Source organism: Xenopus tropicalis, chromosome 8 (assembly GCF_000004195.4).
Source record: "Xenopus tropicalis strain Nigerian chromosome 8, UCB_Xtro_10.0, whole genome shotgun sequence".
NCBI classification, from domain to species: Eukaryota; Metazoa; Chordata; class Amphibia; order Anura; family Pipidae; genus Xenopus; species Xenopus tropicalis.
In genome coordinates, this window is record NC_030684.2 from 145,986,798 (window position 1) to 146,056,651 (window position 69,854).

A 69,854-nucleotide genomic window follows, 5' to 3' on the forward strand; every position below is an offset into this window, starting at 1 on the left:
GGGCTAAAGTACTAGGGGGATGCAGTAAGGGAATAGTAAGTGCCTTGCTCCTGGGCTAAAGTACTAGGGGGATGCAGTAAGGGAATAGTAAGCGCCCGGCTCCTGGGCTAAAGTACTAGGGGGATGCAGTAAGGGAATAGTAAGCGCCTGGCTCCTGGGCTAAAGTACTAGGGGGATGCAGTAAGGGAATAGTAAGCGCCTGGCTCCTGGGCTAAAGTACTAGGGGGATGCAGTAAGGGAATAGTAAGCGCCCGGCTCCTGGGCTAAAGTACTAGGGGGATGCAGTAAGGGAATAGTAAGCGCCTGGCTCCTGGGCTAAAGTACTAGGGGGATGTAGTAAGGGAATAGTAAGCGCCCGGCTCCTGGGCTAAAGTACTAGGGGGATGCAGTAAGGGAATAGTAAGCGCCTGGCTCCTGGGCTAAAGTACTAGGGGGATGCAGTAAGGGAATAGTAAGCGCCTGGCTCCTGGGCTAAAGTACTAGGGGGATGCAGTAAGGGAATAGTAAGCGCCTTGCTCCTGGGCTAAAGTACTAGGGGGATGCAGTAAGGGAATAGTAAGCGCCTGGCTCCTGGGCTAAAGTACTAGGGGGATGCAGTAAGGGAATAGTAAGCGCCCGGCTCCTGGGCTAAAGTACTAGGGGGATGTAGTAAGGGAATAGTAAGCGCCCGGCTCCTGGGCTAAAGTACTAGGGGGATGCAGTAAGGGAATAGTAATGCCTGGCTCCTGGGCTAAAGTACTAGGGGGATGCAGTAAGGGAATAGTAAGCGCCTGGCTCCTGGGCTAAAGTACTAGGGGGATGCAGTAAGGGAATAGTAAGCGCCTGGCTCCTGGGCTAAAGTACTAGGGGGATGCAGTAAGGGAATAGTAAGCGCCTGGCTCCTGGGCTAAAGTACTAGGGGGATGTAGTAAGGGAATAGTAAGTGCCTGGCTCCTGGGCTAAAGTACTAGGGGGATGCAGTAAGGGAATAGTAAGCGCCTGGCTCCTGGGCTAAAGTACTAGGGGGATGCAGTAAGGGAATAGTAAGCGCCCGGCTCCTGGGCTAAAGTACTAGGGGTATGCAGTAAGGGAATAGTAAGCGCCTGGCTCCTGGGCTAAAGTACTAGGGGATGCAGTAAGGGAATAGTAAGCGCCTGGCTCCTGGGCTAAAGTACTAGGGGGATGCAGTAAGGGAATAGTAAGTGCCTGGCTCCTGGGCTAAAGTACTAGGGGGATGCAGTAAGGAATAGTAAGCGCCCGGCTCCTGGGCTAAAGTACTGGGGGATGTAGTAAGGGAATAGTAAGTGCCTGGCTCCTGGGCTAAAGTACTAGGGGGATGCAGTAAGGGAATAGTAAGTGCCTCGCTCCTGGGCTAAAGTACTAGGGGGATGCAGTAAGGGAATAGTAAGTCCTGCTTCTTGGCTTAAAGTACTAGGGGGATGCAGTAAGGGAATAGTAACGCGCTGGCTCCTGGGCTAAAGTACTAGGGGGATGCAGTAAGGGAATAGTAAGCGCCTGGCTCCTGGGCTAAAGTACTAGGGGGATGTAGTAAGGGAATAGTAAGCGCCTTGCTCCTGGGCTAAAGTACTAGGGGGATGCAGTAAGGGAATAGTAAGTGCCTGGCTCCTGGGCTAAAGTACTAGGGGGATGCAGTAAGGGAATAGTAAAAGCGCGGCTCCTGGGCTAAAGTACTAGGGGGATATAGTAAGGGAATAGTAAGTGCCTGGCTCCTGGGCTAAAGTACTAGGGGGATGCAGTAATGGAATAGTAAGTGCCTGCCCTGGGCTAAAGTACTAGGGGGATGCAGTAAGGGAATAGTAAGCGCCTGGCTCCTGGGCTTAAGTACTAGGGGGAAGCAGTAAGGGAATAGTAAGCGCCCGGCTCCTGGGCTAAAGTACTAGGGGGATGCAGTAAGGGAATAGTAAGCGCCCGGCTCCTGGGCTAAAGTACTAGGGGGATGCAGTAAGGGAATAGTAAGTGCCTGGCTCCTGGGCTAAAGTACTAGGGGGATGCAGTAAGGGAATAGTAAGTGCCTGGCTCCATTGGCATAAAGTACTAGGGGGATGCAGTAAGGGAATAGTAAGCGCCTGGCTCCTGGGCTAAAGTACTAGGGGGATGCAGTAAGGGAATAGTAAGCGCCCGGCTCCTGGGCTAAAGTACTAGGGGGATGCAGTAAGGGAATAGTAAGTGCCTGGCTCCTGGGCTAAAGTACTAGGGGGATGCAGTAAGGGAATAGTAAGCGTCTGGCTCCTGGGCTAAAGTACTAGGGGGAAGCAGTAAGGGAATAGTAAGCACCTGGCTCCTGGGCTTAAGTACTAGGGGGATGCAGTAAGGGAATAGTAAGCGCCTGGCTCCTGGGCTAAAGTACTAGGGGGATGCAGTAAGGGAATAGTAAGCGCCTGGCTCCTGGGCTAAAGTACTAGGGGGATGCAGTAAGGGAATAGTAAGCGCCCGGCTCCTGGGCTAAAGTACTAGGGGGATGCAGTAAGGGAATAGTAAGTGCCGCGGCTCCTGGGCTAAAGTACTAGGGGGATGCAGTAAGGGAATAGTAAGCGCCTGGCTCCTGGGCTAAAGTACTAGGGGGATGCAGTAAGGGAATAGTAAGCGCCCGGCTCCTGGGCTAAAGTACTAGGGGATGTAGTAAGGGAATAGTAAGTGCCTGGCTCCTGGGCTAAAGTACTAGGGGGATGCAGTAACGCAATAGTAAGCGCTCGCCTTGCTCCTGGGCTAAAGTACTAGGGGGATGCAGTAAGGGAATAGTAAGTGCCTGCTCCTTGGCTAAAGTACTAGGGGGGTGTAGTAAGGGAATAGTAAGCGCCTGGCTCCTGGGCTAAAGTACTAGGGGGATGCAGTAAGGGAATAGTAAATGCCTGGCTCCTGGGCTAAAGTACTAGGGATGGCAGTAAGGGAATAGTAAGCGCCTGGCTCCTGGGCTAAAGTACTAGGGGGATGCAGTAAGGGAATAGTAAGCGCCCGCTCCTGGGCTAAAGTACTAGGGGGATGTAGTAAGGGAATAGTAAGCGCCCAGCTCCTGGGCTAAAGTACTAGGGGGATGCAGTAAGGGAATAGTAAGCGCCTGGCTCTGGGCTAAAGTACTAGGGGGATGTAGTAAGGGAATAGTAAGCGCCCGGCTCCTGGGCTAAAGTACTAGGGGGATGCAGTAAGGGAATAGTAAGCGCCTGGCTCCTGGGCTAAAGTACTAGGGGGATGTAGTAAGGGAATAGTAAGCGCCCGGCTCCTGGGCTAAAGTACTAGGGGGATGCAGTAAGGGAATAGTAAGCGCCTGGCTCCTGGGCTAAAGTACTAGGGGGATGTAGTAAGGGAATAGTAAGCGCCCGGCTCCTGGGCTAAAGTACTAGGGGGATGCAGTAAGGGAATAGTAGCGCCTGGCTCCTGGGCTAAAGTACTAGGGGGATGTAGTAAGGGAATAGTAAGCGCCGGGCTCCTGAGCTAAAGTACTAGGGGGATGCAGTAAGGGAATAGTAAGCGCCTGGCTCCTGGGCTAAAGTACTAGGGGGATGCAGTAAGGGAATGTAAGCGCCTGGCTCCTGGGCTAAAGTACTAGGGGGATGCAGTAAGGGAATAGTAAGCGCCTGGCTCCTGGGCTAAAGTACTAGGGGGATGTAGTAAGGGAATAGTAAGCGCCCGGCTCCTGAAGCTAAAGTACTAGGGGGATGCAGTAAGGGAATAGTAAGCGCCTGGCTCCTGGGCTAAAGTACTAGGGGGATGCAGTAAGGGAATAGTAAGTGCCCGGCTCCTGGGCTAAAGTACTAGGGGGATGTTAGTAAGGGAATAGTAAGTGCCCGGCTCTTGGGCTAAAGTACTAGGGGGGAATGCAGTAAGGGAATAGTAAGCGCCCAGCTCCTGGGCTAAAGTACTAGGGGGATGTTGTAAGGGAATAGTAAGTGCCTGGCCTGGCTAAAGTACTAGGGGGATGTAGTAAGGGAATAGTATGCGCCCGGCTCCTGGGCTAAAGTACTAGGGGGATGCAGTAAGGGAATAGTAAGTGCCCGGCTCCTGAGCTAAAGTACTAGGGGGATGCAGTAAGGGAATAGTAAGCGCCTGGCTCCTGGGCTAAAGTACTAGGGGGATGCAGTAAGGGAATAGTAAGCGCCCGGCTCCTGGGCTAAAGTACTAGGGGGATGTATAGGGAATAGTTAGTGCCTGGCTCCTGGGCTAAAGTACTAGGGGGATGCAGTAAGGGAATAGTAAGCGCCTGGCTCCTGGGCTAAAGTACTAGGGGGATGCAGTAAGGGAATAGTAAGTGCCTGGCTCCTGGGCTAAAGTACTAGGGGGATTAGTAAGGGAATAGTAAGTGCCTGGCTCCTGGGCTAAAGTACTAGGGGGATGCAGTAAGGGAATAGTAAGCGCCTGGCTCCTGGGCTAAAGTACTAGGGGGATGCAGTAAGGGAATAGTTAGTGCCTGGCTCCTGGGCTAAAGTACTAGGGGGATGTAGTAAGGGAAATAGTAAGTGCCTGGCTCCTGGGCTAAAGTACTAGGGGGATGCAGTAACGGATGTAGTGCCTTGCTCCTGGGCTAAAGTACTAGGGGGATGCAGTAAGGGAATAGTAAGCGCCCGGCTCCTGGGCTAAAGTACTAGGGGATGTAGTAAGGGAATAGTAAGCGCCTGGCTCCTGGGCTAAAGTACTAGGGGGATGTAGTAAGGGAATAGTAAGCGCCTGGCTCCTGGGCTAAAGTACTAGGGGGATGTAGTAAGGGAATAGTAAGCGCCTGGCTCCTGGGCTTTGTACTAGGGGGATGCAGTAAGGGAATAGTAAGCGCCTGGCTCCTGGGCTAAAGTACTAGGGGGATGCAGTAAGGGAATAGTAAGCGCCTGGCTCCTGGGCTAAAGTACTAGGGGGATGCAGTAACGGAATAGTAAGTGCCTTGCTCCTGGGCTAAAGTACTAGGGGGATGCAGTAAGGGAATAGTAAGCGCCCGGCTCCTGGGCTAAAGTACTAGGGGGATGCAGTACGGAATAGTAAGTGCCTTGCTCCTGGGCTAAAGTACTAGGGGGATGCAGTAAGGGAATAGTAAGCGCCTTGCTCCTGGGCTAAAGTACTAGGGGGATGCAGTAAGGGAATAGTAAGTGCCTTGCTCCTGGGCTAAAGTACTAGGGGGATGCAGTAAGGGAATAGTAAGTGCCTTGCTCCTGGGCTAAAGTACTAGGGGGATGCAGTAAGGGAATAGTAAGCGCCTTGCTCCTGGGCTAAAGTACTAGGGGGATGCAGTAAGGGAATAGTAAGTGCCTTGCTCCTGGGCTAAAGTAATAGGGTAATGTAGTAAGGGAATAGTAAGCGCCCGGCTCCTGGGCTAAAGTACTAGGGGGATGCAGTAAGGGAATAGTAAGCGCCTTGCTCCTGGGCTAAAGTACTAGGGGGATGCAGTAAGGGAATAGTAAGCTCCTTGCTCCTGGGCTAAAGTACTAGGGGGATGTAGTAAGGGAATAGTAAGCGCCGGCTCCTGGGCTAAAGTACTAGGGGGATGCAGTAAGGGAATAGTAAGCGCCTTGCTCCTGGGCTAAAGTACTAGGGGGATGCAGTAAAGGAATAGTAAGCGCCCGGCTCCTGGGCTAAACTACTAGGGGGATGCAGTAAGGGAATAGTAAGCGCCCGGCTCCTGGGCTAAAGTACTAGGGGGATGCAGTAGGGAATAGTAAGCGCCTGGCTCCTGGGCTAAAGTACTAGGGGGATGCAGTAAGGGAATAGTAAGCGCCTGGCTCCTGGGCTAAAGTACTAGGGGGATGCAGTAAGGGAATAGTAAGCGCCTGGCTCCTGGGCTAAAGTACTGGGGATGTAGTAAGGGAATAGTAAGCGCCTGGCTCCTGGGCTAAAGTACTAGGGGGATGCAGTAAAGGGGAATAGTAAGCGCCTTGCTCCTGGGCTAAAGTACTAGGGGAAGCAGTAAGGGAATAGTAAGCACCCGGCTCCTGGGCTAAAGTACTAGGGGGATGTAGTAAGGGAATAGTAAGCGCCCGGCTCCTGGGCTAAAGTACTAGGGGGATGCAGTAAGGGAATAGTAAGCACCGGCTCCTGGGCTAAAGTACTAGGGGGATGTAGTAAGGGAATAGTAAGCGCCCGGCTCCTGAGCTAAAGTACTAGGGGGATGCAGTAAGGGGAATAGTAAGCGCCTGGCTCCTGGGCTAAAGTACTAGGGGGATGCAGTAAGGGAATAGTAAGCGCCTGGCTCCTGAGCTAAAGTACTAGGGGGATGCAGTAAGGGAATAGTAAGCGCCTGGCTCCTGGGCTAAAGTACTAGGGGGATGCAGTAAGGGAATAGTAAGTGCCTGGCTCCTGGGCTAAAGTACTAGGGGGATGCAGTAAGGGAATAGTAAGCGCCTGGCTCCTGGGCTAAAGTACTAGGGGATGCAGTAAGGGAATAGTAAGCGCCCGCTCCTGGGCTAAAGTACTAGGGGGAAAGTAGTAAGGGAATAGTAAGCGCCCGGCTCCTGGGCTAAAGTACTAGGGGGATGCAGTAAGGGAATAGTAAGCGCCTGGTCCTGGGCTAAAGTACTAGGGGGCATGCAGTAAGGGAATAGTAACGCCCAGCTCCTGGGCTAAAGGTACTAGGGGGATGCAGTAAGGGAATAGTAAGCGCCAGCTCCTGGGCTAAAGTACTAGGGGGATGCAGTAAGGGAATAGTAAGCGCCTGGCTCCTGGGCTAAAGTACTAGGGGGATGCAGTAAGGGAATAGTAAGGCCGCCTGGCTCCTGGGCTAAAGTACTAGGGGGATGTAGTAAGGGAATAGTAAGCGCCCGGCTCCTGGGCTAAAGTACTAGGGGGATGCAGTAAGGGAATAGTAAGCGTCTGGCTCCTGGGCTAAAGTACTAGGGGGATGTAGTAAGGGAATAGTAAGCGCACCGGTCTCCTGAGCTAAAGTACTAGGGGGATGCAGTAAGGGAATAGTAAGACGCGCGGCTCCTGGGCTAAAGTACTAGGGGGATGCAGTAAGGGAATAGTAAGCGCCTGGCTCCTGGGCTAAAGTACTAGGGGGATGCAGTAAGGGAATAGTAAGCGCCTGGCTCCTGGGCTAAAGTACTAGGGGGATGCAGTAAGGGAATAGTAAGCGCCTGGCTCCTGGGCTAAAGTACTAGGGGGATGCAGTAAGGGAATAGTAAGCGCCCAGCTCCTGGGCTAAAGTACTAGGGGGATGCAGTAAGGGAATAGTAAGCGCCCAGCTCCTGGGCTAAAGTACTAGGGGGATGCAGTAAGGGAATAGTAAGCGCCTGGCTCCTGGGCTAAAGTACTAGGGGGATGCAGTAAGGGAATAGTAAGCGCCTGGCTCCTGGGCTAAAGTACTAGGGGGATGTAGTAAGGGAATAGTAAGCGCCCGGCTCCTGGGCTAAAGTACTAGGGGGATGCAGTAAGGGAATAGTAAGCGCCCGGCTCCTGGGCTAAAGTACTAGGGGGATGCAGTAAGGGAATAGTAAGCGTCTGGCTCCTGGGCTAAAGTACTAGGGGGATGTAGTAAGGGAATAGTAAGCGCCCGGCTCCTGAGCTAAAGTACTAGGGGGATGCAGTAAGGGAATAGTAAGCGCCTGGCTCCTGAGCTAGGGTAACTAGGGGAACGTAGCAGGGCATGTTAGTACCAGTAGTACCTGGGGTAACTAACCGCATTCTCTGCCCCCCCCCAGCATGCAGCGGGCAATAGAAGCCGTACAGACCTTCCGGCCGGCAGTTTGTGCCCCTCTGCCCCCATTCAAACTGGATGTGAGTCGGGAAATGAAGCTGCTCACGGACCTGAACTTTGTGAGAGGTAAACATGGGGTGTGGCTGGGGCAGAAGGGGTAAACATGGGGTGTGGCTGGGGCAGAAAGGGTAAACTGGGGTGTGGCTGGGGCAGAAGGGGTAAACTGGGGTGTGGCTGGGGCAGAAGGGGTAAACTGGGGTGTGGCTGGGGCAGAAGGGGTAAACATGGGGTGTGGTTGGGGCAGAAGGGGTAAGCTGGGGTGTGGCTGGGGCAGAAGGGGTCAAGCTGGGGTGTGGCTGGGGCAGAAGGGGTAAACATGGGGTGTGGCTGGGGCGAAGGGGTAAAGCTGGGGTGTGGCTGGGGCAGAAGGGGTAAGCTGGGGTGTGGCTGGGGCAGAAGGGGCAAGCTGAGGTGTGGCTGGGGCAGAAGGGGCAAGCTGGGGTGTGGCTGGGGCAGAAGGGCAGCTGAGGTGTGGCTGGGGAGAAGGGGTAAGCTGGGGTGTGGCTGGGGGCAAGAAGGGGTAAGCTGGGGGTTGTGGCTGGGGCAGAAGGGGTAAGCTGGGTGTGGCTGGGGCAGAAGGGGTAAGCTGAGGTGTGGCTGGGGAAGAAGGGGTAAGCTGGGGTGTGGCTGGGGCAGACAGGGTAAGCTGGGGTGTGGCTGGGCAGGAAGGGCAAGCTGAGGTGTGGCTGGGGCAGAAGGGGTAAGCTGGGGTGTGGCTGGGGCAGAAGGGGTAAGCTGAGGTGTGGCTGGGGAAGAAGGGGTAAGCTGGGGTGTGGTGGGGCAGAAGGGGTAAGCTGGGTGATGGCTGGGGCAGAAGGGGTAAGCTGGGGTGTGGCTGGGGCAGAAGGGGCAAGCTGGGGTGTGGCTGGGGCAGAAGGGAAGCTGGGGTGTGGCTGGGGCAACCTAGGGTGTGGCTGGGTCAGAAGGGGTAAGCTGGGGTGTGGCTGTTGCAGAACCCCCTCACTGCAGTGAGGGGGTTGGGCATGCCCCTGCGGGGGATGTTGGGTAGGGGGTTCCTCACGGTGAGGGCAGTGAGGGGGTTGGGAATGCCCTGCCGGGGGATGTTGGGTAGGGGGTTCCTCACGGTGAGGGCAGTGAGCGGGGTTGGGGAATGCCTGCCGGGGGATGTTGGGTAGGGGGTTCCTCACGGTGAGGGCAGTGAGGGGGTTTGGGGAATGCCCTGCCGGGGGATGTTGGGTAGGGTTCCTCACGGTGAGGGCAGTGAGGGGGTTGGGAATTCCTGCCGGGGAATGTTGGGTAGGGGGTTCCTCACGGTGAGGGCAGTGAGGGGGTTGGGGAATGCCCTGCCGGGGGACTTTTGGGTAGGGGGTCCTCACGGTGAGGGCAGTGGGGGGTTTGGGGAATGCCCTGCCGGGGGATGTTGGGTAGGGGGTTCCTCACGGTGAGGGCAGTGAGGGGGTTGGGGAATGCCTGCCGGGGGATGTGGGTAGGGGTTCCTCACGGTGAGGGCAGTGAGGGGGTTGGGGAATGCCCTGCCAGGGGATGTTGGGTAGGGGGTTCCTCACGGTGAGGGCAGTGAGGGGGTTGGGGAATGCCCTGCCGGGGGATGTTGGGTAGGGGGTTCCTCACGGTGAGGGCAGTGAGGGGGTTGGGGAATGCCCTGCGGGGATGTTGGGTAGGGGGGTTCCTCACGGTGAGGGCAGTGAGGAGGTTGAGGAATTCCTGCTGGGGGATGTTGGGTAGGGGGTTCTCCCGGTGAGGGCAGTGAGGGGGTTGGGGAATGCCCTGCCGGGGGATGTTGGGTAGGGGTTCCTCACGGTGAGGGCAGTGAGGGGGTTGGGGAATGCCCTGCCGGGGGATGTTGGGTAGGGGGTTCCTCACGGTGAGGGCAGTGAGGAGGTTGAGGAATTCCCTGCTGGGGGATGGTTGGGTAGGGGTTCCTTCACGGTGAGGGCAGTGAGGGGGTTGGGGAATGCCCTGCGGGGGATGTTGGGTAGGGGGTTCCTCACGGTGAGGGCAGTGAGGGGGTTGGGGAATGCCCTGCGGGGGAATGTTGGGTAGGGGGTTCCTCACGGTGAGGGCAGTGAGGAGGTTGAGGAATGCCCTGCCGGGGGATGTTGGGTAAGGGGGGTTCCTCACGGTGAGGGCAGTGAGGGGGTTGGGGAATGCCTGCCGGGGGATGTTGGGTAGGAGGTTTCCTACGGTGAGGGCAGTGAGGGGGTTGGGGAATGCCTGCCGGGGGATGTTGGGTAGGGGTTCCTCACGGTGAGGGCAGTGAGGAGGTTGAGGAATTCCCTGCGGGGGATGTTGGGTAGGGGGTTCCTCACGGTGAGGGCAGAGGGGTTGGGATGCCCTGCCGGGGGTGTTGGGTAGGGGGTTCCTCACGGTGAGGGAGTGAGGGGGTTGGGGAATGCCCCTGCCGGGGGATGTTGGGTAGGGGGTTCCTCACGGTGAGGGCAGTGAGGAGGTTGAGGAATTCCTGCCGGGGGATGTTGGGTAGGGGGTTCCTCACGGTGAGGGCAGTGAGGGGGTTGGGGAATGCCCTGCCGGGGGATGTTGGGTAGGGGGTTCCTCACGGTGAGGGCAGTGAGGGGTTGGGGAATGCCCTGCCGGGGATGTTGGGTAGGTGGGTTCCTCACGGTGAGGGCAGTGAGGAGGTATGGGGAATGCCCTGCCGGGGGATGTTGGGTAGGGGTTCCTCACGGTGAGGGCAGTGAGGGGGTTGGGGAATGCCCTGCCGGGGGATGTTGGGTAGGGGGGTTCCTCACAGTGAGGGCAGTGAAGGGGTTGGGGAATGCCCTGCCGGGGAATGGTTGGGTAGGGGGTTCCTCACGGTGAGGGCAGTGAGGGGGTTGAGGAATGCCCTGCCGGGGGATGTTGGGTAGGGGGTTCCTCACGGTGAGGGCAGTGAGGGGGTTGGGGAATCGCCTGCCGGGGGATGTTGGGTAGGGGGTTCCTCACAGTGAGGGCAGTGAGGGGGTTGGGGAATGCCCTGCCGGGGGATGTTGGGTAGGGGGTTCCTCACGGTGAGGGCAGTGAGGGGGTTGGGGAATGCCCTGCCGGGGGTGTTTTGGGTAGGGGGTTCCTCACGGTGAGGGCAGTGAGGGGGTTGGGGAATGCCCTGCCGGGGGATGTTGGGTAGGGGGTTCCTCACGGTGAGGGCAGTGAGGGGGTTGGGGAATGCCCTGCCGGGGGATGGTTGGGTAGGGGTTCCTCACGGTGAGGGCAGTGAGGGGGTTGGGGAATGCCTGCCGGGGGATGTTGGGTAGGGGGTTCCCTCCAGTGAGGGCAGTGAGGGGGTTGGGGAATGCCCTGCCGGGGGATGTTGGGTAGGGGGTTCCTCACGGTGAGGGCAGTGAGGGGGTTGGGGAATGCCCTGCCGGGGGGTTGTTGGGTAGGGGGTTCCTCACGGTGAGGGCAGTGAGGGGGTTGGGAATGCCTGCCGGGGGATGTTGGGTAGGGGGTTCCTCACGGTGAGGGCAGTGAGGAGGTTTGAGGAATTCCCTGCCGGGGGATGTTGGGTAGGGGGTTCCTCACGGTGAGGGCAGTGAGGGGGTTGGGGAATGCCCTGCCGGGGGATGTTGGGTAGGGGGTTCCTCACGGTGAGGGCAGTGAGGGGGTTGGGGAATGCCCCTGCGGGGATGTTGGCATAGGAGGGGTTCCTCACGGTGAGGGCAGTGAGGGGTTGAGGAATTCCGCTGCTGGGGGATGTTGGGTAGGGGTTCTCACGGTGAGGGCAACTGGGTGAGGGGTTGGGGAATGCCCTGCCGGGGGATGTTGGGTAGGGGGTTCCTCACAGTGAGGGCAGTGAGGGGGTTGGGGAATGCCCTGCCGGGGGAATGTTGGGTAGGGGTTCCTCACGGTGAGGGCAGTGAGGGGGTTGAGGAATGCCCTGCCAGGGGATGTTGGGTAGGGGGTTCCTCACGGTGAGGGGCAGTGAGGGGGTTGGGGAATGCCCTGCCGGGGGATGTTGGGTAGGGGGTTCCTCACAGTGAGGGCAGTGAGGGGGTTGGGGAATGCCCTGCCGGGGGATGTTGGGTAGGGGGTTCCTCACGGTGAGGGCAGTGAGGGGGTTGGGGAATGCCTGCGGGGTGTTGGGTAGGGGGTTTCCTCACGGTGAGGGCAGTTGAGGGGGTTGGGGAATGCCCTGCGGGGGATGTTGGGTAGGGGGTTCTCACGGTGAGGGCAGTGAGGGGGTTGGGGAATGCCCTGCCGGGGAATGTTGGGTAGGGGGTTCTCACGGTGAGGGCAGTGAGGGGGTTGGGGAATGCCCTGCCGGGGGATGTTGGGTAGGGGTTCCTCACGGTGAGGGCAGTGAGGGGGTTGGGGAATGCCCTGCCGGGGGGTTGGGTAGGGGGGATATTCCTCACGGTGAGGGAGTGAGAGAGGAGGGGTTGGGGAATGCATAGCCGGGGGGGGAGATAAGATTTGGGTAGGGGGTTCACTAGGTGAGGGCAGTGAAGGGGTTGGGGAATGCCCTCGAACACAGGGGATGATTTGGGTAGGGGGAGATAATCCTCACGGTGAGGGCAGTGAGAGAGGGGTTGGGGAATGCCCTGCCGGGGGATGTTGGGTAGAGAGAGAGATATAGAGAGAAGGGGTTCCTCACGGTGAGGGCAGTGAGGGGGTTGGGGAAATGATGCGGGGGGTGTTGGGTAGGGGGTTCCTCACGGTAGATATAGAAGAGAGCAGTGAGGGGGTTGGGGAATGCCCTGCCGGGGGATGTTGGGTAGGGGGTTCCTCACGGTGAGGGCAGTGAGGGGTTTGGGGAATGCCTGCCGGGGGATGTTGGAGTAGGGGGTTCCTCACGGTGAGGGCAGTGAGGGGGTTGGGGAATGCCCTGCGGGGATGTTGGGTAGGGGGGTTTTCCTCACGGTGAGGGCAGTGAGGGGGTTGGGGAATGCCCTGCCGGGGGATGTTGGGTAGGGGGTTCCTCACGGTGAGGGCAGTGAGGGGGTTGGGGAATGCCCTGCCAGGGGATGTTGGGTAGGGGGTTCCTCACGGTGAGGGCAGTGAGGGGGTTGGGGAATGCCCTGCCGGGGGATGTTGGGTAGGGGGTTCCTCACGGTGAGGGCAGTGAGGGGGTTGGGGAATGCCCTGCCGGGGGATGTTGGGTAGGGGGTTCCTCACGGTGAGGGCAGTGAGGGGGTTGGGGAATGCCCTGCCGGGGGATGTTGGGTAGGGGGTTCCTCACGGTGAGGGCAGTGAGGGGGTTGGGGAATGCCCTGCCGGGGATGTTGGGTAGGGGGTTCCTCACGGTGAGGGCAGTGAGGGGGTTGGGGAATGCCCTGCCAGGGGATGTTGGGTAGGGGGTTCTCACGGTGAGGGCAGTGAGGGGGTTGGGGAATGCCCTGCCGGGGGATGTTGGGTAGGGGGTTCCTCACGGTGAGGGCAGTGAGGAGGTTGGGGAATGCCCTGCCGGGGGATGTTGGGTAGGGGGTTCCTCACAGTGAGGGCAGTGGAGGGGGCTTTTAGGGGAATGCCCTGCCGGGGGGATGTTGGGTAGGGGGTTCCTCACGGTGAGGGCAGTGAGGTTGGGGAATGCCCTGCCGGGGGATGTTGGGTGGGGGTGTTGCTATCCACGGTGCACGAGGGCACGTGAGCAGGGGTTGGGGAATGCCCTGCGGGGGATGTTGGGTAGGGGGTTCCTCACGAGTGAGGGCAGTGAGGGGGTTGTGGAATGCCCTGCCGGGGGATGTTGGGTAGGGGGTTCCTCACGGTGAGGGCAGTGAGGGGGTTGGGGAATGCCCTGCCGGGGGATGTTGGGTAGGGGGTTCCTCACGGGGCAAGTGAGGGGGTTGGGGAATGCCCTGCCGGGGGATGTAACTATGTGACACGTGACGGATCATGCTAATGGTGGATGGGGCAGTTGGGGCAGGTAGGGCAGTGGATATACCCCACAGTGGGAGGGGCTCCTTACCTTGGCTCATCCCACATTTCACCCTCTCAGAGCTGCTTGTCCCTCTCTCTGTTTGTAGATTCTCAGTACGACCCAGAGGCCAATGGAGGGCAGAGGCAAGTTACTAAGCACAGGAGTCTCTAAACTGACTTTCTACCCCCCCCCCCCCCCGCGCCCTACGTACCCCACAACTCAGCTTCTAGGTCCCTAAAGTGGTATTGATTGGGCAACACCCCCAGCAGTGTTGCCCCATGGAACCTTCCTCATTCCTGCATTTACCCCGTCCCCTGGTACCTCCCAGTCCCACCAATTAGTACTCATTATTCTAGCCAAGGTACTCCCTAACCCTCCCTGGCCAATGATACTCCTTACCTTCTCCCTGGCCAATGATACTCCTTACCTTCTCCCTGGCCAATGATACTCCTTACCTTCTCCCTGGCCAATGATACTCCTTACCTTTTCCATGACCAATGATACTCCTTACCTTCTCCCCGGCCAATGATACTCCTTACCTTCTCCATGAGGCCAATGATACTCCTTACCTTCTCCATGAGGCCAATGATACTCCTTACCTTCTCCATGAGGCCAATGATACTCCTTACCTTCTCCCCGGCCAATGATACTCCTTACCTTCTCCATGAGGCCAATGATACTCCTTATTTCCATGGCCATGATCTCCTTACCTTCCCGGCCAATGATACTCCTTACCTTCTCCCATGACCAATGATACTCCTTACCTTCTCCATGAGGCCAATGATACTCCTTACCTTCTCCATGACCAATGATACTCCTTACCTTCTCCATGAGGCCAATGATACTCCTTACCTTCTCCATGACCAATGATACTCCTTACCTTCTCCATGAGGCCAATGATACTCCTTACCTTCTCCATGACCAATGATACTCCTTACCTTCTCCATGAGGCCAATGATACTCCTTACCTTCTCCATGAGGCCAATGATACTCCTTACCTTCTCCATGAGGCCAATGATACTCCTTACCTTCTCCATGAGGCCAATGATACTCCTTACCTTCTCCCCGGCCAATGATACTCCTTACCTTCTCCATGACCAATGATACTCCTTACCTTCTCCATGAGGCCAATGATACTCCTTACCTTTTCCCTGGCCAATGATACTCCTTACCTTCTCCATAAGGCCAATGATACTCCTTACCTTCTCTATGACCAATGATACTCCTTACCTTCTCCATGAGACCAATGATACTCCTTACCTTCTCCATGACCAATGATACTCCTTACCTTCTCCCCGGCCAATGATACTCCTTACCTTCTCCATGAGGCCAATGATACTCCTTACCTTCTCCCCGGCCAATGATACTCCTTACCTTCTCCATGAGGCCAATGATATTCCTTACCTTCTCCATGAGGCCAATGATACTCCTTACCTTCTCCATGAGGCCAATGATACTCCTTACCTTCTCCATGACCAATGATACTCCTTACCTTCTCCCCGGCCAATGATACTCCTTACCTTCTCCATGACCAATGATACTCCTTACCTTCTCCCCGGCCAATGATACTCCTTACCTTCTCCATGAGGCCAATGATACTCCTTACCTTCTCCCCGGCCAATGATACTCCTTACCTTCTCCCCGGCCAATGATACTCCTTACCTTCTCCCCGGCCAATGGTACTCCTTCCCCCCTATGTTTGCCATGTTTTCTCCATGCCCAGCTTGTCTGTCTCCTGCAGTCTCTCTGTGTCACCCCTACATTTCCATTCACCCCACTTTCCTGCACTAACACCCCTCTGGCCCTTTCCTACTATGTACTTACCTTTCCAGGCTCTTGGGACTGACCCGCGTGTTCCTGCTCGCTCTCTCTGGGATCTGCATTAACAAGATCTCTCCTTTTCTCTCGGCATGAAATGCCCCTTGTGCCCCTTTTCTACCCGGTGGGCAAGGGAATATCCCAAGCTCTCATTAATACCCCCCTCCTGGTCTCTCCCTGCAGCGCCAGATGCCCCGGTCATAGATACCCAGCGCACCTACGCATACGACCACATATTTCTAAGCTGGCGATTGCCCCAGGATTCTGCCCCCGCCTGGCACTACACCGTGGAATTCCGTAAGACGGATCCCAAGCACAAGGGCCTCAAACTGTGGCAAAGGCAGGAGGAGATCTGGGCGCTCAGCACGGTGTTAGAGGCCCCCGACACCGACAGCGTCTACGTACTGAGAGTGAAGGGCTACAACAAGGCCGGCTACGGGGAGTACAGCGAGGATATCTACCTGCACACCCCCCCTGCCCAGGGTAAGGGCAATACTGCACTGCTGGGGCACAACCTGGGCTCATTTGCACCATTTGGAAACTGCCCCTTAGTTGACTGACTGCTTTTTCATTCAACCATTAACCAAAATACATTGTACGTCCGACTCCTGGGCTGTTCTCTTTCCCACAGTCAGGAAGGGGCGGGCTTGGTCCCTGGGGGAGGTTCCTGCCTGACCATGGGGAAGAGAGCAGCCCATGAGCAGGAAGTACAGAGAATCAGAGCTCTGTACCTGGGTAAGTACTGGGGGGAGATTGGATTCACTTACCCGGGGGGGGGGTTCCTGCCTGACCATGGGAAAGAGAGCAGCCCAGGAGCAGGAAGTACAGAGAATCAGAGCTCTGTACCTGGGTAAGTTACTGGGGGGAGATTGGATTCACTTACCCAGGGGAGGTTCCTGCCTGACCATGGGAAAGAGAGCAGCCCAGGAGCAGGAAGTACAGAGAATCAGAGCTCTGTACCTGGGTAAGTACTGGGGGGAGATTGGATTCACTTACCCAGGGGGAGGTTCCTGCCTGACCATGGGAAAGAGAGCAGCCCAGGAGCAGGAAGTACAGAGAATCAGAGCTCTGTACCTGGGTAAGTACTGGGGGAGATTGGATTCACTTACCCAGGGGGAGGTTCCTGCCTGACCATGGAAAGAGAGCAGCCCAGGAGCAGGAAGTACAGAGAATCAGAGGCTCTGTACCTGGGTAAGTACTGGGGGGAGATTGGATTCACTTACCCAGGGGGGGGTTCCTGCCTGACATGGAAAGAGAGCAGCCCAGGAGCAGGAAGTACAGAGAATCAGAGCTCTGTACCTGGGTAAGTACTGGGGAGATTGGATTCACTTACCCAGGGGGAGGTTCCTGCCCTGACCATGGGAAAGAGAGCAGCCCAGGAGCAGGAAGTACAGAGAATCAGAGCTCTGTACCTGGGTAAGTACCTGGGGGGAGATTGGATTCACTTACCCAGGTGGAGTTTCCTGCCTGACCATGGGAAAGAGAGCAGCCCAGGAGCAGGAAGTACAGAGAATCAGAGCTCTGTACCTGGGTAAGTACTGGGGGAGATTGGATTCACTTACCCAGGGGGGGGGGGGGGTCCTGCCTGACCATGGGAAAGAGAGCAGCCCAGGAGCAGGAAGTACAGAGAATCAGAGCTCTGTATCTGGGTAAGTACTGGGGGGAGATTGGATTCACTTACCCAGGGGGGGGTTCCTGCCTGACCATGGGAAAGAGAGCAGCCCAGGAGCAGGAAGTACAGAGAATCAGAGCTCTGTACCTGGTAAGTACTGGGGGGAGATTGGATTCACTTACCCAGGGGGGGTTCCTGCCTGACCATGGGAAAGAGAGCAGCCCAGGAGCAGGAAGTACAGAGAATCAGAGCTCTGTACCTGGGTAAGTACTGGGGGGAGATTGGATTCACTTACCCAGGGGGGGGGTTCCTGCCTGACCATGGAAAGAGAGCAGCCCAGGAGCAGGAAGTACAGAGAATCAGAGCTCTGTACCTGGGTAAGTACTGGGGGGAGATTGGATTCACTTACCCAGGGGGGGGTTCCTGCCTGACCATGGGAAAGAGAGCAGCCCAGGAGCAGGAAGTACAGAGAATCAGAGCTCTGTACCTGGGTAAGTACTGGGGGAAGATTGGATTCACTTACCCAGGGGGAGGTTCCTGCCTGACCATGGGAAAGAGAGCAGCCCAGGAGCAGGAAGTACAGAGAATCAGAGCTCTGTACCTGGGTAAGTACTGGGGGGAGATTGGATTCACTTACCCAGGGGGAGGTTCCTGCCTGACCATGGGAAAGAGAGCAGCCCAGGAGCAGGAAGTACAGAGAATCAGAGCTCTGTACCTGGGTAAGTACTGGGGGAGATTGGATTCACTTACCCAGGGGGAGGTTCCTGCCTGACCATGGGAAAGAGAGCAGCCCAGGAGCAGGAAGTACAGAGAATCAGAGCTCTGTACCTGGGTAAGTACTGGGGGGAGATTGGATTCACTTACCCGGGGGGAGGGGGTTCCTGTTCTGACCATGGGAAAGAGAGCAGCCCAGGAGCAGGAAGTACAGAGAATCAGAGCTCTGTACCTGGGTAAGTACTGGGGGGAGATTGGATTCACTTACCCAGGGGGGGGTTCCTGCCTGACCATGGGAAAGAGAGCAGCCCAGGAGTAGGAAGTGCAACATATCCAAGCTCTGTACTTGGGTTGGTACTGGTGGAGCCTCCACTCTCCGACCGTCTTCTCTCTCATCTTCTTCTCCAGTCTTGAACTTCTTCTTGGACAGCAGCTGTGGTTTCCCTCGTGACCGGCTGGTGGTAAGTAAGGACCGGCGGGCAGTACGCAGCGTGCCCGGAGTACCCATGCTCTTTGCGGCCGAGAGACTGATGACCAGTTGCCACGTGTCCATGGAGCTGGTTCTAGGAGATGTGGCCATCACACAAGGACGCTACTACTGGGAATGTTCGGTGGACCCCAGCTCCTACGTGCTGAAGGTTGGTGTGGGGCAGGAGAGTAAACTGCAGGAGCTGTTCCAGATGCCCCAAGATGTGGCCAGCCCCAGGTGAGTGGCATATACTGGTGTTCCTCAAGCTCAGGGAAGTTGGGGTAGGAAAGTTCTGGCAGATGAGGTGGGTCAGTAGGGGTTGCAGGTCATGGGGCAGTTGAGAGCCTTGGTCAGGGGGTGCATGGGGCAGTTGAGAGCCTTGGTCAGGGGGTGGCATGGGGCAGAGGGCAAGTTTCAGGCAATGATGATGCAGAAGAAACATCCTTCACCCTAATGATGTTGCCCCCAGTAGGTACGATCCCGACAGCGGGCACGATTCCGGGGCAGAAGATGCCGCCCTCGACATGTCTCCGGCCTTCGCCTTCCTGACGATCGGAATGGGGAAGATCCTCCAGCCTCACGGTTCCCCCCCCAACTCTAGGGATCCCACCGGTTGCACCATCCCGTTGCCCCCGCGACTCGGAGTCTATTTGGACTATGAGAAGGGCCGCGTTGGCTTCTATGACGCCGTGTCTCACCGTAGCCTATGGGAAGGCAGCGTAGACTGCTCCGGCCCCGTATGCCCCGCCTTCTGCTTTATTGGGGGAGGGGCCCTTCAGCTGCAGGAGCTGGTGTCAATCAAACATGAACGGAAAGTGACGATTGGTGGGTTCACTAAATCAGAGTGACCCTCACTGGGGCAGACTCCAGACCGTTACTTGCCCCAGCCTGTGGGGCGCACATCATGCTGAACAGAGGAGCCACAAGGCAAAGACGGGGAATCTAGTGGCCACGTGGCTAATGCCAGACTGAGTGACTGAGGCGGCAGTGGGACTTGCCCTCTGCCCGATGTATGAAACTTTATTATCTGTGCCAACCAGTAGCACCTTCTCAGGCCTGTGCCAGTCTCACCCCTCCCTCCATCTCTGTGCCACCATGTCTGGGCTGGACCCACTGCCTGCTGTGCCCCCCTGCCAACTCCTCTGTGCCCCCCCGCCAACTCCTCTGATCCCCCCTGCCAACTCCTCTGTGCCCCCTGCCAACTCCTCTGTGCCCCCTGCCAACTCCTCTGTGCCCCCCTGCCAACTCCTCTGTGCCCCCTGCCAACTCCTCTGTGCCCCCCCGCCAACTCCTCTGTGCCCCCCCGCCAACTCCTTTTTGCCCCCCCTACCAACTCCTCTGTGCCACCTGCCAACTCCTCTCTGCCCCCCCGCCAACTCCTTTGTTCCCCCCCCTGCCCAACTCCTCTGTGCCACCTGCCAACTCCTCTGTGCCCCCGCCAACTCCTTTTTGCCCCCCCTACCAACTCCTCTGTGCCCCCTGCCAACTTGTCTGTGCCCCCCTGCAACTCCTCTGTGCCCCCCCTGCCAACTCCTCTGTGCCCCCCTGCCAACTCCTCTGTGCCCCCCGCCAACTCCTTTTTGCCCCCCCTACCAACTCCTCTGTGCCCCCTGCCAACTCCTCTGTGCCCCCACCAACTCCTCTGTGCCCCCCCACCAACTCCTCTGTGCCCTGCTAACCACCCTGTGCCCCAATATCTGTATCCCCTCTGTGCCCCACTAACCACCCTGTGCCCCAATATCTGTATCCCCTCTGTGCCCCACTAACTACCCTGTGCCCCAATATCTGTATCCCCTCTGTGCCCCACTAACCACCCTGTGCCCCAATATCTGTATCCCCTCTGTGCCCCACTAACCACCCTGTGCCCCAATATCTGTATCCCCTCTGTGCCCCCATTCTAGATTCACTAACCTTTCTGTGAGCAAAATTGCCCCCCACTTACACTTTACCTCTACTTCCCTCTGACCCCCAGTAACTACCCTCCTGCCCATTCTGTACCCCCATCCCTGCCCCAGTGAGCCCTGTACCCCTCTGTGTGCCAAGCAGCCGTCTCCGTATCCCCAACAACCCCCTGAAGTTTCCCACCCAGTGTCCCCTTTCCCCATTATTCCTTTCTCTGCCTCCCTGGCACCATTTTGGCATGGCTGCCCCCCCTCACTGTGTGGGTGCCCAGAGCGGTGCCACGCTGCCCCCCCTCACTGTGTGGGTGCCCAGAGCGGTGCCACGCTGCCCCCCATCACTAGCGCTGAGAATAATTGAATGCACTTTTTTTAGAGGAAGTTTTTCTTTTTGTAGAAACGACGTCTTCCTTTTTGTATGGGGCTCGGCTCAGGGTGGCGCCCCCAACCAGCAAGTGCGGAACTGCGGCACGCATGCACCCACGCAATGCTCACGTAGTGGCCCGGGTGGCTAGTAGTTACATTGCATGTCCGGCTCTGGTTGCCCCCCCCCATTATCCGCTTTATTATTATTTATGTATTTAACTCATTTATTTGCCCCTTGGGCTCTAAAAATCCCATCCCCCCTTTTTTATAACCAGCCCCCCCGAAGTGATCTCCCCCACAGGTGCCACAGGTAACAGGTAACTGCGGGTGTGGGGGGGTAATACAGAAACGCTGGTGGGAGGTGCATCCGTGCAGAATCACATGACTGTACAACAGCTGGTCTATAGAGTGAAGCAAAACGACACCAAGAGAAATAAATGTCAAGCACTTGCACAGACTCTCGGCTCATCCTCTGTCTCTCGGTACTGCCCCCAGTGGCCACTCCCTGTACCTACTACCCCAGTGGCCACTCCCTGTACCTACTACCCCAGCAGCCACTCCCTGTACCTACTACCCCAGTGGCCACTCCCTGTACCTACTACCCCAGTGGCCACTCCCTGTACCTACTACCCCAGCAGCCACTCCCTGTACCTACTGCCCCCAGTGGCCACTCCCTGTACCTACTACCCCAGTGGCCACTCCCTGTACCTACTACCCCAGCAGCCACTCCCTGTACCTACTACCCCAGTGGCCACTCTGTGTACCTACTACCCCAGCAGCCACTCCCTGTACCTACTGCCCCCAGTGGCCACTCCCTGTACCTAGTACCCCAGCAGCCACTCCCTGTACCTACTACCCCAGTGGCCACTCCCTGTACCTACTACCCCAGCAGCCACTCCCTGTACCTACTGCCCCCAGTGGCCACTCCCTGTACCTACTGCCCCCAGTGGCCACTCCCTGTACCTACTGCCCCCAGTGGCCACTCCCTGTACCTACTACCCCAGCAGCCACTCCCTGTACCTACTGCCCCCAGTGGCCACTCCCTGTACCTACTGCCCCAGCAGCCACTCCCTGTACCTACTACCCCAGCAGCCACTCCCTGTACCTACTGCCCCCAGTGGCCACTCTGTGTACCTACTGCCCCCAGTGGCCACTCCCTGTATCTACTGCCCCCAGTGGCCACTCCCTGTACCTACTACCCCAGCAGCCACTCCCTGTACCTACTGCCCCCAGTGGCCACTCTGTGTACCTACTGCCCCCAGTGGCCACTCCCTGTACCTACTACCCCAGCAGCCACTCCCTGTACCTACTGCCCCCAGTGGCCACCCCCTGTACCTACTACCCCAGCAGCCACTCCCTGTACCTACTGCCCCCAGCGGCCACTCCCTGTACCTACTGCCCCCAGCGGCCACTCCCTGTACCTACTGCCCCCAGTGGCCACTCTGTGTACTTACTGCCCCCAGTGGCCACTCTGTGTACCTACTGCACTGACAGGAAGTGACTGTGTAACCCATAGCAACCCATCAGCAGATAGAATTTACTTGTCCCCTTTGAAGGCAAACATCTGATTGGTTGCTATGGGTTACTAGACCTTGTGCAAGCTTTCAGACTTTTGCATGTGTAGGGCATTAGGCTGGAGGCACAAGGGGCTTATATCAAACAATGACCTTCCTGAAAGCTTCACTAGGGGGCGCCAGAACGGGTAAAAAAGGCCTTCATAGACCAGCCAATAGGAGGCAGTGGGTGTGGCTTCTGATGCTTTTCTTTATTCCCACCCCTTTTGTACACTGACTCCTCCCAGTGGTGTCACTATAGAGGGGCGTGGCTGGAATGGGGTTGTTTGGTTGGTGTGGGCAACAATTTAGATGGGGGGCAGTTACATGGTAATTCCAGTTCCTTCCCACCGACTGGCACTGTATCCAATGCGCAATATCCAATACCCCAATACCCCACAATATCCTTTGCATTGCAGTTGGGCGTTTGTGCCAGCAGGTGGCGCAAGAGTGTTACTATGGGAACCATTGAAACAGTGATACACAGGGCCCTGCTCAGCAGAGCTTGCAATCTAACAGGAGAAGGGGTGTGGGGATTGGGCAGGCTCAGGAGTCGGCGGGGGAGAGAGGTGGCACCAAGACTGGCACTTACTGGGCAGCAGGGGCACAGGGTGTATAGGGAGGGGATGCCAAGCTAGATGCCCCCTAGGTTGGTGAATGCCCCCCCCCTGTATGGGCACCTTTGCAGCTACTGCAGCATCTTAGCCTGCGGCCAGCGCACTAATACGGGGGCTCTATAGGCAAAAAGACCAGTTGCGTGGAGGCAATTTCCCCCGCAGGGCAGCAGGGGGCGCAGTGGATTCACCAGTCAGTGAATAGAGAAACTTGTGACTGTGGGTAGTTTGTGGGGCTGGGCACTCAGGGGCAGTTATACTGGGGGGCACAGCTCAGCATGGGAATGTTACACTCCTGCAAGCCAACTGTGCCCCCCTGCCCCCCCCCCCCTCACCAACCTGCCCTGTGTGTCTGTGCCAGGGGCACCCAGTGTGACGGAGCCCTGACCCGGGCATCATGTGACAGCGGAATTACTGGTTTCACCTTCACAGGGCAGCGAGCTCAGGGATTTCATTTACTGCCCCCGGGGTTGTTACTGAGGTGCCCCCCCCCCAGGGCAGTTCCCTTCTTCATATTCATATTATAAATATATAAGGGGGGGCACTATATATAAATATATAAGGGGGGGCAGTAATGAAATAGAGAAAGTACAGGGAAGAGCGACTAAGCTGATAAAGGGAATGGGCTCAGTTATGGGGAAAGGCTGGCCCAGTTGGGATTGGTTACACTGGGGGGGGGGGCAGTTAAGGGGGGGTCACTATATATAAATATATAAGGGGGGGGCAGTAATGAAATAGAGAAAGTACAGGGAAGAGCGACTAAGCTGATAAAGGGAATGGGCTCAGTTATGGGGAAAGGCTGGCCCAGTTGGGATTGGTTACACTGGGGGGGGGCAGTTAAGGGGGGGGGCACTATATATAAATATATAAGGGGGGGGCAGTAATGAAATAGAGAAAGTACAGGGAAGAGCGACTAAGCTGATAAAGGGAATGGGCTCAGTTATGGGGAAAGGCTGGCCCAGTTGGGATTGGTTACACTGGGGGGGGGCAGTTAAGGGGGGGGGCACTATATATAAATATATAAGGGGGGGCAGTAATGAAATAGAGAAAGTACAGGGAAGAGCGACTAAGCTGATAAAGGGAATGGGCTCAGTTATGGGGAAAGGCTGGCCCAGTTGGGATTGGTTACACTGGGGAAGGGGCAGTTAAGGGGGGGTCACTATATATAAATATATAAGGGGGGGCAGTAATGAAATAGAGAAAGTACAGGGAAGAGCGACTAAGCTGATAAAGGGAATGGGCTCAGTTATGGGGAAAGGCTGGCCCAGTTGGGATTGGTTACACTGGGGGGGGGGGGCAGTTAAGGGGGGGTCACTATATATAAATATATAAGGGGGGGGGGCAGTAATGAAATAGAGAAAGTACAGGGAAGAGCGACTAAGCTGATAAAGGGAATGGGCTCAGTTATGGGGAAAGGCTGGCCCAGTTGGGATTGGTTACACTGGGGAAGGGGCAGTTAAGGGGGGTCACTATATATAAATATATAAGGGGGGGCAGTAATGAAATAGAGAAAGTACAGGGAAGAGCGACTAAGCTGATAAAGGGAATGGGCTCAGTTATGGGGAAAGGCTGGCCCAGTTGGGATTGGTTACACTGGGGGGGGGCAGTTAAGGGGGGGTCACTATATATAAATATATAAGGGGGGGGCAGTAATGAAATAGAGAAAGTACAGGGAAGAGTGACTAAGCTGATAAAGGGAATGGGCTCAGTTATGGGGAAAGGCTGGCCCAGTTGGGATTGGTTACACTGGGGAAGGGGCAGTTAAGGGGGGGTCACTATATATAAATATATAAGGGGGGCAGTAATGAAATAGAGAAAGTACAGGGAAGAGCGACTAAGCTGATAAAGGGAATGGGCTCAGTTATGGGGAAAGGCTGGCCCAGTTGGGATTGGTTACACTGGGGGGGGGTCACTATATATAAATATATAAGGGGGGGGGCAGTAATGAAATAGAGAAAGTACAGGGAAGAGCGACTAAGCTGATAAAGGGAATGGGCTCAGTTATGGGGAAAGGCTGGCCCAGTTGGGATTGGTTACACTGGGGGGGGGGCAGTTAAGGGGGGGTCACTATATATAAATATATAAGGGGGGGGGGGCACTATATATAAATATATAAGGGGGGGGGGCACTATATATAAATATATAAGGGGGGGCACTATATATAAATATATACGGGTGACTATGGCTCGTATGTGTGGGTGTTGGGCTGACGGTTGGGCAGTAGGTGAGTAGAGGTGGGTGACAGTTGGGAACCCTCTCGGCGCCCCTTTAATGGCATCTGTGCCAACGTGAGAGTGAATCGGGGGGGGGAGCGGTCTCACCTGGGTGTGACTGTCTCATTGTTTGGATCTGGCAGTCACAGGGGAAAGTGACGAGAGTAATAAACACATGAATATTTACTCGCTGTGCTTCCTCTTTCCCCGTATGGGACTAATTGCCCCGCCTGGGCCCCCGCCAACATACAGTGGGGCATCAGGCTGTTCCTGCTTAACCCTATTGTACTGGAACGAGGGCTGCTGATACTGACCAGCTCTGATTGTATAATGGCAAAGTACTGAGCTTATTCCTACCCCATAGTGACAGCAGGAACTGCCCCGGCCTATGGCAGCTCTCTGCCCAGACTGGGGGTAGGACTCGGGGGTAAATGTAATGCTGGGAGGCATATTGGGATATACTGGCTGTAGGGCTGGGGTTTGTTTATAGGGGGATCTATTTACTGACTGATATGAGCGGCTCCTACATGAACTTTCCAGCAGGGGAATGACTGGTTATTATAGAGTCATATCAGCTGTTTGTATTGGGATCTATTTACTGACTGATATGAGCGGCTCCTACATGAACTTTCCAGCAGGGGAATGACTGGTTATTATAGAGTCACATCAGCTGTTTGTATTGGGATCTACTTACTGACTGATATGAGCGGCTCCTACATGAACTTTCCAGCAGGGGAATGACTGGTTATTATAGAGTCACATCGGCTGTTTGTATTGGGATCTATTTACTGACTGATATGAGCGGCTCCTACATGAACTTTCCAGCAGGGGAATGACTGGTTATTATAGAGTCACATCGGCTGTTTGTATTGGGATCTATTTACTGACTGATATGAGCGGCTCCTACATGAACTTTCCAGCAGGGGAATGACTGGTTATTATAGAGTCACATCAGCTGTTTGTATTGGGATCTATTTACTGAATGATATGAGCGGCTCCTACATGAACTTTCCAGCAGGGGAATGACTGGTTATTATAGAGTCACATCGGCTGTTTGTATTGGGATCTATTTATGACTGATATGAGCGGCTCCTACATGAACTTTCCAGCAGGGGAATGACTGGTTATTATAGAGTCACATCAGCTGTTTGTATTGGGATCTATTTACTGACTGATATGAGCGGCTCCTACATGAACTTTCCAGCAGGGGAATGACTGGTTATTATAGAGTCACATCGGCTGTTTGTATTGGGATCTATTTACTGACTGATATGAGCGGCTCCTACATGAACTTTCCAGCAGGGGAATGACTGGTTATTATAGAGTCACATCGGCTGTTTGTATTGGGATCTATTTACTGACTGATATGAGCGGCTCCTACATGAACTTTCCAGCAGGGGAATGACTGGTTATTATAGAGTCACATCGGCTGTTTGTATTGGGATCTATTTACTGACTGATATGAGCGGCTCCTACATGAACTTTCAGCAGGGGGAATGACTGGTTATTATAGAGTCACATCAGCTGTTTGTAAATTGGGGATCTATTTACTGACTGATATGAGCGGCTCCTACATGAACTTTCCAGCAGGGGAATGACTGGTTATTATAGAGTCACATCAGCTGTTTTGGTATTGGGATCTATTACTGAATGATTATGAGCGGCCTCCTACATGAACTTTCCAGCAGGGAATGACTGGTTATTATAGAGTCCATCGGCTGTTTGTATTGGGATCTATTTACTTGACTGATATGAGCGGCTCCTACATGAACTTTTCCAGCAGGGAATGACTGGTTTTATAGAGTCACATCGGCTGTTTGTATTGGGATCTATTTACTGACTGATATGAGCGGCTCCTACATGAACTTTCCAGCAGGGGCGAATGACTGGTTATTATAGAGTACATCGGCTGTTTGTATTGGGATCTATTTACTGAATGATATGAGCGGCTCCTACATGAACTTTCCAGCAGGGGAATGACTGGTTTATATAGTAGTCACATCAGCTGTTTGTATTGGGATCTATTTACTGACTGATATGAGCGGCTCCTACATGAACTGATATGAGCGGCTCCTACATGAACTTTCCAGCAGGGAATGACTGGTTATTATAGAGTCACATCAGCTGTTTGTATTGGATCTATTTACTGAATGATATGAACGGCTTCCTACATGAAACTTTCCAGCAGGGGAATGACTGGTTATTATAGAGTCACATCGGCTGTTTGTATTGGGATCTATTTACTGAATGATATGAGCGGCTCCTACATGAACTTTCCAGCAGGGGAATGACTGGTTATTATAGAGTCACATCGGCTGTTTGTATTGGGATCTATTTACTGAATGATATGAGCGGCTCCTACATGAACTTTCCAGCAGGGGAATGACTGGTTATTATTAACCATCCAACTGAACTCTTCAGTAAAATAATTTGTGGGTTTGTTTCATAGTAGCTGTGGTTGAAAAAGTACATCCAGTTCATCCTTATGTCCAAGCATGGGGGGCACATATAAATAACTGCTATGGGGGCTCCATACCTGATTGACATTAACACCAAATTAGCTTTTTAACCGAATCCTCATTATATTTAGTGATTTCCCGGCGACGTCCAATTGGGTTCCCCCCCCTGGAAGGAGCAGCCCATGTTGATAGGGGGGAGATGTTATATACAATGATTCATTCATTCCCAGAGCAGTGAGGGGGCAAGTCATGCGTATCATCCCCGGCCCAGGATTATTCCCAAACTGGTAGAGAAATGGGGGCCGTGGGGGGGCCACAGAATAGTTCTGGCTGCTGTGCCTCCCAGAATGCTTTGCAGACATTCCCTGCATCCATTGGGTGTGTAATAGGAGAGGGATCAGAACCAGCTATGCAGTGAGGGGGGGTAACGGCGCGGGGGGGGGGGGCGAATCTGCACAGGAAGAGGGGGATTAGAAGGAGGGAGAATGTGCAGAGAAAGGGGGGGTCTGACTGCAGAAAAGGAGAGGAAAACAGTACAGAAGGAGGTGGGGGTTTCTGCACAAAATGTGCCGCCCCTGCATTATTCCTGTCCTGTAGGCCCCACCCCTGCATTATTCCTGCCCTGTAGGCCCCGCCCCTGCAGTATTCCTGCCCTGTAGGCCCCGCCCCTGCAGTATTCCTGCCCTGTAGGCCCCACCCTGCATTATTCCTGCCCTGTAGGCCCCGCCCCTGCAGTATTCCTGCCCTGTAGGCTCCGCCCCTGCATTATTCCTGCCCTGTAGGCCCCGCCCCTGCATTATTCCTGCCCTGTAGGCCCCGCCCCTGCATTATTCCTGCCCTGTAGGCCCCGCCCCTGCATTATTCCTGCCCCGTAGGCCCCGCCCCTGCAGTATTCCTGCCCCATAGGCCCCGCCTCTGCATCACGGGTTCCTTTGCCCAGTAAAAATGCGATGTTTTTGCTGAATAATCCCGTAAATCCCAGGGGACACACTGGGGCAGATGAAAGGGAGTTGCTGTATTTGTAGAGCAAACATGACAAGGAAACAGCCGGCCGAGTCTATAATTAGAGGAAAAACAACCAATAACGTCAGCATGGCAGCTCCCTGATAACATGGTGATAACATGATCCCTGCCCCGCCCCTTTCCCAGGTACTTACTGCAGTGAGTCGCTCCCCACAGTGCCCCTTCCCTACCCCCATACCCTACTAACTGCCCCACTGGCCCCTAATAGTGGGAGGTTGGTAGTGCCCTGTGGTGCCCCCCGGGGTATTTATTGCACGTTTGTGCCCCACACACCGCACACAAGGAGATATGGTACCACAATGCACTCTAGGGCTCTGGGTATCATTATCATTGTCTCCATGGCGACGGTTGCCATGTCTGTATTATGGGATAGATAAGAGGCAGCAACACAGCGGCGCCTGTGGGTAATATCCCCACCCTCAGGCACGGTGCCCCCCCCCCGACTGGCACAGACTCCTCCCTCATATACAGATTCCCTAATTACACTCTCACTAATTACTGACTGTGCCCTATGGGAGCCCCGTCTTGTTTATGTGTCTGCACCCCCAGGCCCCACCCACTGCACCCCCAGGCCCCACCCACTGCCCCCAGGCCCCACCCACTGCATCCCCAGGCCCCACCCACTGCACCCCAGGCCCCACCCACTGCCCCCAGGGGCCCACCCACTGCACCCCCAGGCCCCACCCACTGCACCCCCAGGCCCCACCCACTGCACCCCCAGACCCCACCCACTGCACCCCAGGCCCCACCCACTGCCCCCAGGGGCCCACCCACTGCACCCCCAGGCCCCACCCACTGCACCCCCAGACCCCACCCACTGCATCCCCAGGCCCCACCCACTGCACCCCCGGGCCCCACCCACTGCACCCCAGGCCCCAACCACTGCACCCCCAGGCCCCACCCACTGCACCCCCAGGGGCCCACTCGCCTCAGTGCATGGTTACAGCAAGGAAGCATTACTGCCCCCCCCTTATATATTTATATATAGTGACCCCCCCCTTAACTGCCCCTTCCCCAGTGTAACCAATCCCAACTGGGCCAGCCTTTCCCCATAACTGAGCCCATTCCCTTTATCAGCTTAGTCGCTCTTCCCTGTACTTTCTCTATTTCATTACTGCCCCCCCTTATATATTTATATATAGTGACCCCCCCTTAACTGCCCCCCCCCAGTGTAACCAATCCCAACTGGGCCAGCCTTTCCCCATAACTGAGCCCATTCCCTTTATCAGCTTAGTCGCTCTTCCCTGTACTTTCTCTATTTCATTACTGCCCCCCCTTATATATTTATATATAGTGACCCCCCCCTTAACTGCCCCTCCCCCAGTGTAACCAATCCCAACTGGGCCAGCCTTTCCCCATAACTGAGCCCATTCCCTTTATCAGCTTAGTCGCTCTTCCCTGTACTTTCTCTATTTCATTACTGCCCCCCCTTATATATTTATATATAGTGACTCCCCCCCCTTAACTGCCCCCCCCCCCCCAGTGTAACCAATCCCAACTGGGCCAGCCTTTCCCCATAACTGAGCCCATTCCCTTTATCAGCTTAGTCGCTCTTCCCTGTACTTTCTCTATTTCATTACTGCCCCCCCTTATATATTTATATATAGTGACCCCCCCCTTAACTGCCCCCCCCCCCCCCCCCAGTGTAACCAATCCCAACTGGGCCAGCCTTTCCCCATAACTGAGCCCATTCCCTTTATCAGCTTAGTCGCTCTTCCCTGTACTTTCTCTATTTCATTACTGCCCCCCCCCTTATATATTTATATATAGTGCCCCCCCCTTAACTGCCCCCCCCCCAGTGTAACCAATCCCAACTGGGCCAGCCTTTCCCCATAACTGAGCCCATTCCCTTTATCAGCTTAGTCGCTCTTCCCTGTACTTTCTCTATTTCATTACTGCCCCCCCTTATATATTTATATATAGTGACCCCCCCCCCTTAACTGCCCCCCCCCCCCCAGTGTAACCAATCCCAACTGGGCCTGCCTTTCCCCATAACTGAGCCCATTCCCTTTATCAGCTTAGTCGCTCTTCCCTGTACTTTCTCTATTTCATTACTGCCCCCCCCTTATATATTTATATATAGTGACCCCCCCCTTAACTGCCCCCCCCCCCCCCCCAGTGTAACCAATCCCAACTGGGCCAGCCTTTCCCCATAACTGAGCCCATTCCCTTTATCAGCTTAGTCGCTCTTCCCTGTACTTTCTCTATTTCATTACTGCCCCCCCTTATATATTTATGTATAGTGACCCCCCCTTATATATTTATATATAGTGACCCCCCCTTATATATTTATATATAGTGAATGAATTTGCCCCTTTATAGGAATCACTGAGACCCTCATTTAATGCTCATATCTGCCCTGCAGTTATGTTTCTGCCACCTGGGGGCACTACTGCTGTTGCTACAGTTATTTACCCCATGAATGCCCCCCCCCCCCAAATAAAAGCAATTCCTTGCTGCTGAAACCTTATCTGCCCCATCAGACTCCTTTGTTCCTTATCAGGAAAGAGAATTTATTGGAAGAAACGAAACCGAGGGACGAGCAGAGGATGTTTATTCCCCCCCCTGCCCCCCCCATACAAACACTCAGCCCTTCCAACTATTCCCCCCCCTCCTGCCCCGCATTGGCCAACCTATTGACTCTATACGCATCACTGCCCGTTTCCCAATACAGACGAATGACGGAGGCTTATGCCATGAGTTGCCCCACCCGCTCGTTAGTGTTACAGAGCCTAATGACGTAGGTGCCCCGGCCTGGCTCACTAACCCCTTGGGGGGGGGACTCAGGGGTATCCCATGGCACCTTCCCAACCCCTCACTCATCCAACCCCAATAATAGCACTGACCCCCAGGTCTGAGCGTTGGTACCCCCCAATCCTTGGTGGGAATTGCCTACTTACCCCTACAGCGAGGGGCAAAGTGACGGAAGAAGGAAACACGAGAGGGGTAATAACGTTCCACTGGCAACTGCCCAACAGGCTGACAATGGGCCACTTGGCACCTACACCGGCCACCCATGAGATTCCTGGAGAAGAATGGAAGGGATTGGCCGGATTGCATCAGCCAGTTGGGCGTTTAAAGGGGAAGTATCACTATGCGCTAAATACACAGGAATAAAAGCAGTGGAAAATACATTATTTTTCGGCGTGTGTTTGGTACTTGGCTCCATTGGTGCAAATACACCCGTATTGGCCTCATTCACCCCAGAAACCACCAAACAGTGTGGGGGAGGGGCCTCATTGAGTGTAGGGGCAACCCAGCCACCCCGTAATGAGGGGGACATGGGTCCAGGCCCCAGACTAGGGGTACAGGCCTACCCCCGGTTTGTGACTTGGGGAGAGGGAGGGGCATGTAACAAGTCACGGTTTCCCATTGGGGCCAACGGTTGACTTTCCATCGCCCACAATCAATATGGCAGCCATGTTGCAAGCAGTGATCTCGAGACTGACAGCAAAGCATTCTGGGTAAAAGAAATATTCCCTACGTGATGTTTGTCAGCTGATCATATGATCCCTCCGACACTCCCCGTGCCGAGCAAATACAGGTAGCGGAGTTTATTGTCCAATAAAGCGCTTCCTGCCCCATAACCTACCTTTATGGGTGCCCCCCCCCCCGGGGCGAATATCCGCTTCTGTGGAACCGCATCCGTCATTACACACTGGGTAAAAGTTATGTTGGCCCTTCTGCCCCAAGGAACTCTGGGTAAAGCCCCAATGTTAGATAGGGATAAACCAGACCGACTCTATTGTTCCATGTTGGCTCTTCTGCCCCCAAGGAACTCTGGGTAAAGCCCCAATGTTAGATAGGGATAAACCAGACCGACTCTATTGTTCCATGTTGGCTCTTCTGCCCCCAAGGAACTCTGGGTAAAGCCCCAATGTTAGATAGGGATAAACCAGACCGACCCTATTGTCCCATGTTGGCTCTTCTGCCCCCAAGGAACTCTGGGTAAGGCCCCAATGTTAGATAGGGATAAACCAGACCGACTCTATTGTTCCATGTTGGCTCTTCTGCCCCCAAGGAACTCTGGGTAAGGCCCCAATGTTAGATAGGGATAAACCAGACCGACTCTATTGTTCCATGTTGGCTCTTCTGCCCCCAAGGAACTCTGGGTAAGGCCCCAATGTTAGATAGGGATAAACCAGACCGACTCTATTGTCCCATGTTGGCTCTTCTGCCCCCAAGGAACTCTGGGTAAAGCCCCAATGTTAGATAGGGATAAACCAGACCGACTCTATTGTTCCATGTTGGCTCTTCTGCCCCCAAGGAACTCTGGGTAAGGCCCCAATGTTAGATAGGGATAAACCAGACCGACTCTATTGTCCCATGTTGGCTCTTCTGCCCCCAAGGAACTCTGGGTAAGGCCCCAATGTTAGATAGGGATAAACCAGACCGACTCTATTGTCCCATGTTGGCTCTTCTGCCCCCAAGGAACTCTGGGTAAAGCCCCAATGTTAGATAGGGATAAACCAGACCGACTCTATTGTTCCATGTTGGCTCTTCTGCCCCCAAGGAACTCTGGGTAAAGCCCCAATGTTAGATAGGGATAAATCAGACCGACTCTATTGTCCCATGTTGGCTCTTCTGCCCCAAGGAACTCTGGGTAAAGCCCCAATGTTAGATAGGGATAAATCAGACCGACTCTATTGTCCCATGTTGGCTCTTCTGCCCCAAGGAACTCTGGGTAAAGCCCCAATGTTAGATAGGGATAAACCAGACCGACTCTATTGTCCCATGTTGGCTCTTCTGCCCCCAAGGAACTCTGGGTAAAGCCCCAATGTTAGATAGGGATAAATCAGACCGACTCTATTGTCCCATGTTGGCTCTTCTGCCCCAAGGAACTCTGGGTAAGGCCCCAATGTTAGATAGGGATAAACCAGACCGACTCTATTGTCCCATGTTGGCTCTTCTGCCCCCAAGGAACTCTGGGTAAAGCCCCAATGTTAGATAGGGATAAACCAGACCGACTCTATTGTCCCATGTTGGCTCTTCTGCCCCCAAGGAACTCTGGGTAAAGCCCCAATGTTAGATAGGGATAAACCAGACCGACTCTATTGTCCCATGTTGGCTCTTCTGCCCCCAAGGAACTCTGGGTAAAGCCCCAATGTTAGATAGGGATAAACCAGACCGACTCTATTGTTCCATGTTGGCTCTTCTGCCCCCAAGGAACTCTGGGTAAAGCCCCAATGTTAGATAGGGATAAACCAGACCGACTCTATTGTCCCATGTTGGCTCTTCTGCCCCAAGGAACTCTGGGTAAAGCCCCAATGTTAGATAGGGATAAACCAGACCGACTCTATTGTCCCATGTTGGCTCTTCTGCCCCAAGGAACTCTGGGTAAGGCCCCAATGTTAGATAGGGATAAACCAGAGCCCCCCACAGGAAAATGGCAGCGATCCCTGTGTAGAACATGCAGCGGCCTCCATTGTCTCGAGGCTGACAATCGATTGGGGGCGGGGCTATGTATTGTGTGAGTGAAACAGTTGCAGGGTGTGGGGAAACATCTGATAAGGAGGTGTGAGGTGTGAAACAACCAATGACGTGGGGGAGCTATGCTGGGAATGTTTGCTAACGGCCTATAAACATCTAATAAATATTAACCCTGTACATGCTGGATCCCATGATACACGGCCGGGAGCTTTTCATTCACTTCTGTAAATACCTCTGTGTATATTCACTCTGAGAGATTTGGGGTACCCCTGGAACTATAGTGGGGTGACTGTTACCCCAATGTTTCTATATATCTGTAACCTTGTTATGGGCTAAGGGGGCCCAGCCTGAAGGCCAGTTAGGGGGGATTTGGGGTGAGTGCTTATTTGTGCCCTGGGTACCCCTGGAACTATAGCGGGGTGACTGTTACCCCAATGTTTCTATATATCTGTAACCTTGTTATGGGCTAAGGGGGCCCAGCCTGAAGGCCAGTTAGGGGGGATTTGGGGTGAGTGCTTATTTGTGCCCTGGGTACCCCTGGAACTATAGCGGGGTGACTGTTACCCCAATGTTTCTATATATCTGTAACCTTGTTATGGGCTAAGGGGGCCCAGCCTGAAGGCCAGTTAGGGGGGGATTTGGGGTGCTTATTTGTGCCCTGGGTACCCCTGGAACTATAGCGGGGTGACTGTTACCCCAATGTTTCTATATATCTGTAACCTTGTTATGGGCTAAGGGGGCCCAGCCTGAAGGCCAGTTAGGGGGGGATTTGGGGTGAGTGCTTATTTGTGCCCTGGGTACCCCTGGAACTATAGCGGGGTGACTGTTACCCCAATGTTTCTATATATCTGTAACCTTGTTATGGGCTAAGGGGGCCCAGCCTGAAGGCCAGTTAGGGGGGATTTGGGGTGAGTGCTTATTTGTGCCCTGGGTACCCCTGGAACTATAGCGGGGTGACTGTTACCCCAATGTTTCTATATATCTGTAACCTTGTTATGGGCTAAGGGGGCCCAGCCTGAAGGCCAGTTAGGGGGGGATTTGGGGTGCTTATTTGTGCCCTGGGTACCCCTGGAACTATAGCGGGGTGACTGTTACCCCAATGTTTCTATATATCTGTAACCTTGTTATGGGCTAAGGGGGCCCAGCCTGAAGGCCAGTTAGGGGGGGATTTGGGGTGAGTGTTTATTTGTGCCCTGGGTACCCCTGGAACTATAGCGGGGTGACTGTTACCCCAATGTTTCTATATATCTGTAACCTTGTTATGGGCTAAGGGGGCTCAGCCTGAAGGCCAGTTGGGGGGGATTTGGGGTGCTTATTTGTGCCCTGGGTACCCCTGGAACTATAGCGGGGTGACTGTTACCCCAATGTTTCTATATATCTGTAACCTTGTTATGGGCTAAGGGGGCCCAGCCTGAAGGCCAGTTAGGGGGGGATTTGGGGTGCTTATTTGTGCCCTGGGTACCCCTGGAACTATAGCAGGGTGACTGTTACCCCAATGTTTCTATATATCTGTAACCTTGTTATGGGCTAAGGGGGCCCAGCCTGAAGGCCAGTTAGGGGGGGATTTGGGGTGAGTGCTTATTTGTGCCCTGGGTACCCCTGGAACTATAGCGGGGTGACTGTTACCCCAATGTTTCTATATATCTGTAACCTTGTTATGGGCTAAGGGGGCCCAGCCTGAAGGCCAATTAGGGGGGCATTAGTCCAACAGTCGGGGGTGCGGGGTACATAACCCATTTGTGAGAATCTGTATCGGCAGCAAATATATTTACCAGCTGTAGAGTGTCAGCTCCTGTGAGCCGGAGTGGTTCTCTGGTAAATGAAAGCTAATATTTTACTCATTTGCGCCTGATTCGGGCAGGAGAGGGGAGGAATGTTTGGTTGCCATGGAAGGGGTTCGGCTCCATTTGTGTCTCTAGGGAGGGCAGTTTAGGTGAGGGCAGTTTACGGGTGGGGGGGGGGGCTGATAACATCAGTAAAACTCAGGGCCACAAAGGAACACAAAGTGGTTTGAGTTAATACCGGGAAATCCTTTAAGCGTCCCGCACCCATCGCTCAGCCGGAAAGGAACCCTTTAGCCACTTCCCAAGGACAAAACTGGGACAAACTGGGGACAAACTGGGGACAAAACTGGGACAAAACTGGGACAAACTGGGGACAAACTGGGGACAAACTGGGGACAAAACTGGGACAAACTGGGACAAACTGGGGACAAACTGGGGACAAACTGGGGACAAACTGGGACAAACTGGGACAAACTGGGGACAAACTGGAGATGTTTGTTTGTCTCTTTTCAACCTCAGCTCCCATGAAACTCCTGCCCCTAATCCCCCAGCTAAGTGCCCCAGCACATGTACAAATACCCCCCCATAGGGATTAGCGGCTCTCCCAGAGGCACAGGGGCCGCACAGTTTGTACAGAGAGGGATTAGGCACAAAGGCATCAGAATTCCCTTTATATTAACAGTTCGGTGTTAGAGAGACTGTGTATCAGAACTTAAACACTGGGCTGGTACTTACAGTTCTGCTAGATCCCCGTGCACTAAGGCACTGCCCCACCGGACTGGATAAACAATAAGAACCAAAGCAGCCACTGAGGCATATCCCTGCCCCTCTTGCCCCTCATCATGTGACTAGGCAGAAGGGCAGGTCTGTAGCTGGACTCCTCTAAGGCCCCATACAGGGGGGATTTCAGCTGCCGATTTGGGTTATAAAGTCCAACTGGGTAGTTTATGTGCCCGTGTAAGGGGCCCCCCAAGTGGAACAGCATGGCGCCCTATAGCCGTACCATATCCCCGGCCAACCCCCTGCAGTCAGGCCCCCCAAGTGGCACAGCATGGCGCCCTATAGCCGTACCATATCCCCGGCCAACCCCCTGCAGTCGGGCCCCCCAAGTGGCACAGCATGGCGCCCTATAGCCGTACCATATCCCCGGCCAACCCCCTGCAGTCAGGCCCCCCAAGTGGCACAGCGTGGCGCCCTATAGCCGTACCATATCCCCAGCCAACCCCCTGCAGTCAGGCCCCCCAAGTGGCACAGCATGGCGCCCTATAGCCGTACCATATCCCCGGCCAACCCCCTGCAGTCAGGCCCCCCAAGTGGCACAGCATGGCGCCCTATAGCCGTACCATATCCCCGGCCAACCCCCTGCAGTCAGGCCGCCCAAGTGGCACAGCATGGCGCCCTATAGCCGTACCATATCCCCGGCCAACCCCCTGCAGTCAGGCCCCCCAAGTGGCACAGCATGGCGCCCTATAGCCGTACCATATCCCCAGCCAACCCCCTACAGTCAGGCCCCCCAAGTGGCACAGCATGGCGCCCTATAGCCGTACCATATCCCCGGCCAACCCCCTGCAGTCAGGCCGCCCAAGTGGCACAGCATGGCGCCCTATAGCCGTACCATATCCCCAGCCAACCCCCTGCAGTCGGGCCCCCCAAGTGGCACAGCATGGCGCCCTATAGCCGTACCATATCCCCAGCCAACCCCCTGCAGTCAGGCCCCCCAAGTGGCACAGCATGGCGCCCTATAGCCGTACCATATCCCCAGCCAACCCCCTGCAGTCGGGACCCCCAAGTGGCACAGCATGGCGCCCTATAGCCGTACCATATCCCCGGCCAATCAGCAGTCGGACGCACAGAGGGTAAAGGCCGATATTCTCAATAAAACCAGAACAAACACGGACGTCTCTGTCAATATTTGACTTTCATATTCTCTGATCATCACACGTCGGAAACAAGAAATCCCCAGGGCCCGGCTCCCTCTCAGAACCGGCCCGGGTTTCATTAATTCCGGTAATAACTCATCCGAATGTAACGGCTGCCGGAGCCCCGATGCCCAACGGCACCGACCAACCGCACAGACGCAGGAACTGAAACACTGTGACTTCTACATCCCCTTGCCCCTCCCACTATAGCTAAAACTAGGGGTCCCCAGGCCCGGACTGGCAAACTGTGGGGGGGCTGTAAGGTGCCACAGACAGTCACTATTTATTGGGCTGGGGGGGGGGCTGTTTGTGCCTCTGGGTACTGGGAATGCCAGGGGGGCTGTAAGGTGCCACAGTCACTATTTATTGGGCTGGGGGGGCTGTTTGTGCCTCTGGGTACTGGGAATGCCAGGGGGGCTGTAAGGTGCCACAGACAGTCACTATTTATTGGGCTGGGGGGGGCTGTTTGTGCCTCTGGGTACTGGGAATGCCAGGGGGGGCTGTAAGGTGCCACAGACAGTCACTATTTATTGGGCTGGGGGGGCTGTTTGTGCCTCTGGGTACTGGGAATGCCAGGGGGGCTGTAAGGTGCCACAGTCACTATTTATTGGGCTGGGGGGGGGGGGGGCTGTTTGTGCCTCTGGGTACTGGGAATGCCGGGGGGGGGGCTGTAAGGTGCCACAGACAGTCACTATTTATTGGGCTGGGGGGGCTGTTTGTGCCTCTGGGTACTGGGAATGCCAGGGGGGCTGTAAGGTGCCACAGACAGTCACTATTTATTGGGCTGGGGGGGGCTGTTTGTGCCTCTGGGTACTGGGAATGCCAGGGGGGCTGTAAGGTGCCACAGACAGTCACTATTTATTGGGCTGGGGGGGGGCTGTTTGTGCCTCTGGGTACTGGGAATGCCAGGGGGGGCTGTAAGGTGCCACAGACAGTCACTATTTATTGGGCTGGGGGGGGGGCTGTTTGTGCCTCTGGGTACTGGGAATGCCAGGGGGGGCTGTAAGGTGCCACAGACAGTCACTATTTATTGGGCTGGGGGGGGGGGCTGTTTGTGCCTCTGGGTACTGGGAATGCCAGGGGGGGCTGTAAGGTGCCACAGACAGTCACTATTTATTGGGCTGGGGGGGGGGGCTGTTTGTGCCTCTGGGTACTGGGAATGCCAGGGGGGCTGTAAGGTGCCACAGACAGTCACTATTTATTGGGCTGGGGGGGGGGCTGTTTGTGCCTCTGGGTACTGGGAATGCCAGGGGGGCTGTAAGGTGCCACAGACAGTCACTATTTATTGGGCTGGGGGGGGGGCTGTTTGTGCCTCTGGGTACTGGGAATGCCAGGGGGGCTGTAAGGTGCCACAGACAGTCACTATTTATTGGGCTGGGGGGGGGGCTGTTTGTGCCTCTGGGTACTGGAATGCCGGGGGGGCTGTAAGGTGCCACAGACAGTCACTATTTATTGGGCTGGGGGGGCTGTTTGTGCCTCTGGGTACTGGGAATGCCGGGGGGGCTGTAAGGTGCCACAGACAGTCACTATTTATTGGGCTGGGGGGGGGGGGCTGTTTGTGCCTCTGGGTACTGGGAATGCCGGGGGGGCTGTAAGGTGCCACAGACAGTCACTATTTATTGGGCTGGGGGGGGGGCTGTTTGTGCCTCTGGGTACTGGGAATGCCAGGGGGGCTGTAAGGTGCCACAGACAGTCACTATTTATTGGGCTGGGGGGGGCTGTTTGTGCCTCTGGGTACTGGGAATGCCGGGGGGGCTGTAAGATGGAGATGTGGCCCCCTCTCTCCGTGACAGTACGCCGTTATTTGTGCCTTTATCGCTTAATTTCAGCAAAGCCCCACCCTCTCCATTGTGACTGACCCCCAACTTGCTCATTCTTGGTCAGGACTCTGCATGTCTGTCAGGGTTTGGCTCCTCCCAGAAGGGGGGTTATAAGCAGGGGCGGGCCAAGCCGACCGGGCGCCCTAGGCAACCCGGTCGGCCAACTCCACCCACCTCCCCGCCCCCCCGAACGGCGCATGCGCGCCAAAGCACAGGAGGCGGTGCAGGGGGGGTGGAGCGATTAGATCGGTCATTGCCTCCGCCGCTAATGACAAAGTAGCACTAGGGGTAGGCAGGAGAGCCCCTCAATCGTTGCGCCCTAGGCAGCTGCCTCTTCTGCCCACCCCTAGTTCCGGCCCTGGTTATAAGCCCCACCCCCTCACCCCCAGTAATGATTCTGTAGGTTTGTCTCTGCCCCACTTACCCTCAGGGGCGGCATGCCACCCCTAAACTTGTGCCGCCCTAGGCTCGGGCCTTTGTAGCCTCTCCACAAATCCGGGCCTGGCCGTGCACCCCTAAACTCCCCCCCCCGCGTATTTGAAACGTGTCGGGGGAGGAAGCAGCAATAAGGTTGGGTCTGGGCCGCTGGGGCCGCTGGGTATTTTCCCAGTCCGACCCTGCTTCCCTGCTTACACATATACAGTAGGGGGGCACCAAATCCGCTATTTTGGGAATAAGCCGAAGCCCAAATTCTGCATTAAAGATCTGGCTGAACCCTAATTTGCCGGCCCCGACCTGATCCCCACCGGCACTCCCCCGGCCCACAGACTGTTCTCTGCCTTATAAATACAGTTAATATGCCCCTGTAGGGGTTCCTCGGATCTGTAAATAGATTGCTAGCTGCGCGGGTTTTGGTTCAGATACTCGCCAAGGCGCATGTGGGGGAACCGGCAGGGCTCGGCCCCCGGGACCGGTTATGGGAAGAAGGAGACAGTTCCTCTGAGAGAAGGACACAAGCTGTTTATAGAGACAAACAGGCTGGAAGGAGTCAGGATTGAGACCCAGGCACACACACAGCTCCCCCGAGAGTGCGGCTGTCTCTGGCTCCCCCGGGGCCCTGTTGCTTCCACCATGGCTTACTGGTTCCCATTGGCTGGTATGAAGGCTTCTCCAGTAGAATGTGGCCTGTTTGCTCAGTGCCACTCTCACACAGGCGCTAACTGCCACCGACTGCTCTATATAGGTCTCCATTATTGGTTTCCCCTATCCGGCTGGCTCCTCTGGTGCCGCACACTGACCGGCCTGTTTCATACCCAACACTGTTTGTTTTGGCAATTTGTGAAGCTCACCTGTGGGTGCCGCGGTGTTGTTGGCCGAGGGAATAGTACACGAGCCTGTGGAAGCTCACACACACTTTGCATGGGTAAACATGGCCTATATATAGAGCGAGGGTTGCTGGGGGTTGTGCTGCGTTAGTAACCGGCGGCAGGTGAGAGCGGGGGCGCCTGAGCAGTTAGCCTAAAGGTACTGAGTCCAATCCACTTGTATTTCATCTGATTATTAAAGAATTAAAAGGTGTTATTGCAAGTAATGTGTCTGTGTTTGTCCATGAAACAAACTGTCATCCAGAATGTGGCATCCATGCAGGGGCATCTGGGCAAACTGGCACTCTGGGCAAACTGGCACTCTGGCCAAACTGGCACTCTGGGCAAACTGGCACTCTGGGCAAACTGGCACTCTGGGCAAACTGGCACTCTGGCCAAACTGGCACTCTGGCCAAACTGGCACTCTGGGCAAACTGGCACTCTGGCCAAACTGGCACTCTGGGCAGCTAAGATTCTGTGTTGATAAATGTGACACTCGTTCACACATGAAAAAAGTTCCTAATAAGAGCTGTGATTGGCTATCTGGTTGCCCCTATGAGGACCGGCAGCCTACAGGAGGCTCTGTGATTGGCTATTCGGTAGCCCCTATGGGGACCGGCAGCCTACAGGAGGCTCTGTGATTGGCTATTCGGTAGCCCCTATGGGGACCGGCAGCCTACAGGAGGCTCTGTGATTGGCTATTCGGTAGCCCCTATGGGGACTGGCAGCCTATAGGAGGCTCTGGGATTGGCTATCTGGTTGCCCCTATGGGGACTGGCAGCCTATAGGAGGCTCTGTTTGGCTTTACACTGGGTTTATGCCCACTTGCCCCCAAGCCAAATATAAGCACCTGCTTTGAGCCCACTGGGAGCCACATCCAATGGGTTGGGGAGCAACATGTTCCCCCCGAGCCACTGGTTGGGGATCAGAGATCTCGCTCATCCACAGTTACCATTGGCCACTTGGTTGCTTCTCTGCCTAGCGCCTGACTTACCCGATTGCTGAGTTTTGGGGATGATATACAAAGCCTAGGGTAGTTTTGTTAACCCAAACCTGGTACCCTCTGGGTCCTTCCAGAGAATTTATTTGGAAATCATGTGACCACTTAAAAGCCAATGGGCCACATGCTCCGGTAGAGAGCCCAACCCTTTAGCCCACCCGTCTTTACGTGAACAGAAACCGCCACGGATGGCAAATGGGAATTTTCTCGGCAAAAGAACGCCAAGAGGCCGTGCCCGTTCATAAGGGACGGGCACCATGGAGAGGTAGAATGAGCGCTGCTGGTTTTCTCACCATCTCGTCCGTTCTCTTTATGGCTTTATTTCTCGACCAATCACGTCCGTACATAATTTAGCAACATACAGATATACACAATACTTTATATAAATACAGGAATAGGCCTCCCTATGGGACAGAGCAATATTCGGGAGCTGCCATAGTGTGTCTGTGTGAGTGCGTGGGGGCAAATATCGGGTAAGGGCAATAAGGAGCAGTTAACACTGATTATCTCCTTCCTGCCCCGGAATGGCAGTGCCCAACAAATATGGCTTCCTTCTGTCTAACACTGGAGAGAATGGGGGTGGGGGCAGATAAGGACGTGTGGGGCAGTTTGTATTTCCTTTAACTTGTAGTAGTGTTCCCTACGGCCACACCTCATTGGCCTGTGAGTAACTGTTTTGCCCAATGGCATTATAGGTGGAATCTAAAGTGATGCTCTGGCAACTATGCCAGGGATGTGAATGCCAGCGGCTGGGCACAGAGTACAGTGTCGGACTGGCCAATCAGGATACCAGGAAATCTCCCAGTGGGCCCCAGTGTCAGTGGGCCCTCCTGCTCCTCACCATGTGGCCTGTTTCATGGTCTTTCCCTATTTCTGAATGGGAACAAAGAGGAGAAACAGATGGAAGAATAGACGCTAAAGCTGGCCATACACGGGCAGATCTTCACCCGATATCCCCACCTACGGGTGGCAATATCGGGGAGGCATGTAGGCGAATTCGATCGTTTGGCCCTGGGGCCAAAAGATCAAATTCTGCACGCACCAATGGGGCAGTTGGTTCGATGCCGATGCGGTCCCCGATCCGACTGGATTTTCTAACCTGGCCGATCAATATCTGCCCAATTTCAGGCCAGATATCGGTCGGCCAGGCCCCTCGTTTCTGCCCCTACACGGGTAGGTCCCTACATGGAGTCGGTCCAAGGGACCCATATCAGCAGCTACTATCGGCCCATGTATGGGGACCTTTACATGGAAATAAAAGAGACTGGGAGAATACAGAGGTTGGGTGAGGAAAGGAGGGAAATAGTTTGGAGAGTGGCCTGTGGGGTAAGGTTGGTGGGCCCCTGGGGCCCCAGTCCGACGCTGGCAGAGTATACAGAGATGTGTATATAAATGGCTACAGGAGAATAAGACGTATAGTGGCTGTGAGTCAAACAAGGCAAAGCTTAACATGACTGACTTTGGCACATTTGGCTACTGGGCTCCTCTCCCCCCTATCGCTCTGTCCTGCATAGAAAGCCTTATATACAAAGCTTGGGTGCAAGGAACCATCATTCTCCCATTCTAGGAAGCGAATGGGATTCTCCAGCTCCTGCCCCCGGCACATACTGATTGGCCCCAGTGTAAAGGGTGCAATGAAGCGCTCATACCCCTATACCCGCCGTGCCCGGGTCACTAGGGAACACAGAACAGACTCCCCAAATGTGGAGCAAATGCAAAGCAGGGAAACCAAGCGGAACAATGAGTTCTGCAGCGAGTCCATTCAGGGCTGGGGAGGCCGGGCCGGCTATTCATTCCTCGTGACCAGTGAGGCGCAAGGCCTGCAGCCTGCCATTTATTAAACGGCTTGGTGACCCGGGTTTCAGGCCAGCCGGAACCGTTTGCACTTTTCATATCGGTGCTGACGGATTGGGAAAGTCCAAACGTCCTGGGCTTGTGAGTATCTTCTATAGGGAGTCCCGGCCCATGTGGCTCTCTGTTCTACAGATGGACTCATGAACCATGAATAGAAAGGTATTACCGGAACAAGAAAGTTTAGGCATTGACAAGATGGCGGCTTCCACCGGTCCCATAAGCTCGTCCGTGGCAATAAAGTCAGAATTCAAAGTCCTCAGGGTGGGGGGATGTTTGAGCCATACGAAGGTGAAGGTGCAGAAAAGCTTGAAGAGCAGAAGTCCCAACACCCGACCCACTGGGAGAAGGAACGTGGCGGTTGTGCCCACAGAGGGAATAAACGGTATCAAGCGTCGGCTCCGGCACCGAGTCGGTTCCAGGGAAGGTTGAGGAGCAGCTTGGAGCCCCCCCGGGGAGCGCACACCCCCCGCTTCCACCTTACAAGTCATTGGTTTCCAGAGTCGGGTTGGTGTAGGAGAACTTGTTCTTTGTCCCGTTGCCAGCCTGCGGGGAGAGAAACCATGAGTGGGTCATTCGGGCAGGAACGCCCGGAGCCAAAGCGCTCTCTCATTTCTATTGTGTCGCGGCGGCAACAGTTTCCCTTTAATCCGCTCGGCTACTTCCTTGTTTGTGTCGGGGCTTAGCAGCCGCCGTGGCTAATGATATTGTCTAATTAGTCCCGGTGTGGGGGGGGAACACGGATCTGGTCTTCTCTTAAAGGGATACTGTCAGGCCCCCATACCCCCTGTGTTTGCCCTGTTCCCCTACATATACCCTACTCTGTCTGTAGGGCCTTTCCCAACTGACCCCTTAGACTTTCCCTATTGGGGCAATTGGGCAGAGGAAGCCTATGGGCCAAGGTTATGGGGTCGCAGCAGCGAATTTGGGAAAGGATGGGCACGTCCCAATAGCCTTCTTAATTGTCTAAATTGCCCCAAACGTAAAACAGACCTTTCACATGGTTAATCTTTAACTCTACGCACACTGAGTAAATTGCCTGTGTGGGCATAAAGGTGCCCGGGGGTGGGGGGAAGTAGCCATAAAGTAATTGTAGGACAGGTATTTGCATCCGACTACAGGGCAAAGGGGCAAACGTGGATCTGACAATACTGTGTGTGTCCTACTATGACTTTACATCAGGGCACAGAGGCAGCTGGGAGCCAAGCCTGGCATGTGTGTGCCAAGGGATCCTGCAGGGGTAGTACCAGCTGGGAGCCAAGCCTGGCATGTGTGTGCCAACAGGTCCTGCAGGGGCAGTACCAGCTGGGAGCCAAGCCTGGTATGTGTGTGCCAAGGGATCCTGCAGGGGCAGTACCAGCTGGGAGCCAAGCCTGGCATGTGTGTGCCAACAGGTCCTGCAGGGGCAGTACCAGCTGGGAGCCAAGCCTGGTATGTGTGTGCCAAGGGATCCTGCAGGGGCAGTACCAGCTGGGAGCCAAGCCTGGTATGTGTGTGCCAAGGGATCCTGCAGGGGCAGTACCAGCTGGGAGCCAAGCCTGGCATGTGTGTGCCAAGGGATCCTGCAGGGGCAGTACCAGCTGGGAGCCAAGCCTGGCATGTGTGTGCCAAGGGATCCTGCAGGGGTAGTACCAGCTGGGAGCCAAGCCTGGCATGTGTGTGCCAACAGGTCCTGCAGGGGCAGTACCAGCTGGGAGCCAAGCCTGGCATGTGTGTGCCAAGGGATCCTGCAGGGGCAGTACCAGCTGGGAGCCAAGCCTGGCATGTGTGTGCCAAGGGATCCTGCAGGGGTAGTACCAGCTGGGAGCCAAGCCTGGCATGTGTGTGCCAAGGGATCCTGCAGGGGTAGTACCAGCTGGGAGCCAAGCCTGGCATGTGTGTGCCAAGGGATCCTGCAGGGGCAGTACCAGCTGGGAGCCAAGCCTGGCATGTGTGTGCCAAGGGATCTTGCAGGGGCAGTACCAGCTGGGAGCCAAGCCTGGCATGTGTGTGCCAAGGGATCCTGCAGGGGTAGTACCAGCTGGGAGCCAAGCCTGGCATGTGTGTGCCAAGGGATCCTGCAGGGGCAGTACCAGCTGGGAGGTGGGATATACTGGGAAAGGTGCCCGCGGGTGCCACGGAGGAGGCTGTGAGGGCAGAGGGGCAGAATGTTACTGTTACAGGGAGTCGCTCCCATTGTGCCAGTACTGAGAATAATGTCCCGGGAACAGGTCACCCTGAATCCAACACTTCCCAGAAGGCCGAGTTTATTATGCAAACATCCCGATGCAAATGTAACCGCCAGCTACAGGCTCAGTTATCCTGCTGGAACCGGACACGGGAGGCACCCAGCAAGGGCACTGCCCAGGGAGGCAACATGGCAGCTCAGGGCACAGAGGGACAAAGCTGGGATATAACCCCCTGTTTGTATTCATCTATTCTACTGTATAATGTATATAGGTATACATACATATAAGTACATGGCAGGCAAAGTGCAGAGCGAGTAGCAGAGTGAGTAGCAGAGTGAGTAGCAGAGCAAGTAGCAGAGCAGGGAGTGCAGAGCAGGGAGTGCAGAGCAGGGAGTGCAGAGCGAGTAGCAGAGTGAGTAGCAGAGCAAGTAGCAGAGTGAGTAGCAGAGCAAGTAGCAGAGCAGGGAGTGCAGAGCAGGGAGTGCAGAGCAGGGAGTGCAGAGCAAGTAGCAGAGTGAGTAGCAGAGCAAGTAGCAGAGCAGGGAGTGCAGAGCAGGGAGTGCAGAGCAGGGAGTGCAGAGCGAGTAGCAGAGTGAGTAGCAGAGCAAGTAGCAGAGTGAGTAGCAGAGTGAGTAGCAGAGTGAGTAGCAGAGTTAGTAGCAGAGCAAGTAGCAGAGTGAGTAGCAGAGCAAGTAGCAGAGCAGGGAGTGCAGAGCAGGGAGTGCAGAGCAGGGAGTGCAGAGCGAGTAGCAGAGTGAGTAGCAGAGCAAGTAGCAGAGTGAGTAGCAGAGTGAGTAGCAGAGTGAGTAGCAGAGTTAGTAGCAGAGCAAGTAGCAGAGTGAGTAGCAGAGCAAGTAGCAGAGTGAGTAGCAGAGTGAGTAGCAGAGTGAGTAGCAGAGTGAGTAGCAGAGTTAGTAGCAGAGCAGGGAGTGCAGAGTGAGTAGCAGAGCGAGTAGCAGAGTGAGTAGCAGAGCAAGTAGCAGAGTGAGTAGCAGAGTGAGTAGCAGAGTGAGTAGCAGAGTGAGTAGCAGAGTGAGTAGCAGAGTTAGTAGCAGAGTGAGTAGCAGAGTGAGTAGCAGAGTGAGTAGCAGAGTGAGTAGCAGAGCAAGTAGCAGAGTGAGTAGCAGAGTGAGTAGCAGAGTGAGTAGCAGAGTGAGTAGCAGAGTTAGTAGCAGAGCAGGGAGTGCAGAGTGAGTAGCAGAGCGAGTAGCAGAGTGAGTAGCAGAGCAAGTAGCAGAGTGAGTAGCAGAGTGAGTAGCAGAGTGAGTAGCAGAGTGAGTAGCAGAGTTAGTAGCAGAGCAGGGAGTGCAGAGCGAGTAGCAGAGCGAGTAGCAGAGTGAGTAGCAGAGTGAGTAGCAGAGTGAGTAGCAGAGCAGGGAGTGCAGAGCGAGTAGCAGAGCGAGTAGCAGAGCGAGTAGCAGAGTGAGTAGCAGAGTGAGTAGCAGAGTTAGTAGCAGAGCAGGGAGTGCAGAGTGAGTAGCAGAGTGAGTAGCAGAGTGAGTAGCAGAGTGAGTAGCAGAGCAGGGAGTGCAGAGTGAGTAGCAGAGTGAGTAGCAGAGCAGGGAGTGCAGAGTGAGTAGCAGAGTGAGTAGCAGAGCGAGTAGCAGAGTGAGTAGCAGAGTGAGTAGCAGAGCAGGGAGTGCAGAGTGAGTAGCAGAGTGAGTAGCAGAGTGAGTAGCAGAGTGAGTAGCAGAGTGAGTAGCAGAGCAGGGAGTGCAGAGTGAGTAGCAGAGTGAGTAGCAGAGCAGGGAGTGCAGAGTGAGTAGCAGAGTGAGTAGCAGAGCGAGTAGCAGAGTGAGTAGCAGAGTGAGTAGCAGAGCGAGTAGCAGAGCGAGTAGCCGAGCAGGTAGCAGAGCAGGGAGTTGTAGCTGCAGGCAGGGAGTTGCAGGGAGTTGAAGCCGCAGGGAGGGTAGAGGCTTTGCTACTCAGACTGTGCTACTTGGAGTTACTCGCTGTTGCAGGGATTCAGCACACAGACACCCCCAGGGCCAGTGAATGAGTAACTGAGGGAGAGAATAGGGATCAGCCAGAGCCTGGGATCGTTAGAGAGACTTATTATTAGTACAAACAGATTCGTTTGGCTCATTAGCCCGTCCCTTGGCCCAGGGCACAATCAGATCCCGGAGAAGCTCCCCGGCCGTTCCTGCTCCCCCGGCCCTTCCTGCTCCCCCGGCCCTTCCTGCTCCCCCGGCCGTTCCTGCTTCCCCGGCCCTTCCTGCTCCCCCGGCCCTTCCTGCTCCCCCGGCCCTTCCTGCTCCCCCGGCCCTTCCTGCTCCCCCGGCCCTTCCTGCTCCCCGGCCGTTCCTGCTCCCCCGGCCCTTCCTGCTCCCCCGGCCCTTCCTGCTCCCCCGGCCCTTCCTGCTCCCCCGGCCGTTCCTGCTTCCCCGGCCCTTCCTGCTCCCCCGGCCCTTCCTGCTCCCCCGGCCCTTCCTGCTCCCCCGGCCCTTCCTGCTCCCCCGGCCCTTCCTGCTCCCCCGGCCCTTCCTGCTCCCCCGGCCGTTCCTGCTCCCCCGGCCCTTCCTGCTCCCCCGGCCCTTCCTGCCTCCCCCGGCCCTTCCTGCTCCCCCGGCCGTTCCTGCTCCCCCGGCCGTTCCTGCTCCCCCGGCCCTTCCTGCTCCCCCGGCCCTTCCTGCCTCCCCCGGCCGTTCCTGCTCCCCCGGCCGTTCCTGCTCCCCGGCCGTTCCTGCTCCCCCGGCCCTTCCTGCTCCCCCGGCCCTTCCTGCTCCCCCGGCCCTTCCTGCTCCCCCGGCCGTTCCTGCTCCCCCGGCCGTTCCTGCTCCCCCGGCCCTTCCTGCTCCCCGGCCCTTCCTGCTCCCCCGGCCGTTCCTGCTCCCCCGGCCGTTCCTGCTCCCCCGGCCGTTACTGCTCCCCCGGCCGTTCCTGCTCCCCCGGCCCTTCCTGCTCCCCCGGCCTTCCTGCTCCCCGGCCCTTCCTGCTCCCGGCGCTCCCCGGCCCTTCCTGCTCCCCCGGCCGTTACTGCTCCCCCGGCCCGTTCCTGCTCCCCCGGCCGTTACTGCTCCCCCGGCCGTTCCTGCTCCCCCGGCCTGCTTCCTGCTCCCCGCGGCCTTCCTGCGGCCTTCCTGCTCCCCCGGCCTTCCTGCTCCCCCGGCCCTTCCTGCTCCCCCGGCCGTTCCTGCTCCCCGGCCGTTCCTGCTCCCCCGGCCGTTCCTGCTCCCCCGGCCGTTCCTGCTCCCCGGCCGGCCCTTCCTGCTCCCCCGGCCCTTCCTGCTCCCCCGGCCGTTCCTGCTCCCCCGGCCGTTACTGCTCCCCCGGCCGTTCCTGCTCCCCCGGCCGTTCCTGCTCCCCCGTCTGACAATCTCCTTCCCAAATAGTGTCGTTATGTAAAGAATAAATATATTTCCTTTCCTAATTAATACTGGGAACTTCCAGTCTCATTAGTACTGTAGGCACGTTCCTATTCATTAGGCCTAATTGCATTTACCTGTTCCATTCACTCTCAGATGGTATCTGCCCCATTGGATTAACCCTGACTGATATCCCATCAGGGGCAGCCATGCATTTATATGAACATAATTACCCCATACCTCATGCCTGCTTCTGCCCCAGGCGCATAGGGATTCCCCTGTACTAAGCACAATTCAGCAGGAACAGCCCCCTAAGTTTGCCCATAGCCTGTACAGAGAGATACCATAAAACTATGGCACATAGGGATTCCCCTGTACTAAGCACAATTCAGCAGGAACAGCCCCCTAAGTTTGCTCATAGCCTGTACAGAGAGATACCATAAAACTATGGCACATAGGGATTCCCCTGTACTAAGCACAATTCAGCAGGAACAGCCCCCTAAGTTTGCTCATAGCCTGTACAGAGACAGACCATGCAGCAGCCCATTAAGTAGCCAGTAGATGCTCTAAGAGCAGGAAAACCACCTGTCTAATCTCCTCCTAGTACCTCCTTTCTTTGGCTTGACCACTTCCATTGTTCTCCACCCATAATCCCTTAATTGACTCCTTTAGGGTTTGAGGCAGTCACGGCATGTCCTGCCCCCTTTGTATTGAGTCCATGTTCCAACTATGCTGTAGTATAGTGACGAGTATTGTTGGAGCCTTACCTCATTATATGTATTATATTTATTGGGTGCAATGTAGCGGCCGTGTGTTTGGTAAGACGTATAGTCGTTCATGTTGTGGTATGAGCCCCTCGTGGAAAACACGTCCATGAAACCATTGCTGTTACGGCGACATAGGTTGGTTATCTGAGTAGGAAGGAAAACATGTTCGGTGAGATGGAGAATGAAAAACGTGCCCAGGTTCAGGTGAGGAGCAAGATGGAGGAAGCTACAGATGGAGGAGCAGGGAGTGGAAGGAGGAAGATGAAGATATCTCTAGAAGAGCAGGCAGAAGATAAAGTAACCAAGAGCAGAAGAAGGAGGAAGATGAAGATATTTCTAGGAGAGCAGGCAGAAGATAAAGTAACCAAGAGCAGAAGAAGGAGGAAGATGAAGATATTTCTAGGAGAGCAGGCAGAAGATAAAGTAACCAGTACAGAAGAGGAGGAAGATGAAGATATCTCTAGGAGAGCAGGCAGAAGATAAAGTAACCAGTAGCAGAAGAGGAGGAAGATAAAGATATTTCTAGGAGAGCAGGCAGAAGATAAAGTAACCAGTAGCAGAAGAGGAGGAAGATGAAGATATCTCTAGGAGAGCAGGCAGAAGATAAAGTAACCAGTACAGAAGAGGAGGAAGATAAAGATATTTCTAGGAGAGCAGGCAGAAGATAAAGTAACCAGTACAGAAGAGGAGGAAGATAAAGATATTTCTAGGAGAGCAGGCAGAAGATAAAGTAACCAGTACAGAAGAGGAGGAAGATGAAGATATCTCTAGGAGAGCAGGCAGAAGATAAAGTAACCAGTAGCAGAAGAGGAGGAAGATGAAGATATCTCTAGGAGAGCAGGCAGAAGATAAAGTAACCAAGAGCAGAAGAAGGAGGAAGATGAAGATATTTCTAGGAGAGCAGGCAGAAGATAAAGTAACCAGTACAGAAGAGGAGGAAGATGAAGATATTTCTAGGAGAGCAGGCAGAAGATAAAGTAACCAGTAGCAGAAGAGGAGGAAGATGAAGATATCTCTAGGAGAGCAGGCAGAAGATAAAGTAACCAGTACAGAAGAGGAGGAAGATGAAGATATCTCTAGGAGAGCAGGCAGAAGATAAAGTAACCAGTAGCAGAAGAGGAGGAAGATGAAGATATTTCTAGAAGAGCAGGCAGAAGATAAAGTAACCAAGAGCAGAAGAAGGAGGAAGATGAAGATATTTCTAGGAGAGCAGGCAGAAGATAAAGTAACCAGTACAGAAGAGGAGAAAGATGAAGATATCTCTAGGAGAGCAGGCAGAAGATAAAGTAACCAGTACAGAAGAGGAGGAAGATAAAGATATTTCTAGGAGAGCAGGCAGAAGATAAAGTAACCAGTAGCAGAAGAGGAGGAAGATGAAGATATCACTAGGAGAGCAGGCAGAAGATAATGTAACCAGTAGCAGAAGAGGAGGAAGATGAAGATATCTCTAGGAGAGCAGGCAGAAGATAAAGTAACCAGTACAGAAGAGGAGGAAGATAAAGATATTTCTAGGAGAGCAGGCAGAAGATAAAGTAACCAGTAGCAGAAGAGGAGGAAGATGAAGATATTTCTAGGAGAGCAGGCAGAAGATAAAGTAACCAGTAGCAGAAGAGGAGGAAGATGAAGATATCTCTAGGAGAGCAGGCAGAAGATAAAGTAACCAAGAGCAGAAGAAGGAGGAAGATGAAGATATTTCTAGGAGAGCAGGCAGAAGATAAAGTAACCAGTACAGAAGAGGAGGAAGATGAAGATATTTCTAGGAGAGCAGGCAGAAGATAAAGTAACCAGTACAGAAGAGGAGGAAGATGAAGATATTTCTAGGAGAGCAGGCAGAAGATAAAGTAACCAGTAGCAGAAGAGGAGAAGGATGAAGATATTTCTAGAAGAGCAGGCAGAAGATAAAGTAACCAAGAGCAGAAGAAGGAGGAAGATGAAGATATTTCTAGGAGAGCAGGCAGAAGATAAAGTAACCAGTACATAAGAGGAGGAAGATGAATATATCTCTAGAAGAGCAGGCAGAAGATAAAGTAACCAGTAGCAGAAGAAGGAGGGAGATGAAGATATCTCTAGAAGAGCAGGCAGAAGATAAAGTAACCAGTAGCAGAAGAAGGAGGAAGATGAAGATATCTCTAGGAGAGCAGGCAGAAGATAAAGTAACCAGTAGCAGAAGAAGTGGGAAGATGAGAAACAAAGTTGTAGTAACAGAGAAGGAAAGTGGAGAAGTTGGTGGAACTCACCATGACTATTATGAAGATGAAGCCAATCAGCAGCATGACGGACACGAGAACGAGCAGAGCGATCCCCCACCCCGGCACGAGGGGACCTGCGGTCGTACTGACTATAGGGGACGCACTTGCTGAAATGGAAAGAAAATAAGTCTCCTTAGATGTTCTGTGAGATGGAACTAAAGATGGAACGTTGAGCTACAGATCACAGGTCAGAAAGGGTCAAACTTTGCCTTCTGCCCCTAGGGGAGGTCCTAACATTGCACCCCCTGCAACATCACTAGTTTAGTCTCCCATACCGAGCCTCACTAGTTTAGTCTCCCATACCGAGCCTCACTAGTTTAGTCTCCCATACCGAGCCTCACTAGTTTAGTCTCCCATACCGAGCCTCACTAGTTTAGTCTCCCATACCGAGCCTCACTAGTTTAGTCTCCCATACCGAGCCTCACTAGTTTAGTCTCCCATACCGAGCCTCACTAGTTTAGTCTCCCATATGAGCCTCACTAGTTTAGTCTCCCATACGAGCCTCACTAGTTTAGTCTCCCATACCGAGCCTCACTAGTTTAGTCTCCCATACGAGCCTCACTAGTTTAGTCTCCCATACCGAGCCTCACTAGTTTAGTCTCCCATACCAAGCCTCACTAGTTTAGTCTCCCATACCGAGCCTCACTAGTTTAGTCTCCCATACCGAGCCTCACTAGTTTAGTCTCCCATACCGAGCCTCACTAGTTTAGTCTCCCATACCGAGCCTCACTAGTTTAGTCTCTCATACCGAGCCTCACTAGTTTAGTTTCCCATACCAACCCTCACTAGTTTAGTCTCCCATACTGAGCCTCACTAGTTTAGTCTCTCATACCGAGCCTCACTAGTTTAGTTTCCCATACCAACCCTCACTAGTTTAGTCTCCCATACTGAGCCTCACTAGTTTAGTCTCTCATACCGAGCCTCACTAGTTTATTCTCCCATACCGAGCCTCACTAGTTTAGTCTCTCATACCGAGCCTCACTGGTTTAGTCTCCCATACCGAGCCTCACTAGTTTAGTCTCCCTTACCGAGCCTCACTGGTTTAGTCTCCCATACCGAGCCTCACTAGTTTAGTCTCCCATACCGAGCCTCACTAGTTTAGTCTCCCATACCGAGTCTCACTAGTTTAGTCTCCCATGCCGAGCCTCACTAGTTTAGTCTCCCATACCGAGCCTCACTAGTTTAGTCTTCCATACCGAGCCTCACTAGTTTAGTCTCCCATACTGAGCCTCACTAGTTTAGTCTCCCATCCCGAGCCTCACTGGTTTAGTCTCCCATACCAAGCCTCACTGGTTTAGTCTCCCATACCAACCCTCACTAGTTTAGTCTCCCATACCAAGCCTCACTGGTTTAGTCTCCCATACCAACCCTCACTAGTTTAGTCTCCCATACCGAGCCTCACTGGTTTAGTCTCCCATACCAACCCTCACTAGTTTAGTCTCCCATACCAACCCTCACTAGTTTAGTCTCCCATACCAAGCCTCATGGGTTTAGTCTCCCATACCGAGCCTCACTAGTTTATTCTCCCATACCGAGCCTCACTAGTTTAGTCTCCCATACCCATAGACCAGCTGGGACAGCAAAGAGGACCAAGCTGCCTGGCCAGGAGTCTAGCAATGAAGATACGGGTCCCACTTACTTTGCACTGCTGATACTGGGACCCCTTGAATCTGGTTGTTGCTTTGAGCTAATTTTGCATCTATTGAACTCTGGACATTATTGGGAGTTTCTGGGCCGCTGAAGGACACCCTGGTGTTGGCGATGACCGAGCCGGGTCTGTAAAGAGGAAAGAGAAGCCATAAAGAACTGCACCATCGCTGTTTGAAGGAACTTCCTGAGGCCCCATCCCTCATATCCATGAACTGCCTGATAGTAACGGCCAATATATGGCAGACAAAGATACTCACTGGAACGTAAGGACTTTAGCCCCTTGGTAGATATTTCTCGTTGGACAACTGGAGCAGTTGAACGTTTCATCGTACTGCGGAGGGAGAAGAAATGACAATGTGACCCCCGCCATTACTGGCCCTGAACCAAATACAAATAATGGCTACGGTTCTACTCACAAAGCTCAAAACTTTCTTCTCCAGAGACTTGAAATCCTCAGAGTTGGAATCTGCATACGTGCTGCTGTAATCTAGGAGGAACCTCATGTTCACGTAGATGTTAACGGTTGGGGCAGTTGTGTTCTGTACTGGCGCTGTGCTGGTTGCACTACTCTTGATTGTAGAGCTGGTATCAGTGTTGGGAGATGTACTACTGATTGTAGGGTGGGAAGTAGCTGTATCAGAGCTTGTAGTACTATTGGTAGTATGGGCAGTATCGGGAGATACAGTACTATTAGTAGTATGGATGGTAGCAGTATCAGGAGATGCAGTACTATTGGTAGTATGGGTGGTAGCAGTATCAGGAGTTGCAGTACTATTGGTAGTATGGATGGTAGCAGTATCAGGAGATGCAGTACTATTAGTAGTATGGATGGTAGCAGTATCAGGAGTTGCAGTACTATTGGTAGTATGGGTGGTAGCGGTATCAGGAGTTGCAGTACTATTGGTAGTATGGGTGGTAGCAGTATCAGGAGTTGCAGTACTATTGGTAGTATGAGTGGTAGCAGTATCAGGAGTTGCAGTACTATTGGTAGTATGGGTGGTAGCAGTATCAGGAGTTGCAGTACTATTGGTAGTATGGGTGGTAGCAGTATCAGGAGTTGCAGTACTGTTGGTAGTATGGGTTGTAGCAGTATCAGGAGTTGCAGTACTGTTGGTAGTATGGGTGGTAGCAGTATCAGGAGTTGCAGTACTATTGGTAGTATTGGTAGTAGCAGTATCAGGAGTTGCAGTACTATTGGTAGTATGGGTGGTAGCAGTATCAGGAGTTGCAGTACTATTGGTAGTATTGGTAGTAGCAGTATCAGGAGTTGCAGTACTATTGGTAGTATGGGTGGTAGCAGTATCAGGAGTTGCAGTACTATTGGTAGTATGGATGGTAGCAGTATCAGGAGTTGCAGTACTATTGGTAGTATGGATGGTAGCAGTATCAGGAGTTGCAGTACTATTGGTAGTATGGGTGGTAGCAGTATCAGGCATTGCAGTACTATTGGTAGTATGGGTGGTAGCAGTATCAGGAGTTGCAGTACTATTGGTAGTATGAGTAGTAGCAGTATCAGGAGTTGCAGTACTATTGGTAGTATGGGTGGTAGCAGTATCAGGAGTTGCAGTACTGTTGGTAGTATGGGTGGTAGCAGTATCAGGAGTTGCAGTACTATTGGTAGTATGGGTGGTAGCAGTATCAGGAGTTGCAGTACTATTGGTAGTATGGGTGGTAGCAGTATCAGGAGTTGCAGTACTATTGGTAGTATGGGTAGTAGCAGTATCAGGAGTTGCAGTACTATTGGTAGTTTGGGTGGTAGCAGTATCAGGAGTTGCAGTACTATTGGTAGTATGAGTGGTAGCAGTATCAGGAGTTGCAGTACTATTGGTAGTATGAGTAGTATCTGGATATGCAGTACTGTTAGTAGTAAGGGAGGTAACAGTAGCAGAAATTGTAGTGCTGTTGGCAGTATGGGTAGTAGTAGTATCAGATGTAGCTGCAGTAGGATCGTTGGTAGCACCTGAAATACAAAGAATATGAAGTGAGAGAGGCTTGTGCAAGAAACCAACCAATCAAGAAACAAGAAAGTGCCCAATGTCCACAACGTGAGGGTCAGGCACAAGTATAGCCCCAGCCCCTTGTACTTGCCCCACCTAACTGGCACAACGGGTAGTAGAACCACACGACGAGCCTGGCACTGGGTGCCTGTTAGTGCCCTGCCACTCCTGCCCTGCCTGTCTGTTATGGGATTCAGTTCCACTAAGCGGTTAACTCTTTTGTGTAGTAACCGCCGGTGCCCAAGTTACTGAGGCTTTACTAAGGGGGTGTAAGAACAGACACCCGTTCCTCCAACACTACTATCAGGTCCCACCAGAGAGAGTGGCACATGTTCTGCTGGGAATGGGAGGAGCAGAACTATAACAAAATATAACAAAATAACTATAATTTGGCGCCCAACGTGGGGCCGAGTGCTGAGCAGTAACGTGGAGTTACCGGGGCGGTAGTGCCAGTGGTGCCATTGCTGTGGCCAATGTTATATACTAAGAATGTTGTAGTGGGGGCACAGTGTCGGTGCCCATCTCTGGTGGTTATGGGGCTGAAATGATCAAAGCCCTTATAGGGGGCAAAGTGTGAGTGCTGGATGGGACCCCACACAGATGACCAGACGTACACCCCAAAATCTGCTTTTCTCTTTAAATACGGGGATAAGTGACAGATGTGATAGTAATGGCATTTCAGTGCCCGGTGGTAGGTGGGGCATATTTATATGTTGCTCATGGTGGGGGTAACTGCTTCCTCTAGGCTGGAAGGGTAACTGTACTCAGGGGTGTAACCTGGACCCACTGCTCCCCCCTCAAAAATATTTCTCTACCCCACCTTGTGACCCCCGATCATGGGCAAAGTGCTATTGGTATTTGTGTGCAACAACTAGAACACAAAGAGCTGTGGGGCTCTGGGTTGGCTGGTACCTCAGTGGGTCCGTTTCCTGGCCCAATGTGCTGTGCCGGTACATTGCCATAAAGGGACACACGGGGCAGCGCTCCAACCCATTCCTGTGCGCGGTACAACAGCCGGGCAGCAAGATAAATACACTCCCACAGAGCTGACAATCTATCTCCGTCTCCTGCTGTAAAGGCAGCGACTGGGAGTCTGTGTTGTTTTGTGCGGTTCTGCTCAGTCCGCTGGGACCCATGTAATTGCCCTTCCCCTAGGGGGAACTTCCCCAGCCGCCCTGCCAGCAGCGCTCTTCTGATCCACAGGCTGAATGGCAGGGGCAGAATGGGCCTCTCTGGTACTGAGGCTGAATGGCAGGGGCAGAATGGGCCTCTCTGGTACTGAGGCTGAATGGCACCGGCACAATGGGCCTCTCTGGTACTGAGGCTGAATGGCACCGGCAGAATGGGCCTCTCTGGTACTGAGGCTGAATGGCACCGGCAGAATGGGCCTCTCTGGTACTGAGGCTGAATGGCACCGGCAGAATGGGCCTCTCTGGTACTGAGGCTGAATGGCACCGGCAGAATGGGCCTCTCTGGTACTGAGGCTGAATGGCACCGGCAGAATGGGCCTCTCAGGCTGAATGGCAGGGGCAGAATGGGCCTGTCTGTACTGAGGCTTGAATGGCACCGGCAGAATGGGCCTCTCTGGTACTGAGGCTGAATGGCAGGGGCAGAATGGGCCTCTCTGGTACTGAGGCTGAATGGCACCGGCACAATGGGCCTCTCTGGTACTGAGGCTGAATGGCAGGGGCAGAATGGGCCTCTCTGGTACTGAGGCTGAATGGCACCGGCAGAATGGGCCTCTCTGGTACTGAGGCTGAATGGCACCGGCAGAATGGGCCTCTCTGGTACTGAGGCTGAATGGCACCGGCAGAATGGGCCTCTCTGGTACTGAGGCTGAATGGCACCGGCAGAATGGGCCTCTCAGGCTGAATGGCAGGGGCAGAATGGGCCTGTCTGGTACTGAGGCTGAATGGCACCGGCAGAATGGGCCTCTCTGGTACTGAGGCTGAATGGCAGGGGCAGAATGGGCCTCTCTGGTACTGAGGCTGAATGGCACCGGCACAATGGGCCTCTCTGGTACTGAGGCTGAATGGCAGGGGCAGAATGGGCCTCTCTGGTACTGAGGCTGAATGGCACCGGCAGAATGGGCCTCTCTGGTACTGAGGCTGAATGGCACCGGCAGAATGGGCCTCTCTGGTACTGAGGCTGAATGGCAGGGGCAGAATGGGCCTCTCTGGTACTGAGGCTGAATGGCAGGGGCAGAATGGGCCTCTCTGGTACTGAGGCTGAATGGCACCGGCAGAATGGGCCTCTCTGGTACTGAGGCTGAATGGCACCGGCAGAATGGGCCTCTCAGGCTGAATGGCAGGGGCAGAATGGGCCTGTCTGGTACTGAGGCTGAATGGCAGGGGCAGAATGGGCCTGTCTGGTACTGAGGCTGAATGGCACGGGCAGAATGGGCCTCTCTGGTACTGAGGCTGAATGGCAGGGGCAGAATGGGCCTCTCTGGTACTGAGGCTGAATGGCAGGGGCAGAATGGGCCTCTCTGGTACTGAGGCTGAATGGCAGGGGCAGAATGGGCCTGTCTGGTACTGAGGCTGAATGGCACGGGCAGAATGGGCCTGTCTGGTACTGAGGCTGAATGGCACGGGCAGAATGGGCCTGTCTGGTACTGAGGCTGAATGGCAGGGGCAGAATGGGCCTCTCTGGTACTGAGGCTGAATGGCAGGGGCAGAATGGGCCTCTCAGGCTGAATGGCACCGGCAGAATGGGCCTCTCTGGTACTGAGGCTGAATGGCAGGGGCAGAATGGGCCTCTCTGGTACTGAGGCTGAATGGCAGGGGCAGAATGGGCCTCTCAGGCTGAATGGCACCGGCAGAATGGGCCTCTCTGGTACTGAGGCTGAATGGCAGGGGCAGAATGGGCCTCTCTGGTACTGAGGCTGAATGGCAGGGGCAGAATGGGGCCTCTCTGGTACTGAGGCTGAATGGCAGGGGCAGAATGGGCCTCTCTGGTACTGAGGCTGAATGGCACCGGCACAATGGGCCTCTCTGGTACTGAGGCTGAATGGCACCGGCAGAATGGGCCTCTCTGGTACTGAGGCTGAATGGCACCGGCAGAATGGGCCTCTCTGGTACTGAGGCTGAATGGCACCGGCAGAATGGGCCTCTCTGGTACTGAGGCTGAATGGCACGGCAGAATGGGCCTCTCTGGTACTGAGGCTGAATGGCACCGGCAGAATGGGCCTCTCAGGCTGAATGGCAGGGGCAGAATGGGCCTGTCTGGTACTGAGGCTGAATGGCACCGGCAGAATGGGCCTCTCTGGTACTGAGGCTGAATGGCAGGGGCAGAATGGGCCTCTCTGGTACTGAGGCTGAATGGCACCGGCACAATGGGCCTCTCTGGTACTGAGGCTGAATGGCAGGGGCAGAATGGGCCTCTCTGGTACTGAGGCTGAATGGCACCGGCAGAATGGGCCTCTCTGGTACTGAGGCTGAATGGCACCGGCAGAATGGGCCTCTCTGGTACTGAGGCTGAATGGCACCGGCAGAATGGGCCTCTCTGGTACTGAGGCTGAATGGCACCGGCAGAATGGGCCTCTCAGGCTGAATGGCAGGGGCAGAATGGGCCTGTCTGGTACTGAGGCTGAATGGCACCGGCAGAATGGGCCTCTCTGGTACTGAGGCTGAATGGCAGGGGCAGAATGGGCCTCTCTGGTACTGAGGCTGAATGGCACCGGCACAATGGGCCTCTCTGGTACTGAGGCTGAATGGCAGGGGCAGAATGGGCCTCTCTGGTACTGAGGCTGAATGGCACCGGCAGAATGGGCCTCTCTGGTACTGAGGCTGAATGGCACCGGCAGAATGGGCCTCTCTGGTACTGAGGCTGAATGGCAGGGGCAGAATGGGCCTCTCTGGTACTGAGGCTGAATGGCAGGGGCAGAATGGGCCTCTCTGGTACTGAGGCTGAATGGCACCGGCAGAATGGGCCTCTCTGGTACTGAGGCTGAATGGCACCGGCAGAATGGCCTCTCAGCTGAATGGCAGGGGCAGAATGGGCCTGTCTGGTACTGAGGCTGAATGGCAGGGGCAGAAATGGGCCTGTCTGGTACTGGAGGCTGAATGGCACGGGCAGAATGGGCCTCTCTGGTACTGAGGCTGAATGGCAGGGGCAGAATGGGCCTCTCTGGTACTGAGGCTGAATGGCAGGGGCAGAATGGGCCTCTCTGGTACTGAGGCTGAATGGCAGGGGCAGAATGGGCCTGTCTGGGTACTGGAGGCTGAATTGCTACGGGCAGAATGGGCCTGTCCTGGTACTAGGAGGCTGAATGGCACGGGCAGAATGGGCCTGTCTGGTACTGAGGCTGAATGGCAGGGGCAAGACTGGGCCTCATCTGGTACTAGGCCTGAATGGCAGGGGCAGATGGGCCTCTCAGGCTGAAATGGCACCGGCAGACATGGGCCCTCTCTGGCTACCTGAGGCTGAATGGCAGGGGCAGAATGGGCCTCTCTGGTACTGAGGCTGAATGGCAGGGGCAGAATGGGCCTCTCAGGCTGAATGGCACCGGCAGAATGGGCCTCTCTGGTACTGAGGCTGAATGGCAGGGGCAGAATGGGCCTCTCTGGTACTGAGGCTGAATGGCAGGGGCAGAATGGGCCTCTCTGGTACTGAGGCTGAATGGCAGGGGCAGAATGGGCCTCTCAGGCTGAATGGCAGGGGCAGAATGGGCCTCTCAGGCTGAATGGCAGGGGCAGAATGGGCCTCTCAGGCTGAATGGCAGGGGCAGAATGGGCCTCTCAGGCTGAATGGCAGGGGCAGAATGGGCCTTTCAGGCTGAATGGCAGGGGCAGAATGGGCCTGTGCGGCACTAGGGATAAGGTTCTGCTTGGCCCAGTAACCCCCGCACACATACGATAAGGCAGAGGGAGTGTTAGGGCTGAAGGTGTTTGGGCAGAGTAAATAAATACACATGGGAAACTCAATGCTGGAAGAAGGTGGGGGGGGGGGCAGGTGGGAGGGAAAGGAGAAGAGCGCTGGGGCAGAAAGGAGGGGGGGGAGGTGGGGCGGGAGGGGGGGCAGGTGGGGGAGGGAAGGAGAGAGCGCTGGGGCAGAAAGGAGGGGGGGCAGGTGGGGCGGGAGGGGGGGCCAGGTGGGGAGGGAAGGAGAGAGTGCTGAGGCAGAAAGGAGGGGGGGGGGGGCCAGGTGGGGAGGGAAGGAGAGAGCGCCGGGCAGAAGGAGGGGGGGGCAGGTGGGGCGGGAGGGGGGGGGCAGGTGGGGAGGGAAGGAGAGAGGCGCTGAGGCAGAAAGGAGGGGGGGGGCAGGTGGGGAGGGAAGGAGAGAGCGCTGAGGCAGAAAGGAGGGGGGGGGCATGGTGGGGTGGGAGGAGAGAGCGCCGGGGCAGAAAAGGTAGGGGGGGGGGCGGGGCAGTGGGACGGGAGGGTTTTTTTGGGGGAGGGGGGGCAGAGAGAGATTAATATGAGGCACTTGGCCTTTGCAGGGAGTCGGTGCCATAAAACAGTGGAAATGAGTCTGATAGTGACGCAACGTGTATGGCTGGGGGGCCCCGTGACCCAATGCCGTGACCAGTTTGGGGTGCCGGGAATCACCCCTGGCAGTGCCTATGGGCAAGTGTCCCTGTGTGGCTGTGCCCATAGAGTGACATGGGAATGTGTCATAGGCTGTGCCCATAGAGCCACATGGGACCCCTTACTGGCCATAGGCTGTGCCCATAGAGCCACATGGGACCCTTTACTGGCCATAGGCTGTGCCCATAGAGCCGCATGGGACCCTTTAACTGGCCATAGGCTTGGTGCCCATAGAGCCACATGGGACCCTTTACTGGCGCATAGGCCTGTGCGCATAGAGCCGCCTGGACGCCCTTACTGGCCATAGGCTGTGCCCATAGAGCCGCATGGGACCCCTTACTGGCCATAGGCTGTGCCCATAGAGCCACATGGGACCCTTTACTGGCCATAGGCTGTGCCCATAGAGCCGCATGGGACCCCTTACTGGCCATAGGCTGTGCCCATAGAGCCACATGGGAGCCACTTACTGGCCCATCGGCTGTGCCCATAGAGCGCATGGGACCCCTTACTGGCTCATAGGGCCTGTGCCGCATAGAGCGCATGGGACCTTACTGGGCATAGGCTTGTGCCCATATGAGCCGCTGGGGACCCTTTTAACTGCCGCATGAGGCTGTGCCATAGAGCCGCATGGGACCCTTACCTGGCCATAGGCTTGTGTTGTGTGAGGTGCCCATAGAGCCACAATGGGACCCTTTACTGGCCATAGGGCTGTGCCCATAGAGCCGCATGGGACCCCTTACTGGCCATAGGCTGTGCCCATAGAGCCACATGGGACCCTTTACTGGCCATAGGCTGTGCCCATAGAGCCGCATGGGACCCCTTACTGGCCATAGGCTGTGCCCATAGAGCCGCATGGGACCCTTTACTGGCCATAGGCTGTGCCCATAGAGCCGCATGGGACCCCTTACTGCCCATAGGCTGTGCCCATAGAGCCACATGGGACCCTTTACTGCCCATAGGCTGTGCCCCAGTCATACGGGGTAGATATAGTGAGCAGATTAGTTGACCCCCCAGCTCCCCTGTATCCCCCCCAGCTCCCCTGTATCCCCGCCCAGCTCCCCTGTATCCCCCCAAAGCTCCCGCTGTATTCCCCCCACCAGCTCCCCTGTATCCCCCCAGCTCCCCTGTACACCCCTCAAGCTCCCCTGTTACTCCCCCCCAGCTCCCCTGTATTCCCAGGCCCCGCTCCCCTGTATCCCCCCCAGCTCCGCTGTACAACCCCTCCAGCTCCCCTGTATCCGCCCCAGCTCCCCTGTTCCCCCACCGCCCAGCTGCCCCTGTATCCCCCCCAGCTCCCCTGTATCCCCCCCAGCTCCCCTGTATCCCGCCCGCCCCAGCTCTGCCTGTATCCCCACCCAGCTCCCCTGTACACCCCTTCACCCCCAAGCCCTTCCCCTGTATCCCCCCCCAGCTCCCCTGTATCCACCCCTAGCTCCCGCTGTACACCCCCTCCAGCTCCCCTGTATCCCCCCCAGCTCCCCTGTATCCCCCAGCTCCCCTGTACACCCCTCCAGCTCCCCTGTATCCCCCCCAGCTCCCCTGTATCCCCCCAGCTCCCTGTATCCCCCCCCCTAAGCTCCCCTGTACACCCCTCCAGCTCCCCTGTATCCCCCCCAGCTCCCCTGATACCCCCCAGCTCCCCTGTATCCCCCCAGCTCCCCTGTATCCCTGCCCCAGCTCCCCTGTATCCCCCAGCTCCCCTGTATGCCCCCCCAGCTCCCCTGTATCCCCCGCCAAGCTCCCCTGTATCCCCCCAGCTCCCCTGTATCCCCCCCCAGCTCCCCTGTATCCCCCCCCAGCTCCCCTGTATCCCCCCAGCTCCCCTGTACACCCCTCCAGCTCCCCTGTCCCCCAGCTCCCCTGTATCCCCCCAGCTCCCCTGTACACCCCTCCAGCTCCCCTGTATCCCCCCAGCTCCCCTGTATCCCCCCCCAGCTCCCCTGTACACCCCTCCAGCTCCCTCTGTATCCCCCCAGCTCCCCTGTATCCCCCCAGCTCAGCCCTGTACACCCCTCCAAGCTCCCCTGTAACCCCCCAGCTCCCCTGTATCCCCCCCTAGTGGCTCCCCTGTACACCCTCCAGCTCCCCTGTATTCCCCCCCCAGCTCCCCTGTACACCCCTCCAGCTCCCCTGTATCCCCCCAGCTCCCCTGTATCCCCCCTAGCTCCCCTGTACACCCCTCCAGCTCCCACTGTATTCCCCCCCAGCTCCCCTGTATCACCCCCCCTAGCTCCCCTGTACACCCCTCCAGCTGCCCCCTGTATTCCCCCCCCCCAGCTCCCCTGTATCCCCCCCAGCTCCCCTGTACACCCCTCCAGCTCCCCTGTATCCCCCCAGCTCCCCTGTAATCCCCCCTAGCTCCCCTGTACACCCCTCCAGCTCCCCTGTATTCCCCCCCCAGCTCCCCTGTACACCCCTCCAGCTCCCCTGTATCCCCCCCAGCTCCCCTGTATCCCCCCCTAGCTCCCCTGTACACCCCTCCAGCTCCCCTGTATTCCCCCCAGCTCCCCTGTATCCCCCCCTAGCTCCCCTGTACAACACACCGCCCCCCCAGCTCCCCTGTATCCCCCCCAGCTCCTGGTATCCCCCCCTAGCTCCCCTGTACACCCCTCCAGCTCCCCTGTATTCCCCCCCAGCTCCCCTGTACACCCCTCCAGCTCCCTGTATCCCCCCCAGCTCCCCTGTATCCCCCCCTAGCTCCCCTGTACACCCCTCCAGCTCCCCTGTATTCCCCCCCAGCTCCCCTGTATCCCCCCTAGCTCCCCTGTACCCCCCAGCTCCCCTGTATCCCCCCCAGCTCCCCTGTATCCCCCCTAGCTCCCCTGTACACCCCTCCAGCTCCCCTGTATTCCCCCCCCAGCTCCCCTGTACACCCCTCCAGCTCCCCTGTATCCCCCCAGCTCCCTGTATCCCCCCTAGCTCCCCTGTACACCCCTCCAGCTCCCCTGTATTCCCCCCAGCTCCCCTGTATCCCCCCCCTAGCTCCCCTGTACACCCCTCCAGCTCCCCTGTATTCCCCCCCCCAGCTCCCCTGTATCCCCCCCTAGCTCCCCTGTACACCCCTCCAGCTCCCCTGTATCCCCCCCAGCTCCCCTGTATCCCCCCCAGCTCCCTGTATCCCCCCCAGCTCCCCTGTATCCCCCCCAGCTCCCCTGTATCCCCCCCCCCCCCCCAGCCCTTCCTAGGGTTACAGACAAGCAGCTCAGACCTGAGGGAGTAGAGGAGACAATGGAGGGGCCACACAGGAGGAGGTGGGGGGGGGTGTGAGTATAAATGCCCCATTGTTACTTTATTACCTGCCCCATACACAGTACATCCCGTGACCCCCCAGTATCACCGAGGGGCCCATGCCAGAAGGAAGAGTATTTGGGGGCCACATATTATTATTAACATTTATTTATAAAACGCCAACATATTCGCACACAATATCCTTATGACTGGCAGTGCCACCCCCACTGGCCCCCAGCTCTATAGTATGGCATCACCATATAGCACCAACATATTCGCACACAATATCCTTATAACTGGCAGTGCCACCCCCACTGGCCCCCGCTCTATAGTATGGCTCACCATATAGCGCCAACATATTCGCACACAATATCCTTATAACTGGCAGTGCCACCCGCACTGGCCCCCTAGCTCTATAGTATGGCATCACCATATAGCACCAACATATTCGCACACAATATCCTTATGACTGGCAGTGCCACCCCCACTGGCCCCCAGCTCTATAGTATGGCATCACCATATAGCGCCAACATATTCGCACACAATATCCTTATAACTGGCAGTGCCACCCCCACTGGCCCCCAGCTCTATAGTATGGCATCACCATATAGCGCCAACATATTCGCACACAATATCCTTATAACTGGCAGTGCCACCCCACTGGCCCCCAGCTCTATAGTATGGCATCACCATATAGCGCCAACATATTCGCACACAATATCCTTATAACTGGCAGTGCCACCCCCACTGGCCCCCAGCTCTATAGTATGGCATCACCATATAGCGCCAACATATTCGCACACAATATCCTTATAACTGGCAGTGCCACCCCCACTGGCCCCCAGCTCTATAGTAAGGCATCACCATATAGCGCCAACATATTCGCACACAATATCCTTATAACTGGCAGTGCCACCCCCACTGGCCCCCAGCTCTATAGTATGGCATCACCATATAGCGCCAACGCGTGACGCAGCGACGCACAATAACAAGCGGGGGGCTCACAATAAACAAACAATGTATCTAAGCAACAGGTAACTTGTAGGTTATGGGCACAGTTGCCCCCAGAACTGCCCCTGGCATTCAACCCAAGCACCAGTGCGTGCCCGCTCCGTCCCATCTGGCATCTGGCAACCTCTCAATATTACTGGCTCCCTATGTACCCCTAGGGTGGGGCCCGGAGCTTTGGCACAAAGGCTGTCCGCAGTATTAAAGTACGAGTGGCACACAAGGGCATGATGGACTGAGGGAACAGGACAGTTGTGTGTACCTGGGTCAGAACCCATATGGCACCGTGCCCTGCTGTACCCGCACCCTAGGGCTCCCAGTAACAGAGGTTCCACTTACCCAAGGCGAAGGCTGCGCAGAGTACGAGGCACAGGGCTGGGACTGAGGGAGACATTGTGTTACTGGGTCAGAATCTCTGTAGGTCCTGGTATCGGTTCTGCCCCTCAGGTGAGTCCGAGTTCCTCTCTCCCTGCCCCCCGGGTGGCAGTTCTACTCTGAGATCTGGGCGGTGTCTCTGCTCCGTTATCCACCTGTAACTCAGTCCCACTGTTCTACTGGGAGCCGGGTCCTGCCCAGAGCTTTATACCTGATACCTGCCCGACCCGCCCAGCCTTCCTCCTCCTCCTCCTCCTCCTCCTCCCTGTGTGGAACACTCGGCCCCCTAGCTGCCTGCCAGCTCACTGTTCTATTCTTAGCCTTCCTATTGCTGGCACCTACCTGCCCTCCTCCCTCACCCCCTGGCACCTACCTGCCCTCCTCCCACACCCCCTGGCACCTACCTGCCCTCCTCCCTCACCCCCTGGCACCTACCTGCCCTCCTCCCTCACCCCCTGGCACCTACCTGCCCTCCTCCCTCACCCCTGGCACCTACCTGCCTGGCACCTATGCACTGGCAATCAGACAAAAGTTTAGTCTGTGGGACAAAGAACCTGTTGGACCAAGACATTTGCCCACAGTAGTAGCTACACCTGTGCCTGGGGGGTACCAGCTCGCTGGCAGTTCTGCCAATTTGCCCCCGATGGCACCTTACTCACTGGGGCACTCTCTGGTTCTGCCACCCTTGGCTCTGGCACAATCGCTTCCTGGGCAACATGGCAGCCAGTGGAGCCATTATTCTACGTATCATTAGAGTTTAGTGCCCTCCTCCTAGTGGAGCTCAGCAGAGGCACCTTCCTCAGTGCTGCCCCGGGTGTCTCTCTGGGCAATGACTGCCGGGGGCTTTTATAGTCTGGTGGTATCACCCCTGGTCTGGGTGCCCTTGTAGCTGATCGGCCCAACACGGCTTGGTGCTGGCAGGGGGGTGGCAATGCTGGGCCAGGTTGCCCTGAGACATGGCTGGAGGGGTAGGTACCTTTATACCCCTGATGGTGGGGGCCGGGGCAGATGTGCTGGTAGGAACGTCCCATAGGTCAATGTTACATGTTCTCTTACTGCCCTTATTAGTGTTAATTCCCTGCTGACTCTGCCCCAGGGTAGGGCAACAAGGGAAACAAGACAAGTTACTGCCCCAGGGGCACCAGGAACTATGGCGCATCCCTATGTGCTCCTGTTATTGCCCCAGTGCTTGGCAACGACAACGTTTCAGTCCCTCTGGGCTTTGGTTGGTTCTGTATATTTGGGCCGATCCGTACATACAGGGGAGCCCACACATTATATAGCAGAACCCTGGGCCGACCCACCCTGGCATTGATTATGGGAGAGCTCCGACTGCTCTGTCCTTGGCCCACATTGTTCTCATGAGTCGTGTCTGATGGTGCCACTGGGAGTAACTGTGTAACCTGTGTTGCAATAAGGGGCGGAGCTGAGTGGGGGGCACATATCCGTGATATAGATGTTTGGGGTAAGTGGGGTGTGTCTCCTGTATGATTAATCAGGGGGTAATGCTGGTTCTGTAAGGGAACAGTACGACTAGGGAAGGGTTTTCTGCACAGTATCTGACCAATAAGATTTGTTTGGCAGTTTGGCATGCCTGGGGTTACAGTGCTCCCCTATATAAGCAATGAGGGCAGTGCCCCCCATGGTAAGTTCAGGAGATTAGCCCCCCATAAACCCATACCCCTGACCTGCTGGCCTTTATTAGCCCCCCAAAAACCTATACCCCTACCTGCTGGCCTTAATTACCCCCCATAAACCCATACCCCTGACCTGCTGGCCTTTATTAGCCCCCCATAAACCCATACCCCTGACCTGCTGGCCTTTATTAGCCCCCCATAAACCCATACCCCTGACCTGCTGGCCTTTATTAGCCCCCCATTAACCCATACCCCTGACCTGCTGGCCTTTATTAGCCCCCCATAAACCCATACTAGTGGCACTATTATTATTATTAGCCCGTGGGGCTAATAAAGTCCAGCAGTGCCACTGGTATGGGTTTATGGGGGGCTAATAAAGGCCAGCAGGTCAGGGGTATGGGTTTATGGGGGGCTAATAAAGGCCAGCAGGTCAGGGGTATGGGTTTATGGGGGGCTAATAAAGGCCAGCAGGTCAGGGGTATGGGTTTATGGGGGGCTAATAAAGGCCAGTGGACTGGGGAAGAGCCCATTGGGTCGGGGGCAGACTGAGTGTTTATTGGAACCTTGTGTTTAACAGGAAGTGTTTGTGTATCGGGTTCTGCCCCCAAACACAATGGGAATATTTCCACTGCCTTCAGCCCCCATAGAGCTACGGCCCCTAGAGCTACAAGGGCCTCCAGGCCGGGGCATCAAGCACCTTGGGACACGCACCACTCAGGGTTAATGGGCCTGTGGGCCGGGCTCCTATCAGCTGTAACTGCCTGTTTGTCAAGCCTGACATAGGGGCCCCACACACATGTCCCAGAGATATATCCGTAATACATGCACTATGGGGGGTAAATAGGGGTCACTAACTGCCAAGGGCCCTGCACCCAGTGAGGCAGCAGCCAAGGTAGGTTGGTGGGAGATGATGAAAGACAGTAGGGCAAGATGGGGACAGTAGGGCAAAATGGGGACAGTAGGACAAGATGGAGACAGTAGGGCAAGATGGAGACAGTAGGACAAGATGGAGACAGTAGGACAAGATGGGGACAGTAGGGCAAGATGCAGACAGTAGGGCAAGATTGGGACAGTAGGGCAAGATGGAGACAGTAGGGCAAGATGGGGACAGTAGAGCAAGATGGGGACAGTAGGGCAAGATGGAGACAGTAGGACAAGATGCAGACAGTAGGGCAAGATTGGGACAGTAGGGCAAGATGGAGACAGTAGGGCAAGATGGGGACAGTAGAGCAAGATGGGGACAGTAGGGCAAGATGGGGAATGACCAGTAGTAGGCAAGATGGAGACAGTAGGCAAGAGGGGGACAGTAGGGCAAGATGGAGACAGTAGGGCAAGATGGGGACAGTAGGGCAAGATGGGGACAGTAGGGCAAGATGGGGACAGTAGGGCAAGATGGGGACAGTAGGACAAGATGGACGACAGTAGGGCAAGATGGAGTCAGTAGGGCAAGATGGGGGACAGTAGGGAAGATGGCGGACAGTAGGGCAAGATGGGGACAGTAGGGCAAGATGGGCGACTATAGGGGCAAGATGGGGACAGTAGGGCAAGATGGGGACAGTAGGACAAGATGGAGACAGTAGGGCAAGATGGAGTCAGTAGGGCAAGATGGGGACAGTAGGGCAAGATGGGGACAGTAGGGCAAGATGGGGACAGTAGGGCAAGATGGGGACAGTAGGGCAAGATGGGGACAGTAGGACAAGATGGAGACAGTAGGGCAAGATGGAGTCAGTAGGGCAAGATGGGGACAGTAGGGCAAGATGGAGACAGTAGGGCAAAGATGGAGACAGTAGGGCAAGATGGAGCCAGTAGGGCAAGATGGGGACAGTAGGGCAAGATGGAGCCAGTAGGGCAAGATGGAGCCAGTAGGGCAAGATGGAGGACAGTAGGGCAAGATGGAGACAGTAGGGCAAGATGGAGACAGGTAGGGCAAGATGGAGCCAGTAGGGCAAGATGGAGACAGTAGGGCAAGATGGAGACAGTAGGGCAAGATGGAGACAGTAGGGCAAGATGGAGACAGTAGGGCAAGATGCGGGACAGGTAGGACAAGATGGAGACAGTAGGGCAAGATGGAGACAGACTAGGCCAAGATGGGGACAGTAGGGCAAGATGGAGACAGTAGGACAAGATGGGGACAGTAGGGCAAGATGGAGACAGTAGGACAAGATGGAGACAGTAGGGCAAGATGGAGACAGTAGGGCAAGATGGAGACAGTAGGACAAATGGAGACAGTAGGGCAAGATGGAGACATTAGGACAAGATGGAGACAGTAGGACAAGATGGAGACAGTAGGACAAGATGGAGACAGTAGAGCAAGATGGAGACAGTAGGACAAGATGGAGACAGTAGGGCAAGATGGGGACAGTAGGGCAAGATGGGGACAGTAGGGCAAGATGGAGACAGTAGGGCAAGATGGAGACAGTAGGGCAAGATGGAGACAGTAGGGCAAGATGGGGACAGTAGGGCAAGATGGAGACAGTAGGGCAAATGGAGACAGTAGGGCAAGATGGGGACAGTAGGGCAAGATTGAGACAGTAGGGCAAGATGGAGACAGTAGGACAAGATGGAGACAGTAGGGCAAGATGGGGACAGTAGG

At 55.2% G+C, this 69,854-nt stretch overlaps 2 protein-coding genes across 2 annotated transcripts; one reads left to right on the forward strand and one right to left on the reverse strand.

Annotated features, from left to right (window-relative positions):
* The first annotated feature begins 7,590 nt into the window (after positions 1-7,590).
* On the forward strand, positions 7,591-19,870 carry trim46 (tripartite motif containing 46). Its single transcript, XM_031891287.1, has 4 exons — positions 7,591-7,735; positions 15,504-15,803; positions 18,055-18,352; positions 18,588-19,870. The coding sequence occupies exons 1-4, from the start codon at positions 7,615-7,617 to the stop codon at positions 18,961-18,963; spliced, it is 1,095 nt and encodes a 364-aa protein (XP_031747147.1). The 5' UTR covers positions 7,591-7,614; the 3' UTR covers positions 18,964-19,870.
* A 22,824-nt stretch (positions 19,871-42,694) lies between these two features.
* muc1 (mucin 1, cell surface associated) lies at positions 42,695-65,804 on the reverse strand. Its single transcript, XM_031891283.1, has 7 exons — positions 65,589-65,804; positions 53,905-55,448; positions 53,746-53,819; positions 53,478-53,614; positions 51,827-51,945; positions 49,590-49,733; positions 42,695-43,895 (listed from the first exon to the last, which is right to left on the reverse strand). Exons 1-7 carry the CDS (start codon positions 65,641-65,643, stop codon positions 43,830-43,832), a joined length of 2,139 nt encoding a protein of 712 aa, XP_031747143.1. The 5' UTR covers positions 65,644-65,804; the 3' UTR covers positions 42,695-43,829.
* Positions 65,805-69,854: the final 4,050 nt, after the last annotated feature.

Coding starts and splice junctions, on each gene's coding strand:
- trim46 (XM_031891287.1), top strand. CDS start 7,615: ATGCAGCGGGCAATAGAAGCCGTACAGACCTTCCGGCCGGCAGTTTGT. Junction 7,736..15,503: donor GGACCTGAACTTTGTGAGAG/GTAAACATGGGG, acceptor CTCTCCCTGCAG/CGCCAGATGCCCCGGTCATA. Junction 18,353..18,587: donor CAAGATGTGGCCAGCCCCAG/GTGAGTGGCATA, acceptor TGCCCCCAGTAG/GTACGATCCCGACAGCGGGC.
- muc1 (XM_031891283.1), bottom strand. CDS start 65,643: ATGTCTCCCTCAGTCCCAGCCCTGTGCCTCGTACTCTGCGCAGCCTTC. Junction 51,946..53,477: donor CCCAGTATCAGCAGTGCAAA/GTAAGTGGGACC, acceptor TTTCCATTTCAG/CAAGTGCGTCCCCTATAGTC. Junction 49,734..51,826: donor TCATCTTCATAATAGTCATG/GTGAGTTCCACC, acceptor CTTCCTACTCAG/ATAACCAACCTATGTCGCCG.